This window comes from Sminthopsis crassicaudata, chromosome 1 (genome assembly GCF_048593235.1).
Source record: "Sminthopsis crassicaudata isolate SCR6 chromosome 1, ASM4859323v1, whole genome shotgun sequence".
Classification (NCBI taxonomy): domain Eukaryota; kingdom Metazoa; phylum Chordata; class Mammalia; order Dasyuromorphia; family Dasyuridae; genus Sminthopsis; species Sminthopsis crassicaudata.
This window is the reverse complement of record NC_133617.1, coordinates 493,245,055-493,317,143: the sequence shown is the minus strand read 5'-3', so window position 1 is coordinate 493,317,143 and position 72,089 is coordinate 493,245,055.

Sequence of the window (72,089 nt, the reverse complement as noted above, 5' to 3'; positions counted from 1 at the left end):
CTAGTGATGTGAATATTTCTTGCAAAATTTCCATTCTTTGTCCTGTGTGATTCTTGACTTGTCATTCCATAAATCTTCCATGGAGAGTTTCCTTTGATATCTTTTAAATGTTTTTTCTTTATTTATTTTATTTATTTGCTATTTTCTTTTCCCCCAGTTATATGTAAAAAAATTTTAACTTTCATTTTTAAAACTCTGAGTTCCAGATTCTCTCTTTTCCTTCCTTCCCACCCCCTTATTGAGAAGGCAAGCAATTCAATATAAGTTATACATGTTTAGTCATGCAAAACATTTCCATAATAGTCATGATGTGAAACAAAGAACAGTCTCCTCCCCACTCCATAAAAAAAAATCTTCAAGAAAAATAAAGTTTTAAAAAGTATTCTTCAGGCTATATTCAGACACAGTCAGTGCTATTTCTGGAGATAGATAACATTTTTCATCATAAATCCTTCAGAGTTGTCTTAGAACATTGTATTCCTGAGAATAGCTAAGTCATTCACATCTCATCATCTTATAATATTATTGTTAGTTTGTACATAATATATTTCCCTTTGCATCAGCTCAGGTAAGTCTTTCTAGGTTTTCTGAGAGCACACTGCTCATCCTTTCTGATAACACAATAGTATTCTTTCATAATCACACCATAACTTCTTTAGCTACTTCTCAATTGATGGGCATACCCTCAATTTCCACTTCTTTGGCAAAAGCTGCTATAAGTATTTTTGTACATATAGGTCTTTTTAAAAAAAACTCTTTGGTGATATAGACCTAATAATGCTATGACTTAGTTGAAGGGTATGCATGATTTTATAACCGTTTGGGCATAGCTCCAAATTACTCAATAGAATTATTGAATCAATTCACAATTATTGAATCAACTCCATCAACAATGCATTAGTGTCTTGTTTTTCTCATATCACCTCTTAATATTTCTCATTTTCCTTTTCTGTCCTATTAGCTAATTAACAGGCATGAGGTTGTTTTAATTAGCATTTCTCTAATCAGTAGTGAGGAAGCACTTTTTTTTTCTTATAGCTAGAGATAGTTTTAATTACTTCATCTGAAATTTTTTCATATTTTTTGACCATTTATCAGTTGGGGAATGGCTCTTGTTTTGTTGTTGTTGTTTTTATAAATTTGACTTAGTTTTCTCAATATTTATGAAGTGAGGTATATATTAGAAAAAAACTTTTTTCAATTGTTTTTTTTTACAATTATTATTTCAAACTGTATTTCCTCTCATCCAATTTATTGTATTTTCTCTCTCCTTTCATCCTGTCCTTCCTCAAAAGTGTTTTGCTTCTCACTATCTCCTCCCCTATTCTTCTATTACTCCTCCCACCTCTTCTCTAACCCCTTCTCCCCCCTGCAACTTTTCTGTAGGATAAGATTGATTTCTATACCCAATTGAATGTGCCTGTTATTCCCTTTTGAGCTAATGCTGATGAGAATAAGGTTCATTAATTCCCTCTTACTTCTCCCCTCTCACATTGGTGTTTTCATATTGCTTTTTTGTGAGATAATTTATCCCCTTCTTTTTTTCTTTCCCTTTCAGTATATTCCTCTCACTTCTTAATATTTTTCTCTTTTTTCCTCTTCTTGATCTTCTTGAAGATCTTTCTCCAGATCTATTGTTTTTATGTGATATCTCATATTTTATATTTTTTCAGAATCTTTTTCTGTTGTTTGTTCATTTACACTGCCTATTACTTACTTGGCTTTTTAACCTTTGTTAAACTGGAGCTTTGCAACCAGGATAGAATTGTACTATCCCATGATGCTTTGGGGGTTTGTACAGCTGTTTTCATAGATATACCTAGGGACCTGGAAGTTTTCAGTTCTTTCAAGGTGGTATGATCTAAGGAAAGGTGTTGTAGTAGTAAGTAGAGAGTAGTAAACACTCTCCTGACACATGTTCTGATCTGTGAGCAACTACAAACATTTTTGCTACCCTAGAATTGTGAGGATGGGGAATGTTCCCATTCTATTGTGATTATAAGTTCTGGTATGCTAGTGCTCCTCTTTACCCTAAGACTGCCACCCAGGACTTCAACATGGATCTGAGTATGGGCAAAACAACAGAGTCCTGCCTCAGTATTATCAAAGAGACTCCTTTTAGTTTCCTTATCAGTTATTGAAGCCTCTTACTATTTACGGCCTGACAATAGATCTTTCCTGCTGATTTTCTAATTTTTCATGGGCTGGAAAATTGTTTCATTCAGTCTTTTTTGGGTTCTGCTACTCTAAAATTTGTTTAGAATCATTATTTAAAGGTATTTGGAAGAGTATGGGAAGAGCACAAGTGAATCTCTCCTTTTATTTCACTATCTTGGTTCTGTCTCCCTCCTGTGATGTCACTATCAGAAGCCCAGAAAGATGAACTGTATTGCTTGATGTCCCTTAGATGGTAACAGAAGGCTACAATTCAAATTTCAAAGCCATTGATCTTTCTAATTCACTATTTTCCCTCTCAAGTAAATACAATAATTCTATGGGCAATGTACTTCTTTCATGGTTACAAGGAACTACAGAGACAAAATGTTATCAGTGTTCTGTGGTAGGTTTCTCCCAATGAGTTTTCCCATAGGGAAAGAAGTTTAGTCACCCACAGGACCATTAAAGCTTTGTCAAAACTTCCCAGTGAATGAGTGAAGGGAGTAGTTATTGCCTACTTTACACTACTCTTTCATTCTTGGTTATCACCTTTTCTAAATACATTCTGGGCACTGAAGACTCAGAAAATACCAAACAGTGTTGACAACTAAGTGAAGAATCATTTCTCCTTGAGAACAGAGAGTGCTGTATTTTTTTCCCCACTATATCCTTAACTTTTATCATAGTTCCTGGCACGTAGCAAATATTTAATTTTTTTATGCATAGGTTGATTAGCATTGCTTGGATACATAGAGCACATGAACTAAATATTGATTATCTTTGGTTTTCATCATATGGCTAACTTGGTTTTCTGATCATAATCCATCTCTCTGATTATGACAAGATATTATAACACAGCAACAATAACAACAAAATCAATAATATCTTGCATTTATATAATAGGTGGCAAATAATATTATACATATTATCTCATTTGAACCCTACAACTCAGGAGGTAGGTGCTAGTGTTATTCCCATTTTACTTATGAGGAAACTGAGGTTTACTTAAATTATGTGCCTTAGTCAAGGTCATACAGTTAGGAAGTATCTGAAGCAGGATTTGAATAGTCTTAATTCCAAGTAAGATGCACTATCTACTGAGCTACCAAACTGCTTTTTGAAAGTCCTTTCTTCCTCTCTTTCTGTGTTTTTCTTTGATAAATATATTTGCATCTTACTGAAATTCACTATGTATCTTCACTATTTGTCTTTGAATGATTTGTTTCTTTAATTTTTCTGATTCTCAAATATAAAGTCTCACTTGAAGCAGTGTATTTGTTTAAATGATGTGCTTTTGGTGTAGGGAGAAATCTGGAGTACTAAAAGTAACAGACAATTTCCAAGATATAAACCAGTCTCTTCTATTTGGCTAACCTCATTAGGCCTTTGTTTCCTTATCTACAAAATAAAGAAGTAGAGCCAGATGACTTTTCTTGGTGGGTGTGACAGCCATGTGTGATTATATTCAATTTATTTTGTATTTATCTTATTTGTACAGTTATGGGTATATTGTCTTGTCCATTAAGCAGTAAGCTCCTTGAGGATAGGACAATGTTTATGCCTGTCTTTGTTTCTTCACACTTAGCACAGTGACTAATACAGAGTAAGTTATTAATAAAATTTTGATGAGTTGATATGATTTAATCTTCAATGGATCTTTTAAATTCATAGTAATATGGAATTAATATTATACAATTGATAATAAAATGGAAATAACTATGAGATAAATTTTATGTAAAAAGTAATAATTGTGTTAAGGCATGCAATTTAATTCACAAAATATATATACTAATAAAAGGTGGTAAAAGGTAACCATTTTAAAAAATTATCGATAAGCATCAAAGTTACTTGGAACTATTGATACCTCTTTTGACTAGGGAAAATGCATAGTATAATGGAAAGAACACTGGACTCAACATGAAGAGACATGGTTTTTGATCCTAACCTTTTACTTACCAGTAATATGGCAATAGCAAAAATCACTTTAATTATGGTTATCTCTTTTTTTCATACTACCTAATGCAAAGACATTTGGTTTTATTCTGTTTTAGAAAAATGCTTTAGAGAAAATTATATAAATTAAAGCTGTCTTTAATACAAAATTAGTTTGGAGGAAGATTATAGGGATAGCTAATTCAAAATAGAATTCTGTTGCCTTTTAATGTTAACATTTATATTATTATGATCATATGCAATTTATTTTCTTGGATCTACTTATTTGGTATACATCAATTTGTATAGTTCTTCCACTGTTTCTCTGAGATCCTTCATATTTTTTACTTCTTATGGAAAAATGTATTTTATACATCCACAAAACACAACATATTCTGCTATTCCCTTATAAGATCTACATGCTACTCTGAAATAATACTGGCTTCAAATTATGATGCTCTTTATTTAGATCCTTCCTCTGATATTTGCTACCTGTATAAGCAAGAATCAATTGTTATAAGGCCATAAGCTTCAATTGTATGGCTCCTTAGTTAAATGAGGAGCTTAACTGATATAATTTTCTTGCTCAGTTTCTCCAGCATTACACTTTCTGGCTTTTTACTTGTTTATTTCCCAGTTTATTTATCTTTCCCAATAAAAAGGTGTTTTTGACGAATTAAATATTATTGTCAATTTTAATTTCAGAAATTTATGAGAAAAAATTCTATCATTTTAATACACATTGTGACAAAGTATAGATCTACAATTCTAACAAAAACAAAGACAAGATTGAGAAAAGTTCAATAATCTTATTTTAAGTCTTATCTATCAACTTTTAATTGTTACTGTCTTTGTTGGCTCAAAAACTTTCTGCATTTCTTTCTCTAGTTCCTTTCTTCCTCTAAATATTTACTTTATAAGCTCCCCTTATGCAAAAAAAAAAAAAAAAAAAAAAAAAAAAAAAGACTCTTTTTCTCTCTTCTGTTTTTTTCCTTTCTTTTTTCCCAAGTTTTAATTTTAGGAGATTTTATTTCTATTATACTTAGAAATCACCAGACTTTTTTCTCCCTCTTTTTAATTCTATTACACTCTTTCTTATGCTCTTTTGTCTTAGTTATCTAAACCAAATATTTCTCTTTGCTAACATGCAAATTTCTCCCTGGAAAATCACTTAATCTTTGTCTGCCTCAGTTCTCTTAATTATGAAATGAGGATAATAATAATATCTACCTTGTTATAAAGAAGAAATAACATTACAATTGTAAAGTACTAAGCTTAAGCATAGGGTTAGGCCCATATATAAAAGTTAGCTATTATTATTGTCACTTGACTTTAATTGTCTTACTTTGTTTCTTTGTTATCCTCCAGGTTCCAGTGACTTCCTGATAAAACAACCCATAACAAAGGTAAAGAGGCCTCTGTTTTGTCTTAGCTCTATGATTGTTAGCAGTAATTTTGGTAAATCACTTAACCTTTCTCTATCTCAATTATCTCATCTTATGAGATAGTATTATTTACCCTACCCTTATCAGATAGTATTTAATGAATATTTACAATATTTTGGAAAGTATAAGGTACTATAGGAGCATAAGGTGTGAGATTATTTCCTCTCCCGAAGTGCCTCTCTTAACAGTAGGCCTCTGTGTTTTCTAAGAGATCCTTTCCAACCATGGCCTTTGCGAAGCTTCCTTGTTCTCCTTCCTCTCCAACTGCTCCTTCAATACTTTTCAGCTGTTCTCATTTTTATGATTTGACACTGCCAATTTTGTTTTCCCTCTAATAATTCTTCAACCTATTAATCATATCAATGTGCTATCAATATTTTTTTTTAGTCTTCACACATTATCATAAGATGGGTTATTTTTTCCACCTGTTTTTCTACAGTGCCAACATATCCTATGTCTGAGTCCAAAAGATCACACCTGTGCAATTTGGAAAGCATCCAATAAACTCTGTAAAATTTTAAATTACATTATATTTAATTTAGCCTATTTTGATATAGTATCAGTGAAATCAAGTATCCCATTTCATAGATTTTTTTCACTAATTGCACATTTGGATTCCATTCTTATTTTTTTTTTTTTTTTTTTTTCCCATAGCTCAACCAATTTTTCTAGGTAGATTTGTTCCTTAAAAAAAAAAAAAAAAAAGAAGCTTTAAAAATATTTCCCACTTAGATCATATATTAACATTTTAAAGCCACAGTAGAATTAATCCATATTTTAATAGATTTTTAAACTTTGGGAAATTCAATGAAGCTTATCATGGAAAATTATGTATCAGCCCTTGTCCTCTGCTCCTTTTTTTTTTTTTTTTTTTTTTTTTTTAAAGCATATTTCAGTAGTTAGTTACAGGTTTATCTTCAATTAAAAAATTGTAATAATTATTTCCATACAATTTGTTTACCTGAGTTCATACTTTTCCAAAATGGATTTTTCCTTTCAAACAAATTTCCCAATAGAATATATAGATCATATAGATGCAATGCCAGTGGCAGTGCAGAGAGATCTGAGAATTGGGGTGTGAGAATCCCCTCTGGGGCACAGGTCCAATGTGAAAGAATTCACAAAGCTGAAATCTGAATGTGGCAAGAAAAGGAATTTTTGTTGGCATTGAGAAGCTAGCTTTGCTAGGACGACAGACTCCTCAGTGGCAATGTCCTGTCAGAGAAATAAAGATTATCACAAAGAAGAGTGTATCTTCACAGCAGGCAAGAGTCCTGTCAGGTAGCTTGGCAAAACAAGCCTACTTTGGGCTTCTGCAGAAATTTAGAGTTCAGAATTGTCCTTTTCAGCAGTCTGAGGCTAGTGCTTCCATTCAAAATTAAATGAAAATTCCTTAATGTTGGCAATGCCCCCAGGCCTAGATTTCCAATTGAAAAGACAGTACTTATTTTGTAATTTCAAGCCACTCAATAGGAATTGCAGACCCAGATCTCCAAATGAATAAGACCACTTAAATTCGAGCTACTGGGAGTGGTCCTGGGCTAATCTTCAACTCAATAGAAGAAGGTGTAGCTAGGCCCTGCCAAGATTTCCTACAGAATGAAGGGTGCATCTCTGTCAAAGGAGAGTTTCAATGTTCACCTTCATTGCTTCTCCCCAAAAGTCAAGGGGGACAGTTTCAGGGTTCACCCCTGTTAATATCTTTTTTACTAGACCCAAAATATTGGAAATATCACTGCTTTTGTCTTGTGATGTGTTAGTCTGTCAATAAGCATTTTTTGGTGCTTACAATGTATTTAATCTTTCAATGTATTAGGCACTCTACTAAGTCCTGATGATATAAAGAAAAATACATTCTTATGCTCATATAAGAAGCTCATATTCTAATAGAGAAGATAATTATTCCTCCTGGACTATTCCCTAATTTGCTCTATTGCCATATTGGGCTACTTTACCTCCCAGAGAATCATGTCATTTAGGTCTGTTGGATTATTGATGTGATTGCCTGAGAATATATCAGAAAGAAATACCTGTCACAATATTCACTTTCTTCTGGACTTATTCTCTGGCCTACTCCTTATTCATACTGCCTACTTTGCCCACACACAGGTACATAACTTCACATTCTACTTCCCTCTTGATATATCATCTTGGTGGGAGTAAGTACGATCTTTTTTCTCCAGTGCTTGGCATATATTATGCACTCAATGTTTGCCTGCATATCTATCTCTCTGTCTATCTATCTAAATAACTATCTGTTTGTGTATCTATCTATGTATCTATAGATATATAGAAATAGATATGTAGATAAATATAAATATAGATATGATATCCAATGTAAATGCATGGTAATCACATAGAGAAGGCAAATGTCATCTTTTGACCAACAGTTATTAAGAATAATCTACTATTGTTTTCACAATGTAATGTAATAAAAGTTACATTCAGTCAAGAGATCATGAAAAAATTAAAAATTAAATCATCTAATCCTAAAAAATAAATACATCAAATAAAAAAGTCTAGAAATAATAATTTCAATAAAGAGAATGACAATGAGACAAAATACCAAAATTTATGAAATACAGCTAAAGCAGTACTCAGAAAAAATTACCTCTAAATAAATACTTTCATCAATAAAATAAAGAAAGAGAAGATCAATGAATTAGGCAAGCACTTTTTTAAATAATAAAAAAATAGCAAATTAAAAATCCCCAATTAGATATCAAATATAAATTTTGAAAATCAAAGGACCAATTAGTAAAGTTGAAAGTAAGCAAGACATTGAGCTAGTAAATAAAACTTGAGCTGGTTTTATGGGATAGGAGGAAGCAATAAACTCTTTTAAAAATTGTTTAATTTTATTCAAGTAAGAAGAAAACCAAATTGCTAGTATTAAAAATGAGAAGAGTGGGTACAACATCAATGAAGATGAAATTAAGCAATTATTAAGAGTTATTTTGCCCAATAATTTGTCAATAAATGTGACTAAATGAAATGGTTGAATATTTACAAATAAATCACAGAAGGGGAAATAGCTTACATAATTCCATTTTATGAAAAGAAATTGAACAAGTCATCAATTAACTATCTAATACAAAAAAATTCTAAGGATGAGGAATTTAAAAGTGAATTCTGCCAAACATTTAAAACACAATAAATTCTAATACCATATAAATTATTTGGGAAAATAAGCAAAGAAGGACTCCCACCAAATTATTTTTTATGATACAAATATGTTTTTAATATTGTTTTGAAACCTAAGCCAAAGAAAGTAAAAAAAAGAAAGAAAGAAAGAAAGAAAGAAAGAAAGAAAGAAAGAAAGAAAGAAAGAAAGAAAGAAAGAAAGAAAGAAAAAGAAAAAAGAAAAATAATAGATTAATTTTCTTGAGGAATATTGCTACAAAAAAATTAAATAAAACAATATCAAGGAGGTTAAAGTAATATATCACAAAGATCATACATTATAATCAGGTAGTATTTATATTAGGACTCAAGGGCTAACATTAGAAAAAGTATCAACATAATTAATTAAATCAATAATAAAGCCAACAAAAATGTTATGATTATCTTAATTTTTGTATAATTATTCCAACTCTTTATGACTCAATGGACCACAGTCAGGATTATATTCTCCAATATACCTTGACCTCTGTTTAAGATCATGTTCATTTCTTTCATGATATTATCTATTCATTTCATTTTATGCCATTCTCTTCTCCTTTTAAGTTCAATTATTTCCAAACTCAGGAACTTTTCCAGTGAGTTTAATCTATTCATTTTGTGGCCAAAGTGTTTAAGCTTCAGCCTCAATATTTGACCTTCCAATAAGTAGCCTGAATTAATTTCTTGAACTATTGATTGATCTAATCTCTTTGTTCAAGGAACTCTTTAAAGTCTTTTATAGCACTATAATTTTAAATCATCAATTCTGCAGGTTTCACCTTTCCTTATAGTTCAACTATCACAATTATATATTATTACTAGATAAAACCATATCTTTGACACCATGTATCTTTGTTGGCAAAGAAATGCCTCTGATATTTAGTATGCTAAACAGTTTCCATAACTCTCCTTTGAAAGAACAAACATCTTTTCATTTCATGACTGTAGTTGTCATCTGCAGTGATCTTTGAGCCTAAGGATATAACAATCAGAACTGCTCCCATTTTTCTCTCTCTATTTTCTAGGAAGTTATGGAATCATTTGTCATTTTATTTTTTTGAAGGGAGAAAGTGATTATGTTAAATCTCAATTCAGATTTTACATTCTCCTCTTTTTTGTTTATCAACAGCTTTTTAAATTCTTTTTCACTTTCTACCATCAGAGTAATATCATCTGCATTTCTGAGATTATTGATAATTTTCCCTGAAACTTTATTTCTGACATTTGATTTGTCCACTTTAGTATTCTTCATGATATACACTGAAATAATAAGCCGACAATCTACAACCTTATCACACTTTCCCTAACTTAAACCAATCAGTTGCTCCATGTCCAGTTCTAACTCTTGTTTCTTAAACCACAAACAGGTTCCTCAAAAGACAAGGAAGATGATCTGTTGCTTCCATATCTAAAAAAAGTTTGCCACATTTTGTTCTGATTCAAAAACTAAGGCTTTAGTGTAGATAATAAAGTTAAAGTAGATGTTTTATGGTGGTTGTTGTTTTTTTTCCTAATCCAGCTAATGTTGACAATTTGGTGACCAGTTCCTTTGTCTCTTCAAAATCAAACATCTCTTCTGGCAATTCTCAGTTTACATACTGTTAAAGCCTACTTTACAGAATTTTAAGCATAATCTTGCTAGCTTGTGAATTTAACACAATTATTTGGTTATTTGAATATCTGGGATAGCCCATCTTTAGGATTAGGATATAAACTGATCTTTTTAAAATGAGTAATCACTGTTGAATTTTTCAAATTTTTTGGTATAATGAATACAGCAATTTAACAGTATCTTTTTTAGGATTAAAAAGAAAAACTCAGCTGGAATTCTAACACCTCCACTAGCCTTATTGTTAGCAATACTTCCTAAAATCTATTTGACTTCATTTTCAAGAATGTCTGGATCAGGAATTATATATCATTATCAGTGATAATGATCATTCTTGTATTGTTCTTGTGCAGTTCTTTAGAATCTATTCTGTTTTGGTTAAGTGGACAATTTTTGTATTTTTACATGTACATTTTTGTATGAAATATCCTTTTGCTATCTCTAATTTTCCTGAAATGTCTTATTTTCTTTTTTTTTTCTTTGCATTGCTCTTTTAAGAAAACTTTCTTGGGGGCAGAGACAAGATGGTAAAGAGCAAACACAACTTTCTATGACCTCCTTTGACCTTCTCTCAAATCAACAGTAGATGAAGCCTCTAAACTGGTTTTGGAGTTAAAGAACGCATAAATACAACATATTTTTAGCAGAAGATACCTTTAAAGGACTTCAGAACAGGTCTGTTTCAAATGGCAAGGGGGACAGTCTGCTGAGCCCAGACCACAGCACAGGGAGCTGGAGCAAGAAGCAGGAGCAGAGAGCCAAAGTGTTGCAGCATCAGTGCCCCTGAGGAATCTTATGTGAGGCTCTTAGGCTACTCTGGCATAGTTGTAAACAGGTGTTATCAGGGTTGTTGTAAAACACCAGAAAATACAAAAATTGCAAAGAAGAACTCAGCACCTGGCCAAGATCAACCAGCATCAAAAGTCAGTCAGAACATGGCTGCAGGACAAACGAAAGCAGCTATCACCCCTTTGCTTTAAGAAGAGATCATAATCCTTTAAAAAATGAACAAAAGAGCAAAAAAAAACTCTGACCATAGACAACTTTTATGAAGAGAGAGAATAGATCTCAAACCTTGAGGTTCCTGAAGGCCAATCACCTCCAGATGAAGTACCAAAAGAAGATATGATCTGGTCCCATTTCACAAGACATTCTTGGAAGATTTCAAAAAAGGATCTAAAAAAAGAGTTAGAAGAAAAATGGGGAAAGAAATGAGATCTTTGCAAGAGAGTATGAAAAAGGAAAAACAAATTACCTGAAGAAAAATTCTTTAAAAATAGACAGAAATTCATTAGGATAATGAAATAGGAAAAGCATATAATCCCTTACAAATAGATATGAAAACAGGAACAAATAATGATGAATGTTGGAGGGGATGTGGGAAAACTGGGACACTGATACATTGTTGGTGGAGTTGTGAAAGAATCCAGCCATTCTGGAGAGCAATTTGGAACTATGCCCAAAAAGTTATCAAACTGTGCATACCCTTTGACCCAGCATTGCTGTTATTGGGATTATATCCCAAAGATATACTAAAGAGTGGAAAGGGACCTGTATGTGCCAAAATGTTTGTGGCAGCTCTTTTTGTTGTAGCTAGAAACTGGAAGTTGAATGGATGTCCATCAATTGGAGAATGGTTGGGTAAATTGTGGTATATGAAGGTTATGGAATATTATTGCTCTGTAAGAAATGACCAGCAAAAGGAATACAGAGAGGCTTGGAGAGACTTAAATCAACTGTTGCTGAGTGAAATGAGCAGAACCAGAAGATCACTGTACACTTCAACAAGAATACTGTATGAGGATGTATTCTGATGGAAGTGGAAATCTTCAACATAAAGAAGATCCAACTCACTTCCAGTTGATCAATGATGGACAGAAATAACTACACCCAGAGAAGGAACACTGGGAAGTGAATGTAAATTGTTAGCACTACTGTCTATCTACCCAGGTTACTTATACCTTCGGAAGCTAAAAATTAATGTGCAACAAGAAAATGGTATTTACACACATATATTGTATCTAGGTTATATTGTAACACATGTAAAATGTATGGGATTACCTGTCATCAGGGGGAGGGAGTGGAGGGAGGGAGGGAATAATTTGGAAAAATGAATAAAAAAAAACAAAACAAAAAACAAATAGATATGAAAAAAATACCAATCTTTGAAAAACAGAATTTGTGAAAAAGAAAAAAAATACAATGAACAAAACAATTCAATTGTCCAAATACAAAAGGAGCTAAAAAAAAAGGTAACTGAAGAAAATAATACACTAAAAATTATAATTGAACAGGTGGAAGTGAATGACTTAATAAGAATTCAAGAATCAGTCAAATAAAACAAGAAAAAAAAGAGAGAGAAAAAAGAAAAAAAGAGAATAAAACATGAAATATCTCCTGCAGAAAACAACTGAAAGACTTCCTGAAAGCCATGATGAAAAAAAAAAAAAAGAACCTAGACATTATCTTACAGGAAATTATAAGGGAAAACTGCCCTGATGTCTTAGAATCTGAAGTTAAAAAAATAGCTATTGAAAGAATTCACTGATCACCTCCTAAAAGAGACTCTAAAATTAGAGCCCCCAAAGACTATCATGGATAAATTTTAGAACTATCGCACCAAAGAAAAGATATTGCAAGCAGCCATAATGAAACAATTTTAAATACCAATGAGCCACAATTAGGATTAACCAAGACCTAGCAGTTTCCACTTTAAATGGCAAAAGGCAAAGAACCTTAGATTACAACCAAGAATAAGCTATCCAGCTAAAATGAGCATTATCTTTCAGGGGAAAAAAATTGACATTCAATGATATAGGTGAATTTCATCAGTTTCTAATAAAAAGACCAGAGTTGAACAAAAAAAAAAAAAAAAAAAAAAAAAAAATGATCTCCAAACACAGAACTCAAGAAACGCATAAAAAGGTAAAAAGGAAAGAATTCTTGAGAATTGTATTTTGGTTATGTGTATACTTAAGAGAGTGTGAGTATAATTTGATTTTATTATGATAATATGAAAAAGAAACTAGAGGTGGAAAGGGGATTTTACTAGAAAAAAGAGGGAAAAGGAGGTTAAAATAGGGAAATTACATTTCATGAAGTGGCAAAGAAGACTTATTATAATTGAGGGAAAGAAAGGAGGGGCATGAGTATTGTGTGAATCTTACTCTCATCATATTTGGCTTAAGGAGAGAATATCAGACATATTTGATTTCATAGAGAAAGTTGTCTCATTTTATAGGGAAGGGAAAACAGTAGTAGTAGGGGAAAGTTGTAAGAAAAGGGGAGAGGCTTGAAAGGGGAAGAGTTGTTTGAGGGAGGTGTCATCAAAAGCAAAATACTGGGGAGGAGGGAAGAGGGAAACGAAAGATAAAAGCATGCATTAGGGTAAATAAGATAGCAGGAAATACTGAATTAATTATTTTAACTGTGAATGTGAATGGGATGAACTCTCCCATAAAATGGAGGGGGATATCAGACTGGATTAACAGTCAGAATCCTACAATATGTTGTTTAAAAGAAACACATTTAAAATAGAGTGATACATAGAAAGTGAAGGAGCAGAATCTATTATGCTTCAGGTAAAATTTTAAAAAAGCAGGAGTAGCAATCCTGATCTCAGATCAAGTAAAAGCAAAGATAGATCTAATAAAAAGAGATAAGGAAGGAAATTATATTTAACTAAAGGGTACCATAGATAATGAAGCACTATCAGTACTAAACATATATGCACCAAGTGGTATAGCATCCAAATTCCTAGAGGAAAAGCAAGAGTATACTGGTGGGGTATGTCAACATGGCTCTTTCAGAACTAGATAAATCAAACCACAAAATAAATAAGAAAGAAGTTAAGGAGGTAAACAGAATGTAGAAAAGTTAGGTATGATAGATCTTTGGATAAAATTGAATGGAAACTGGAGTTTACTTTTTTTCTCAGCAGTTCATGGAACCTACACAAAAATTAGGGCATAAAACCCTCAAAATCAAATACAGAAAGGCAGAATTAGGAAAGGCATTTTTTTCATATCATGATGCAATAAAAATCACATGCATTATAATAACAGGAGAAAATAGACCAAAACTTAATTGGAAATTAAATAATTTAATCCTAAAGAATGAATGGGTAAAACAACAAATCATTGATACAATCAATAACTTCAACTAAGAAAATGACAATAATGTGGCAATATACCAAAATTTGTGGAATGCAGCCAAAACTTTCATAAGGGGAAATTTTATATCTCTAGATCTTACTTGCGTAAAATAGAGAAAGAGAAGATCAATATATTGAGTTTATAACTAAAAAAAGCTAGAAAAAGAACAAATTAAAAACTCTTAAATACCAAATTTTAAATTCTGAAAATGAAAGGAGAGATTAATAAAATTGAAAATAAGAAAACTATTGTATTAATAAATGTAGTGTGTTTTCTAGAGTTCCCACACTGAGGTGACAAAATATACCATCCAGACTAGCTCTCTGGAGCATCTCGAGATCAACCTGAGTCCTTGGTCTTAGTGGATGAGAAAAGAAGGCAGGAGACCCACGAGGATGATCAAAGATAGTCCCCTTATTTCAAGTCCTCTTAGCCCTTAAATACCTTAGTATGATTACATCACTATAGCACACTGAACAAGTGCCATCTATAGTAGCATTATATCACCACAGCACATTGTGCAAGTGCTAACTATAAGCACCCTGCTATTGATATGTAAATGACTCTCTTTACTATAAGTATCTCTTGCTTCAAGTAGAAGTAGTGGTCTCACCTCTTTGACTTCTCAGGAAGGATTAGAGCCATAGGGGAAATGGGAAGCCAAACCAGACATTGTCAGCAGGTTCCCTCTGGGCTGAAGCATCTTATACCCCAGAGTTTCCCCATTATCTACAATCCTCTATAAATAAGTAAAACTAAGGTTTGGTTTTATGAAAAAATTAACAAAATAGATAAACCTTTAGTTAATTTGATTAGACAAAGGAAAGAAGAAAATCAAATTATTAGTCTCAAAAATAAAAAGGGAGAACTTTCCACTGATGAAGAGGAAATCAGAACAATAATTTGGAGTTATTTTGCCTAATTATATGCCAATAAATTTGATAATCTAACTGAAATGGAGGAATATCTACAAAAATATAGATTGCCCAGGTTAAGAGAAGAAGAAATAAATTATTTACATAGTCCCATTTTAGAAAAAGAAATAGAACAAGTTTTAATCAACCCCCTAAGAAAAAATCTCCAGGGCCAGATGGATTTACATTTGAATTCTACCAAACATTTAAAGAACAATTTCTTATATAAACTATTTGAAAACATAGGGAAGTGAGTCCCACCAAATTCCTTTTATGACACAGATATGGTGCTGATAGCTAAATCAGGTAGGGAGACCTGAGAAAGAATAAAGAAAGAAAATTATAGACCAATTTCCCTAATGAATATTGATGCAAAAGTCTTAAATAAAATATTAGCAGAGTTACAGAAAGTCATCCCCAAAATAATATGCTATGACCAAGTAAGCTTTATAGATCAGGAATGCAGGGCTAGTTCAATATTAGGAAAACTATTAGCATAATTAACTATATCAATAATCAAACTAACTAAAAAATCATGATTATCTCAAATGCAGAAAAAATATGTAATGGGAGTGAAACAAGGTGATTAAAGGAATTAGGGTAGCTAAGGATGAATCCAAATTATCACTCTTTGCAGATGATATGATGGTATACTTAGAGAAACCTAGAGAGTCTATTAAAAAAAAAAACACTAGAAATAATTCACATCTTTAGCAAAGTTGCAGAATACAAAATAACTCCACATAAATCATCAGCATTTTTCTACATTACTAACAAAGTCCAGCAGCAAGAAATTAAAAAAATAAATTCCATTCAAAAAAAAACTGTCCATAGTATAAAATTTTAAGGAATCTATCTGCCAAAAGAAAGTCAGGAACTATATGAACACAACTACAAAACACTTTCCACACAGTTAGATCTAATCAGTTGGAAAAAAATATCAAGTGCTCATGAATAGCCTGAGCAAATATAACAAAAATGGCACTACTACCTAAATTAATCCACTTTTTTTAGTGCCATACCAATCAAACTCCCAAGAAATTGTTTTATAGACCTAGAAAAAATAATAACAAACTTCATCTAGAAGAACAAAAGGTCAAAAATTTCAAGGGAATTAATGGGAAAAAATTCCAATGAAGGTGTCTTAGCTGTGCCAGACCTAAAACTATATTATAAAACAGTGATCATCAAAACCTTTTGTACTGGCTAAGAAACAGAGTAGTTGATCAATGGAAGAGGTTAGGATCACAGGACAAAATAGTCAATAACAATAGCAACCTAATGTTTAACAAAGCCAAAGGCCCCAGCTTTTGGAATAAGAACTCATTTTTTGACAAAAATTTCAGGGAAAACTAGAAACTAGTATGGTAGAAACAAGGCATTGACTCATACTAACACCATATATCAAAATAAGATCAAAATGATTTCATGATTTAGACAAAGAGTAATATTATAAACAAATTAGAATACCCCCCAGAGTTTCTGGTCAAAGCAGAAACGATTGATGTTTACAATTCAATTTGAGTCAATCAGGAACCAAACAATAACTAAATGGGACATTGTAGAATGCCTTCTAATTGTAGGAATACTTGTGTATCTGACTTCAGAATTGTTTTTAAGAACTAAAATCTCATTTATAGTAGTGATTTTGATAGATTTATATGTTCATAATGAACTACAACTTTCTTTTTAAAGCACACTTATTAAATACCTAAAATTTGCAAAATACTGTGTGGTGCTACAGACAGAAAAGCAATTGAACTGTTCCTGTTTTTATGGAACTTCTACAGTGGAAATTTGTTCTAAAGGCTTATTGGCCTTTGAAGATTATTTAGGAGTGGATTGATGATATAGTGAAATATTTGTTTTGAGAATATCATTTGGCACCTCTATAAAAGATGTAATGGAATAGAGAAGGGTAAGATGAATTATGAGACTTATAATATTGAGATAAGAAGTGACCAAAACCAGACCCATTTGCATGAGTGGAGAGAAGATTATAAATGTGTTGAAAAGATAAAATCTATAACTTGACAACTGAATGAATATGGGAGTTGGAGAAGAATGAAGAGTAAGGATAACTCCAAAATTCTAAATATATAGTTTGGAAAGAAGTTGGTACTAACAAAAGAAATGGGAAGTTTTGATCAAGAATGGATCTTGGAAGAAGTGAAATGATTTGTGATTTGGATGTAGTGAATATAATATGCTCATGGAACACCCTAATGTAAATATCTAGCAGCCACTTGGTATTAACAATAATAAATCAAAAGAAGCAAATCTTAAAAATCATGTTACTATTATTTGAATTTCTCTGTAATATTCTGATTACTGACTGTTCTGCTTATTCCCATATAAGACAAGGACCAAATTATCTGAGAGAGTGTTTTATAACTAGCCACTGTGAAAATGATCTCTTCTATTGTCCCAATAAAGATTTGAAAACAGAATTTTCTCCAGTTTTTATTTAATCAAACTAAGTACAGTTCAATGTTAACTTTTATCATGATTGCCAGGATATCTTAAAAGTTTTTTTTAATCCAATGTTTAATGTTAATTTAATGTTCAAATATAAAATTGCTTGTAAGTGAATTAAATATATATATATATATATATATATATATATATACATATATATTTACCTAAATTATATGGAAAATTGAAAAACACCAATAATATAAAACATACATATACGTATGCATGCACATACATACATACACATACACACACATGCACACTGACATTCAAGATTTCCAAACTGAACCAGATTTAATAATTTGGAACTCATTTATAAGCTTACTATGTATCTTTCTGATCCCTACTCAGGTAAGTCAAGGTTTTAAATGGTATGATGAAAACATTACAGAAATCTTCAAGGGACCACACACTTTCAAGGTTTTCTAAGCAGTTGAGATAAGGGCTAACTTTAGAATGTTATTTTTCTGACTAAATAAAAGCTACAGAAATTCTTAAGTTTATGAACTTTATTGAGACAATATAAGAAATCACACTTACAGGATTGAGGATGAGGAATAATCTTAAACTTTAACTGGTTCTCCTCTTGCATGTGAGGAAATAAAAGATCAGTAAGATGCAATGACAACAAAAATCACACAGATTATAAAACTTGGAGTTGAAAAAAAATCAACATTTCCCCAGTATAAAACGATATAACTGCATATAAGAGTATACATATATATGTATATAGATATAGATAGATAGAAAGATAGATGTATATATAAAATCATATATATATAAAACTATACATAGAGACATATATGTATATATGAATGTATATAAAATATAAATATATGTGTATATATGTATACTCACACACTAATAAATACAAATTGAGAAGGAAATGGAAGTTAGAGACCTTTAGGTTTGCATACTTTCTTTTGTTAACTCATCTATAATAAATATAATTGAGAGGAAACAATTGAAAGGTTAAATGACTTGTCCACAGTCATTACATTACAAGAAGGCTTTGGATCCAGGTCTTTTTTGTTATCAAGGCTGATGTTCTCTCTATTATTCTGTAATCTCTCATCATACTTGCTACCTTTCTAATTCATCAGTTTATTCACATTCTGTTGTCACTACCCTAACTAATTCAAGCCTTTACCATCTTATGAAACTGCCTTTTATAACAAATTAATTTCTTGCCTGGATCATTTATTTGAAGAACAATTTGGATTAACCATAATGCACTTCTCTACAATCTTTACCTGAGTTCTTTAGATCTTTCTGCCTCTACTTGAAATGCCACCTCTCTGGAATTCACTGCACCAAAATCTTTACTTGAGGAAGTGCCAATATCTGCTAAGTCTTATTTTTCTCTCTTTTTTGGTTCATGACTCTCCAATTTTTATATTGTTTCTGTTCTCTTTAATGTGTTCCTTTCCTTCATTAGAATTTAAATTCTTTATCCAATTCTTCCTTTGCAACAACAACAACAAGATTCAGTTCTGCACATATATATTGTACCTAAGATATACTATAACATATTTAATATGTATGGGAATGCCTGCCCTCTAGGGGAGATGGTGGAGGGAGGGAGGGGAAAATTCGGAACAGAAGGGAGTACAAGGGATAATGCTGTAAAAAAAAATTTACCTATGCATATGTACTGTCAAAAAATGTTATAATTATAAAATTAATTTTAAAAAATAAAAAAAAAAGAATTTAAATTATTTGAAGGTTTGGTCTGTCTTTTTTTTTCTTTTTTGATTGATATTTGGATTCTCAGGATCTAACATAGTCCTAGCACAAAGTTCTTAATAAATGTTCCATCTAGCTATCAAGTATATTGTAGAAGCCTCCTATGATTACTCCAATTATAGTGTCCCTTGACCCAAAGCTAGAACATAAACATTTAGAGGGCAAGAGCTATTTTATTATTATTATCATAGGTTCTATATCCTTAGCATATAGCACAATACCTTATATGAAGTAGATGTTTGGTATTCCTTCCTTCCTTCCTTCCTTCCTTCCTTCCTTCCTTCCTTCCTTCCTTCCTTCCTTCCTTCCTTCCTTCCTTCCTTCCTTCCTTCTTTCTTTCTTTCTTTCTTTCTTTCTTTCTTTCTTTCTTTCTTTCTTTCTTTCTTTCTTTCTTTCTTTCTTTCTTTCTTTCTTTCTTTTCTTTCTTTCTTTCTTTCTTTCTTTCTTTTCTTTCTTTCTTTCTTTCTTTCTTTCTTTCTTTCTTTCTTTCTTTCTCTTTCTTTCTTTCTCTTCTCTCTCTCTCTCTCTCTCTTTCTCTCTCTCTCTTTCTTTCTTTCTTTCTTTCTTTCTTTCTTTCTTTCTTTTCTTTCTTTCTTTCTTTCTTTCTTTCTTTCTTTCTTTCTTTTCTTTCTTTCTTTCTTTCTTTCTTTCTTTCTTCTCCTATCTCAATCTCTTACTCATCTCCTTTTGGTTTCATTTGTATCTTTTTGAAGCTAACTCATAGATCTATATAATACATCTTCAGTCTCTCAATTGAGTTTCATCAACTGATTATTAGATGTTTCAAATATATCATATTCCAAAATATGTATCTCTTCCTTAAACCTACCTTATACTTTACTTTGATACTCATGACAAGGGAAGAACTGTTCTTCCAATCTCCTAGGTCATAACCTCAATGTTATTTTTCACCTCTTACTAATCCTTACTGAGCAGTTACCAAATTTTATCATATCTAAATGATAAATGATCAATGTCTTCATTAAATCTCACATTTCTTATTGCTTCTCTGTATTGTGCTCACATAGCTACAAGCTTAGTTTAAGATCTATAAGATATTTACCCTTATCCTGCTCCCATTTCTATTCTCTTCTATGATAACAGTCTCCTAATTGGCATATCTGCTTAAACTTTGTTTCCAATCAATCCATTTTTCAGATGCTAAAGTGTTTTGGTTTTCCTTAAATGTTGATCTCCTACTCAACCAACTCCAGTGGCTCCCATTTGATCAAAAATATATATTTGTTAGTTACCATGTGAAAGGCATAATTCAGGCCCTTTGGAAGCTGGGGGATAGAAAAATAAGACATTGTTCTTGGATTCTAAGACAAATAAATATTTCTTTGTTTAACTTTTAAAGTTCTTCATAACCTTGTTCCAACCTTGTTACAACCTATCTTTTTAATTTCGTTATACACTTTCTCTTTTTATACTCCATGATTCAACTACATTGGTCTGTTTCTTATTCTTCATACCTGGCATTTCTCATCTTTATATCTCTGTACTGTTCCTCATGTCTGGCATAATTCTGTTCTCTCTTCTACCTCACTAATTCCCTTACTCTGTTCCAAAACATGACTGAAGCACCACATTTTACAGGACACCTATCCTGACTCAGCTTCTTTTCAAAAATATTAGAAATGTTTTTCCCTTATTAACTTGAATTAATCTTGTATTTATTTTTTTTAAATGTGAATTTCTATCAAAACAATTTAATTTCCTTGAGAGTAGCCATTATTTTAATTTGTAACTTTATTTTCCCACAGTCTAGCATAGTACTTGACATATAGTATAGGTAATTAATAAATATTTATTGACTGATTGATTAATTTGCTATATTGAACAGAATTGATTTTTCCTAGACATTAAAACTAGACTAATCTTTATAACACATAGCTTCCATAATGGGTTCCTCTAATTAAATAATCTCCAATATCTCACTGTAATCTACAGAATATTCAAGGGCCTGATATTCAAGGCCCTTCATACTTGATATCAATTCACCATTCTATTTTCAGTTCCCATTTTATGTATAACTAAAGAGACAAGCAATATACATTTATTAATCACCTATGAAGCACTGAACAAGAACAGGATACAAAATAAAAATAACATAGTCCTTGACCACAAAGAAAATAATCTAGTTGTCAGAAGAGTGTATGTGTGTGTGTGTGTGTGTGTGTGTGTGTGTGTGTGTGTTTGTAAGAATGATTTAACAGAGGTTGATGACAGCAAAGGAGACTTCCAAGTTAAGTGCACTAAGAATATTTCATTTCATTACCAATTCTATGCTCAAATCTATCCCTTCTGCTTTAATTTCTCTGTTGACCTCCAATCTTAGATCCACAACTGCCTCTCAAATATTAAAATATATTGATATCTTAAACTTAATATCTCTGAAAGAGGATTTAATAGCTTTCCTTCTAAATACTCTCTACTACTATCTTCTCATTACTACATAGCACAATACTATCCTCCTAGTCCCTCAGGCTCTCAACCCAGGAGTTATGTTCAGATCTCTCTATCTCGCATCACTCTCACCATTTCACATAACCAGTCTATTGCTAAGGCCTGTTGATTTCACCTTTGAAAAATCTCTTCAATACATCCTTTTCTCTCCTCTGACACTGCCACCACTTTGATAGAGAGTCTCATCATTTCATGCCTGAAATGTTGTAATAGCTACAGGAAGGTATGTCTAACTCAAGTTCTTCTACACTCCAATCTATTTTTCATTCAGCCAATCAAAATAATTTTCCTAAAACACAGGTCCAATCATATTCACACAGCACACATAAACATACATAGTAAACTCCAGTGTTTCCCTCTATTTCCAGGAAATCCTCTATCTTATGTTCATAGCCTTTTATAAATAGCTACCTCTTACTTTTCCAGTCTTCTTTTACTTTGATCCTTGCCATGTACTCTTTGATCCAGTGATATCGGTCTCTTTGGTGTTCCGTGAACAAGATACCCCATCTTTCAGATCCAGCTATTTTCTCTAGTTTTTGCCCACCTTGGAATGCTCCCCCATCCTCATCTCTACCTACTAACTTCACTAGCTTCCTTCAAATACCAACTAAAATTACTCTTTTACTGGAAAGCTTTCTTAAGTTCTCTTAATTCTGGTGTCATCTCTCTTATTTATTTCTTATTTGTTTTGTATATTATAGCTTATTTGTACAAATCTGTTTGTGTGCTATGTCCCCCATTAATTTGGGACTTCCTTGAGGGCAAAGACTTTCTTTTGTCTTTTTATGTATCCAGTAGAAAATCTGGCACACAATGTGTGCCAATTGACTACTAAGAAAAATTGGATGAGATTTTCACTTTCAGAAAAATTAAGGCGTTCATTCAGTCCTTACTATGATCTAGGTACTGTTTTATGCTCTGGAGATATAAATAAAATAAATGAAGCTATTTCTATTGACAAAGATCTTATATTCAAATGAAAACAAAGGTATCAGTGAGTGGAAATATGCAGAAGAATGAATTCCATGCCATCATGATGGCCTCTATAAATGCAGCAAGGAAGGAGATGAGATAGCAGAACAAAAATGGGTGATATCCATAACCCCAAATAGACTGGGATGGACAGTGTGTGAAGAGGGAATGACTAAAATGATACTGATAATATGGGTTCAGGTTATATTTGGGGGATAAAGAAGGTCTAAAATGCCAGGCTCAACTGGGACAGTTGAATTTATAAAGCCTAAAACACAGGCCTATGAAGAGCCTTCTTCACTTTCCCCAAGTAAATATAACAGTAGAAGTCATACTTAATTCACTTTATTATCTCTGGGCCTTAGTTGTTACTGGGATTCCAAGGAGTAAGCCTAGGGGAAAAAAAAGGTGGTTTCATGACTTATCACCCTAAGTGGTTAGCCATAGGGTGCCATTAGAGTTAGCTCAGAAGGCAATGTTTTGCTAGCCCTAGAATAATTATGCTGAATATTCAGGATCTTCTGGGAGGGTTAATTGGGGGAAATGAAATACTCAGCTTCTGTGCTGTGAAACTGCCGTTATTAAGTTGTGAACATGTTGCAGTTACAGTCACATTGGACATCAACAAAATGATGCTTTGTACAAGCATGTTTTTCTGTCCTTTAAAAGTCTCTGCTTCCACAGACAAAAGAAGTCAACATTTTACATTGTAATGCAATTGAATTTACCTGTAGGGTACAAAAGAACCTATAGTAATGACAAATGAGTCTATATATGGAACAAGGGAAATCCTTAAGACAATAGGATATGCTTTAGTATAATCATCAGTGAAAATCAGTGGTTTTGTGAAAAGAGTATTTCATTTTCTATTTTTTTCAAGTCAAATTTCTAGGAAGGTGAAGAAGAAAGACAGAGACAGAGAGAGGGGGGGGAGAGAGAGAGAGAGAGAGAGAGAGAGAGAGAGAGAGAGAGAGAGAGAGAGAGAGAGAGAGAGAGAGAAAGAGAGAGAGAGAAAGAGAGAGAAAAAGAGAGAGAGAGCAAGAGAGAGAAAGTGAGAGAGAGAGAGAGAGAGAGAGAGAGAGAGAGAGAGAGAGAGAGAGAGAGAGAGAGAGAGAAAAGAAACTGCCCCTTTTATTTGAAGATGAAACTTCTGAGAGGCTGGGCTGGTGCTGAATGAACCAATGTGTAACCTACTGATCTTTTTACACAGAGTACATATACAGTTTATTCTTTGGTGACCACAGCTTTCAAGGTTTTTGTTATTTTCAACTCTGTCTCTTTATTTCAGGGGTTGCCTGACCCTTTTTCTCTAAGGGCTCAGGTATAATAGTATGAACTGGACTATCTATCTATTGTAGTTACTACCCTCAGTCTCTGCACTGCTATGAAATTATTTTACCTGTGACTTTTCCCTTGACTATGGCTTCCTAGTCAAGCTGATAATGAGCTTTCACTCCCCTTTCCTGCCCACCATGACCAAAAAGTCTTGCTGAAATACTGGTGATCCATTCAAATTTTGGTTAGCTTTGTATTAGCTACTGTGCTAAGAAGGAAATCATTTTCAACAATATAATTTTATGAGTATAAAATTGAATAATACATGAATTTAGGTTTAGGTTGACCTAAGGCACAAAATAGGGTCCCCAATGACTTAGAATGTTTCAAATAATTTGTCCTAATTTCAGAATATATGGGCAATCAGGGACTTCTCTATGACTAGAGATCTGGGAGCTTGTGATGCCTAAGGATAAATCCCCTTTGAGGTAGGAAAGTACAATTTAGGCAACTCTTAAATTATTATACAAAGAAAAGAGCATCACCTTGCTAACAAATGTTCACCTTTTTTTTTCCTACTATGAACTGACAGTGCTCTTCCTACCATAATGAAACCAAAAGAATATTCATTCTCAACATTTTAAGTGCAATATGTTTTGGCTGAGGAGGGGAGGATTAAGGGAACAATAAGAAACATTGATCAATACTCTGTTTTTTCCTATCCAAACATGGATTTTCATTGGTGTAAAGAACTCTGTGAAGACACTCTTTTTACTAAGATATATCAGCAACTGCTTTGCAAATTAGAACTTTAGCTACATTTTAGGGGAAGACTGCAAGGCAAGTATATGCCCAGACAGTACATGTTAGAAGCAGGACTTGAACTAAGATCTTTTTCATTCCCAAACTCTGTTCTCTTATCTATCAGTGGCTTTCTAAGTGGAATTCTTATTGACTTTTTAATTCTATTTTAAAATTCATTCTCTTTTCCTTTTAAAATATAAAAATATTGTTCCCTTCCTACAAAATACCACAATCTAAGCAATGCTACAATTATACACCTTTTCCCCCATCATAACATCACTATTCTTTTTTTTTTTTTTTTTTTTTTTGTCAGAGTGACCATCACACCAGCAGTAAAAGATAAATTGTTTTGCTTAAGAATAGTAAAAATCATTAGGTTTTGGGCACCTTTCTCTATGTTTTTCTTTCCAAGATTCATGAAAATAACCCTTTAGTCATTGATAAGTATGTCTAGTTGTATATTAAGGTGGAAATAAATAAGCAAACTTTATTAAGGATAGGATTATAAAATCACAGATTTTTGAGCTTGAAAGATCCCTACAGTCCAGTTAATCCAACTCTCTCACTTTACACAGGAGGAAATTGCAGCTCAAATAGGTAAATCATCTTGCCTAAGGCCACATAGGTAATAAAAGGCGACTTAAGAATCACATGGAGGTAGAGGCAGATAGGTGGCACAGTGGATAGAACACCAGTCCTAAAGTCTGGAGGACCTGAGTTCAAATGTGGCCTTAGACACTTAACACTTCTTGGCTATGTGACCCCAGGCAAGTCACTTACCTTGAAAGAAAGAAGGCGAGGGGGAAATTCTGGGAAGGTGGCAGAGTAGGTCAGAAAATTTCAAGCTCTCCAGATTTCCCTCACAAATAGTACAAATTTGCATGTCAAGATAAACAGAGTGGTAAAAAATCAAGACAATTTGGAGCAGAACAGGGGTCTTCCTGGAACAACTTGAGAAGACTGAGAGAAAGACCCCAGCCTGAGGATTAACCTATGTGAAGTGCAAATGCCTCCAGGATAGCTCCAAACCTGGAGCTTCCTGGATTTGGCTGCAGCCTTAGCCACAACGTTCACCTCCCATACTACATTCTGAGTCAGGGATTTGAAGTGAGGAAGATTGAGGAAACCTTAACTGATTGAGAACACCAGGCCCAGTTGGCAGCCCTGGATGAGAAGAAATCAGCATACCTTGTGAGGGCAGAAGTTGGGGGACAGGAATAATGCTGCCTGCAAGCACTTGTAGGAGGGGGAAGCTTTTGATATGGAGCTCCAAATCAAAGGGGAGAGCTGAAGTGAAGCTAGAGGCACCATCCCTCCAACCCCACTATTAGAGATACTTACATTAATACTTCTCATTTAAAAAAAAAATGAATTTGCAAAGAAGAAAGAACACAACCATAGAAGCTTACTGTGAGAATAAAGAAGACTGGAGTTCATTATCAGAGGAATATAGTGAACTTTTAAAAAGCTTCTTCTATCCCAAAGAGCAGTGTTAAATGGTTACCTGCTCAGAGAAAATTTAGAGAAGAACTCAAAAAAATTAAAATCAAATGAGACTGATTGAGGAAAAAGCAAAAAAATACAAGAAAATCAAGATTATGAAAAAAAAGTTAACTTAAATAGAAGATACATAGTATTAAAGAAAAATAATTCTTTGAAAATTAGAATTGGACAAGAAGAAACCAGTAAAACTATAAGAGACCAAGAAATAACAAAACAAAATATGAAGAAAAAATACAATAGAATGTGAAACATCTTCTAAGAAAACCAACACATCTGGAGAACATATGGAGAAAAGAAAATATAAAAATTATTAGACTACCTGAAAGCTGTGACCAAAAAAACCTCCCAAAAAACTCCTTGATACAAAATGCAAGAAATAATCCAAGAAAATTGTCCTGGAATGATAGAACAGGAAGGGAAAATAGAAATAGAAAAAATCCATTCATCACCACCTCAAAGAGATCCTTTGTGGGAAATATATAGGAATATTATTGCCAAAATTCAAAACCCTCAGATCAAAAAGAAAATTTTGCAATAAATGAGAAAAAAAAATAATTCAAATATGCTGGAGCTACAATTAGAATTGTACTGAGCTTATCAGTAACCACAGTAAAAAACCCACAGGTCCTATAATAATATATATGGCAATCAAAAGAACTGGGCCTGAGACCAAAATATCATATCCAGCAAAAATATCAATAACACTGAGTGAACAAAAAAAGAATATTCAACAAACTTGTAGATTTTCAGGATTTTGTCTCAACCAAATCCAAAGTTAATATAAAATTTAACTTATAAGAGCCAATATCAAAGATTTACTTCAGAGTACCTACCATGGACAAATTATTTATGTTTTTTTACATGGAAATGTGTACCATATGTTTAATATTGACATCAGCAACAGAATAGCTCAAAAGAAAGAGTGAAGCAGAGTAAAGGTAAAAATAGTAATTATCTTATACAAATGAGATGAAGAGGAAGAATAGACACAGGTATTAGAGGGGATAAGAGGATTCCTTGTTCTGAAAACGTACTGATATTAGGAATAAGCAACACTATATATGTACCATGAAGGGTATAGCACTCTTCAACATAAATAAAGAAATAAGGGGCAAGGGATGAGCAGGGGGCATAGCAAAGGATGGGGAAAGACAACAAGGGGGAGATTCATAGGTGGGGGAAAGTTAAGTAATGCCAAGGCAAGTTAAATAGCAGATTTAAAGCAAAAAAGTTATTAGAGATTGGGAAGATATGTGTGTGTATGCATATGTTGGGAGGAAGACATGAGGTGTGTATATGTGTATACGTTTATAACTATATATGTATATATAAATATATCCTTGCTTAACTCTTGCCTGCTTAGGGGAAGTAGGGAGGATGAAAGGGGGGAAAAAGAATAAAGTAAAAAAAGTGTGCAGCAGAGAACAAACAACAACCTACAAGGAAGTAAAGATGGACACTCATTTTAAAAAGAATTAAATCTAGGTCTTCTGCCTACAGATCCAGTACTCCTTCTTATGTACCACAGTTCTCCAAAATGAGATCACATTTAAGCATTTTTAAAGTTTTTTATTCTAGCTTTAGGATACAAGTTAAAAATCACATTCTGGTATGTTTCTTTGTGTATTCTTCCTAAATTAGACTAGAGAAGGAGTGAATGCAAAATAATATTAATTTCTATAACCCCAATGAGAAAATTCTTCTCTATTAGAGAGAAGGGAGAGTAGTCTAAAGATACTTTCTAGCTTCATGCATAAAATGGAATTGATCCTGCATCACTGATTGTGGTGGATCTTCAAAGGAAAGGAGCAATTAAATGTTTTGGTGGAATGAGGTTCCTCTAAAAGTTGCAAGTTGTTCCTAATTAGATGTCTTCAAGTAAAGATTAAATGACTTGTCATAACATTGATGCAGGCCTTCAGAATCTCTCATCAACATATATCTCAATTGCTCTTTCTCTAGTTTATTTCCACTCCACTCATTCACCATACAGCTGCTAAAGTGATTTTCCTAAATTGTAGAATGACCCCTGTCATTCCATTACTCAAAAACTCTAATGGCCTCTGATTAACCTTAGTATCAAATGTTAACTCATCTAGCTAACTTTCAAAGCCCTTTATAACCTGGCCATAACTAACTTTTCCATCCTTGTGTATGTTATTCTCCTCCTAACAAATGTCTAGCTAAAATACCTTCTTACTGTTTATCACACACTGTACCTCATTTCCCATCTCTGTTCTTGTGCTCTATCTCCCATAACTCAAATAGACAATCTTCTCACCTACACCTCTTCTAATTAATTGCTTATTGTCTTCTAAACAACTCAAATACTGCTTTCTGCATGAAGCCTTTCCTTATCTCTTCAGCTGCTAATGACTTTCCTTTAAAATTATCTCTATCTGTATGTGTGCCTTTGTATATTATATATAGTATGCATTTATATTTTGCATATTGGCTTTTCCCATAGAATGCAAATTCCTCAAAGGCAGAGTCTATTCCAATTTTTTCTCTGCTTCTCCTTTGTGTAGCACAATACTAAGCATGCAATAATAAATGCTTGTTCTTGACTAATTGATTGATTATGACTAGGAGCACAGGATTTAAACCCAAGAAGCTTCTTAATAATTTTGCCCAACTCAATCATTTTGTCTATAAATGATCCAGTTAAACATGATTCTCAGGATGCAAAGCTTTGGTTGACACTCCAAGTGTTAGGGTAAAAAGTTAAACAGAGAATGAAGTACTGTGCCTAAGTCACAAAGAAACTTCTGCATACCTTTTATTAGTATAAGAGGCTCATTGATACCTCCTTTACCATTGATGTTCTCTCCCTCTCCTTCTATCCCATATTATATGCCTCCTATCAAAGAAGCCAGGAGTTACTGTTCCCTTTCCAAGCATTCATTCCCCAGAAAACATAAAGATTTTGTACAAAATGAATTGATCAAACCCTGAGGGTGTTAGTTGCCTTCAGGTCCAACTCTCTCAATTTTTTTACACTATGATCTGAAAGTTAACTGAGATTTCAGGAGAGGGAATTGTCTTATGGTATTCCTGTTAAGTAGTACTTATAAAGAAAATAATAATATATCACAACAGTGGCTGCAGTAAGATTTTTCTGTCTTTTCTCTCATCGATAGAAAAATATTATTTCATCTTTGAAATTCTGTGTCATTTCCTTAGTGAGCTGTGTTGACAGAGTGCCCATGCAGGCATCTCAGTAGTATCCCGCCTCCATATCTGGAAATCTCTGTTGTTATTCTATTAGAATCTGGAGCTTTACAATTTTTCCTGGCTCTGGTTTCAGTGTTAACTGCATTGAGAGAAAAGACAGCATCAGAATTTCCTTATCTCTTGGTATATGCTGAACCAATGCTTAAGAGAGGGAAAAGAAGAGAGAGAAAGAGAGAGACAGAGACAGAGAGAGAAACAGAGACAGAGAAAGACAGAGAGAGAAACAGAAACTAAAAGAAAGAGAGATTGAAACAGACACAGATAGAGACAAAGACAGAGAGAAACAGAGATTGACAGAGAAAGGTGGAGATAGAGATAACAGGCAAAAAAAGAGACAGGTATATAGAAAAAGATAAAGACAATCAGATGTAGAAATAGAGAGCAGAGTTAAAAAAGGATAGAGATAGAAAAAGAGACAGAGACAGTGAGACAGAAAGACTCAAAGAGAAGGAAGTACAACAAAAAGAATAATAATAAAGAGGGGAAAATGTACTTAAAACATTAGCCTGTTATTTGTTAATTTTGTAGCAGACTGGATTTAGGAAGCAAGGTCAACTGGTGTGTGTGTGTGTGTGTGTGTGTGTGTGTGTGTGTGTGTGTGTGTGTGTGTGATTTTAAATATGACTTCAGAGTACTCAGGCTAGTGTTACCTTTGGCTTCAAGTTTTCCCAATTAACTGTTTCCTTTTTTCTAAACTTTGGAATACTTCTGAACCTTGGGATACCATACTGTACTATTTCTAGTACTCATTTGCCAATCAACCCTATCAACAAACACTGACACAGAAGATACAAGGGAGAGGAAGTCCCTGCCCTCGAGGAACTTACATTCTAATTAGAGACATAATGGGTAAATTAAAGAGTAATATATACAACATACATGCTATTGTTATAGAACAACCATGTTCTACCATACATGGGAGAAGGTAAATTGACCCCCCCCCAAAAAAAATCACACACCTGGGTATGGTGGGGGGGTCTTTTACTGAGAAAGGCCTCCTGCAAAAAAAAAAAATGATATGTCACTTAGTATGAGCTAACCTGAATATCATTTGCTTCTTAAAGTACAGCTGACTCCATAACATTGCTAATTTCCCAGAAGTAAAATTAGAGAAGTTTTAATCCTACCATCTCTTGGATCCCTTGGATCCCTCAGTAATAAAATAAATGTAATTTTATTATTTTGTTATTTTTTCAGCTTCTGAAATTGACTTGAATTAGTTTGCCAGCCTTACTTCACATTATTTCCCTTCATTTTTTTTTCCATTTCTGTCTAAACTGACTACTATTTCTTACTAGATTTCGACATATAGTCTTTGAGGCTATCTCATATGTCTGGCATAAGCTCTCTATTCTTCTCAGTTTCTGAAAATAATTATTTTCTTTCAAAGTCCTTTTTTCAAAGTCTCCTTGAAGATTTCCAAGATTTCTTCCAATACTTGTTCTGTCACTCACATTTTTCTATGTCAATTTATCAAAAATTCTCTCATCCTTCACTTCTTACTTTGTATTACCAGTATATGTGATATCTCATACATCTAGTAAAATTTAGATATGCTGAGGGCAAAACGTTTGTTATATTTTATCATTTTATCCTTAGCACTTCCTTGCACATAGTAGATATTTGATAAATGATTGTATTGAAACAAGTATAATTTCTACATTCTTACATATTCAAGCAAATCCCAATTTTTTAACTATGCTGTTTTTATTGATATAATCACAATTTAGGACATTGCCTGACACATAAGAATCACTTACAAAATGTTTAATGATTGATTGAATTACTGAAGAAGATGCCTTTAAATTATATAAATTAGATTTTCTTTTCTCTCTCTCTTTTTTAAAATTGTGACAGTGATATAAAAGTTTATCAGTTGAATGCTACTTGATATCATGTGTACATCTCCATTGGCTTTGCTTTTTCGCCTCAGAAGAACATTTTCCAGTATCAAGCCATCCAATTATGGTCTTTTCTTTAGTGCTGTATAGAATGAAGTTTGCATCTTCTTGTCTCTGAAAACCTCATTAAATTTTGCAATCCATATAAAAATGTACTTATAATAAAATTTATTCTGCATTAATTATGTGATGACTACTTCTAGGACTATGTCCATGATAAAGGGTAATAGATCATAGTCAATTAAAATTGACCAAATTATTATGTTTTCATTTTTAAAAGTTAAATAAAATATAATCTTTGAGAATACTGACTCTTAAATACAGTTTTGGGCAGAATTATCAATATGTTGAATTCTCTACTGAAGTCAGAAAACAAAAGAAAACTTATTTGAAGGAATTTTGTTAAATTAACTCTGAAAATGATAGGCAATAAAGGTCAGTGTGTGTCAAAGTCAAAAATGTTCTTACTCAAGGCTAAATTGAATTTGGTTATGGTTAATGGAGGTCATTTACTATTATTTATGAACATCCTTTCCTGTGTTAGACAGAAACCCATAAGATAGGATGATAAGGAAAGGATAATATGTGGGGGGAGGAGAATAAAATTTTCAAAAGAGTAGAACCTTCATCTCCTTACCCTACTAGCTTTCTTTTGTTTGTTTGTTCTTTTATTTGTTTCCTCTTTCTCCATGTGTAAAATTATCAAAATAAATAATTTGAGTTTTTTAAAGTAAATAGTTGCACAAAAAGCCTTTAGACAAAACACAATACTTATTCCTATTGAAAACATTAGAAAGCAAAGGAATCAATGAAACTCTTTTTCAAAATAATTAGTGAATATGTAAAATCAAAAGCAAGCATTATCTGTTATGGATATGAACTTGAAGCTTTCTCAATAAAATCAGGAGTGAAGCAAGGATGTATGTCCATTATCACCACTATTATTCAATATTGTACCAGAAATCTAGCCAAAGTCCTAAGAGAAACAAAAGAAATTGAGGGAATTAGAATAGGGAATGAGGAAACAAAACTGTCACGCTTTGTAGATGATATGTCTATATACTTAAAGCATCATAGAGAATCAACTAAAATTTTTAAAAAAATAATTTACAACTCTAACAAAGTTGCAAGATATAAAATAAATTAACATCAGTTATCAGTGTGGTTTTGTGTGTGTGTGTGTGTATTCAGCAAAGTTCAGCAGAAAGAGAAAGAAAAATTTCATTTAAAATAACTTCAAGCAATATAAAATAAAATAATTGGGAACCTACTTCCAAAAACAAACCTAGGAACTATAGGAACAAAATAAGAAAACAATTTTCACATAAAGTCAGCCTAAACAATTGGAGGAATATTAATTATTCATGTAGACTGCAATAATATAATTATGTTATGTTAATTAATACTTATATTAATAATTATTATAGAATTATAATTCCATCTCATTTAATTATTCACTACATATTAATTAAACTGCCAAAAATTTTATAGAGGTAAAAAAATATGTTTGAAATAACAAAAGATCAAAAATATCAAGGAAATCCATGAAAAAAAGTGTTAAGAAGGCAGCCTAGCAGTTTCAGATTTCAAATTATATTACAAAGCAAAAATCAGAAAAATAATCTGGTAGAAATAGTGATAGATCAGTGGAACAGTTTGGGTACATATAAAATCAAAGAAATAAATTTTTAAAAATATTGCTAAGAAAAATATAAAGCAGTTTGGTAGAATGTAGGTATAAACATCTCACAACATATACTAAGATAAGGTCAAAACAGATAAATACTTTAATCAAATCAAATCAAAACACATACTCAAAATATGTTTACAAAAAAAAAGTCAAAGCTCCTATATCCAAAGCCCTGCAAGAAAAAAAAAAATAAGAATTGGGTTCAGGCTGGAAGAGCTCAAAAGGCATTTTGAAAGTTAAATAAGAGAGACGGAGGAAAAATTAGGAAAAGAATTGAGAGTGGTACAAAACAAAACACAAAAAGCTAATGAGGAGAAGAATGCCTTTAAAATCAAAATTGGCCAGTTGGGAAAAGAGATACAAAAGCCCACTAAGGAAAACAATTCCTTGAAAACTAGAACTGAGCAAATGGAAGCTAGTGACTTTATGAAAAATCAAGATACAACAAAGCAAAATCAAAAAGAAAAAAAAATTAAAAAATTAGGGGAAAAATGTGAAATATCTCATTGAAAAAACACCTGACATGGAAAATAGATCCAGGAGAAATAATTTTAAACTTATTGGTCTATCTGATGTGATCTATTTTGTGATTTTTTTTTTAAAGCCTGGACATCATCTTTCAAGAAATTATCAAAAAAAAAAAAAAAAAAAAACAAAAAAAAAACTGTCCTGACAGTCTAGAATCAGATGGTAAATAGAAATTGAAAAGAATCTACTAATCACTTTCTAAAAGAGATTCCAAAATGAAAATTCCTAGGAACATTATAGCCAAATTCCAGAACTCCCAAGTCAAGGAGAAAATATTACAAGCATCTAGAAATAAGCAATTCAAGTATAGTGAAGCAACAGTCAGGATAACACAAGATTTAGCAGTTTCTACATTAAAGGACCAGAGGACTTAGAATATGATGTTCCTGAGAGCTAAGATTTGCTAATCACCTACCCAGCAAAAATAAGTAAAATCCTTTAGAGGAAAAGATGGGCATGTAGTGTAATAGATGATTTTCAAGCATTCATGATAAAAAGACCAGAACTTAATGGAAAATTTGCTTTTAATTATATGTGGAACAATTTTTCATTTTACAGGTAGGATTACATTCACCTCCTCCCACATGCATATCCAAGTACTTTCATAATCTTTTTTTTGCCTTTACATCTAAGAATATATATATATATATATATATATATATATATATATATATATATATATATATATATGTATGTATATATATATATATAATCATAACATTGTAGCTGAAGATAGCTTATAAGTCATCAAGTCCAACTTTCTCTTTCTACAGAAGAGGAAACTGATGTTCAGCAAATTTAAGTGACTAGTCCAGAATAATATAACTAATAGGTATTTGACATGGGAAATAATCTCAGTTCTTCTTGATTCCAACTCCAGCACTCTACTCAATTTGACATACTTCCTTTCCATGGCTTTCAGCTAATCTTTCCAAAACAGTCTACCCAACTCATTGTAAACCCTCTTTTGGTTATTTTAACATTTTGTACATAGCAGCATAGCATGTAAGCTATCTATAGTTATGCCTCAATCTAAGTGATAAATGTCTCTTTTTCTATTCATACATGCCCTTGATGATGCTTTTTTATGCTAATTTTAAAGTGTAAATTACTAAAATATACATTTATAGCTAACATTTAATTGGCCATTGACCTTCAGGTTGTCTATGGTTTGGGTTATTGAGAGATTGTGATATTCTCTGGTAAAAAGCCATATAGCATTATCAGGAGAATATTAATATGTAGATTTCCATTTATTTGTTTGTGTTTATCTGTCTACCATCTATCAGTCCAGATCTATAAATATTGATATTTGTAAATATATATGATATTTACAAATATAGATAGCTATATATATCAATATATAAGGATATTTTGTTTATATCTAATCACAAAATAATAGTGTTGTAGCTGGATGATAATTTGCAAGTTATCAAGTCCAGTTCTCTAATTTTACAGATGAGGAAACTGATATTCAGTATATAAAGATATGTAAATATATTACTATAAGTCTAGGCATAATCATAGAAATATAGAAGTAGAGATGATAGATACAGACATAGGTATAGGTATAGATTATATAAGTATAGATGTAAATTAATTTAGAGATGATAGAGATGATCTAAACAGAGCTATAAACTTTGTGGAAGTGAACAGATTGCAATTATTGAATACTTTGAAATTTTATAAATAGGATCTCACTAAATCTCTTTAAACATTTTAATAAGTTTATAATCTATAAATAAGTGAAATGGGTATACTTTTTTATACTTGACATATCTTCTTTCATTGATTGATGTCTAATATTCACCATGTAAATCCAAAAAAATAAAAACATACTACAATGTCCTTCACATTGTAAGTGCTTAGACAATACACAGGGACTAGGCACTTTAAAATAATCTTATTGTCTTTATTCCTCAATTAAATCAGATAAAACTGTCAGTAGATAGGCAGTTATCTATTTATGGTGACAAGAAGAGAGATAGAAAGACTTCTAAGCCTTATCAAATCTCTCTTATTCACCTCCCAGGGACCTAAAATACCATACTTCCAGGAGAGATACATTTCTTTCCTAGAAATATCATAGGCAGAATTTATAGCTAAAGAATAAGTAACATTAGTGGCTGTGGGAGTGCTTAACATCTTGATATGGTTTTTCTTGAGTACTTTCTGTGGATATAAGAGATATATGAAAGAATGGCCTTTGAAGGAGAAATAATATTGGATCATTGCCTTCAAACATTGAGAAGGAAGAATATGTCTTGAAGAAGCATACCCATGAATAACTCAAAGGAGCAAGTTTCCTTTGAGAAAGTACTTTTTTCTAATTTGGAATTTGTTTTTACTATTTGTTCCAATAAAATATAATTAATATTTTAAAAATAAAAATAATTTTGAGATTAGTAGAATTTTTACACACAAAAATTGTTAGGCCAAAATATTGATTTCCCTGGAATAAATTGCCTATGTGGGCTATGGTCAGGTTCTGTACTACTTGAAAACTAATCCAAAGTACATCCAAAAAGTGATTTGAACAATAATTATGTTAAAGTTAAGACTAAGAAATGCATGACTAACCATGCACCTTTGAACTTTGCCCCCCTTTACTGGACAAGATCACCTAATGGAAGATACATTCTTGATATACTTCTACATCTGGAGGTGGACCACAAGCTTATTAAGAAAGACAAATAGAGACAAATTATTTATTAGTATTTTTATCTATCTATCTATCTATCCATCTATTTATTTATTTATTTATTTATTTAAGATATATAATTATTATATATTTTTGCAGATTGTTTAAACAATATATATAACAAATATTATATTATACATATATAATATATAATTATTAGGCCAAGTTATTTATTGGTATCCTTATTTTTTTTATGAAGGAAGGAAGGAGAGAGGAAAAAAAGGAGGGAGGAAGGAAGGGAGGGAGAGGGGAAGGAAGGATGAAAGGAAGGAAGGAAGAAATGAAGGATTGAAGGAAGGAAGGGAGAAAAGAAGGAAGGATGGAAGGAAGGAAGGAAAGAAGAGAAAGAAGGAGGAAGGAAGAAGGGAAGAGAGGGGGAAGGGAGGGAGGGAGGAAAGAAGGAAGAGAGAGCAAGGAAAAGAGAAAGGAAGAAAGGAAGGAAGTGAAAGGAGGAAGGAGGGAAGGAAGGAAGAAAGAAAGGAAGAAAGGAAGGAAGGAAGGAAAGGAGGGAGGGAAGGAAGGGAAAAAGGAAGGAAGGAGGAAAAGAAAGAAGGAGGGAAGGATGGAAGAAGGGAAGAAAGAAGGGAGGGAGGGAGAAAGAAAAAGAAAGGAAGGAAGGGAAAATAGGAGAGAGAGAGGGAAAAATGGAGGAAAACCAAAATAAAGAATCAAAGATGCTTGATGGATCCTCAATGAATGATTAATAAAAAGATCTGGACAATTTTAGAAGATATAGATGGATTGTAATATGTACTAATTAATGGAATACCCACATTAATTAGGTTATAGTCCCATCAAAGTATTGACATAAGTAGATTCAACTCATTATTTTATTTTATTTTTTTATTTTATTTAATTTTTTTAGAATTTTTTTCACAGTATATATGCATGAGTAATTTTTTTTATAATATTATCCCTTGTATTCATTTTTCCAAATTATCCCCCCCTCCCTCCACTCCCTCCCCCTGATGACAGGCAATCCCATACATTTTACATGTCAACTCATTATTTTAAAATATTAAGTCCTTTTTGGACAATAAATTTGCCATTCAATTTGTTATGTATTCCTCCCATTTTTATTTCATATTTAAATTTGGCAAGTATGCCATCTATGACTTCACCCCAGTGATTTACAAAAATGTTGAATGGAATCATGCCAAAAACACAACTATGCAATACTTCATTAAAATCTTCCTTCCAGGTTGATATTAATTACTACTCTTTGAGGCTTATGATTTAACCAATTTTCAATCTGCCTAAGAGTGCTACCACTCTTATCAAGTAAGAGTTAAAAGCTATAAGATATATATATTTTTCATATCTTGGCTTGAATGAATTTTATGCATATAATACAAAATAGAAGCATTATTATTGCTTTGGACCATAATTAAGCTTCTCATGACAATGTTGTAATGGTTTTCTGAAGGTCTCTGGGGGCAGCCTTCATTTCAGCTTAGTAATCACCATAATATTAGCCAAGTGTTGAAGTCCAAAAGTCTTTATTGTCTCCTTCACCTGGTGCTCAGCTAGCTTTCTTGTGGCCTTCAGAGGGAACTTGGTTTCAGTGGAAAAAATGCAAGAGGACAGCCACCATGGGTGTGAGATGGAGTGAATCTGTCTTTCCTTGGCTCAGAGAGCTTGAGCTCTCCCCTCCAGTCCTCTGTCTTCTCCAAGTCTTATTCTGGCTGAGTTTGTCCCAGCTTATATGCTCTACACTGAGTATAAACCAATAATTTTATCACTAGGGAACCATTATTTGCTGTAAGATCAAATCAATCACACTAAACTATTAAGCACCATGCTAAACTAGATAACCATTGTTTAAACAATTCCATTTAGTTAGCACCTTGTAAGAATCCTTGTTTCAAGTACAGAGTTCTGGCCTATAACACAATGTAGGTTATTATTATATTATGACCTTTTCCAATTATAAAGTTTTAAAAATATTTTTTTAATTTCATTTTAACCATATTTTCCACCATATTTAATTCAGAAAGTCATCCCAGCCTTTTCCCAGTGTTTTCCATAATACATACATTTTTCTCATGCCCTTTGTCATGATACAAGGGGGAAATATCTGCTTTTCATCAAAAAATTCCAGAGTCAACTTTCTCTCTTCACTTTTTTTTGTTCACTTTTTTTAGTTTTCTAAAAACATTTTTATTTGAAGTTCTGAATTCCAAATTCTATTCTTCCCTTCTTTCTTTCCCTCCTCCCTAATATGGCAAGCAATTAGTTATAGCTCATACATGTGAAATTATGAAAAACATTTCCATATTAGTCATTCTATGCAAGAACACTCAAATAAAAAAAAAAGTAAAAAAATAGCAAGCTTCAGTCTGTATTCAATCAAAATAATTTCATTCTCTGAAGGCAGATAGTATACTTTATCATTAGTCCTTTGGAATTATATTGGATCATTGCATTTCTGAGAATAGTTATTATTCTCAGTTATACATCAAACAATAATTTTGTTACTGTGTACAATACTCTCCTGGTTCTTTTCACTTTACTCTGTATCAGTTCATGTTATTCTTTCCAGGCTTTTCAGAAGTCACCTGCTTGTCATCTCTTATAGCACAATAATATCCTGTTACAATTATATACTGCAACTTGTTTAAACAAAAGCAATTAATGGGCATCCCTTTGATTTCCAGATTTTAGCCACCACACAAAAAGAGCTGCTATAATTTCTTTTTCTTCTGTCATTGTTGTAATTAACACTTTTAGTACAATATTAATAATAGAGGTGATAATAAGCATTTTTCCTTCATCTCTAATTGTACTGAAAAGATTTCTAACTTATTCCTATTTTACATAATGTTTGCTGATGGTTTTAGATAAATATTTTAATTAGCATTTTAAGGTAAGGTTATTCCTGTGCTCAATAGTGTATTTAATAGGAATGGATGCTGCATTTTGTCAAAAGCATTTTTTTGTATCTATTAAGATAATCATATGATTTCTGTTGGTTTTATTTTTGACATGGTCAGTTATGATAGTTGTCCTAACATTGAACCATCCTTGAATTTCTGGTTTAAATCTCCCTGCTCATAGTGTATGATCATTATGTTAAATGATTATGTTAAATATATATATATATGTGTGTGTGTGTGTGTGTGTGTGTGTGTGTGTGTATGTGTGTGTGTGTGTATGTATAGACAGATATATAGTGATAAATAAATAACTTTATATAAATAAAAATACAAATAATATAAATATGATACATATAAACATAGTAATCTCTATGTTGATACCTTATTTAAATTTTTTGCATTAGCATTAAGGAAATTGATTTATAATGTTCTTACTCTGTTTTGGCTTTTCCTGGTTTAGATACAGGTCAATAAAGGGAATAAAAGTACTTGAAAGCAATTAAATTAACTGGAGCTGAACTGCATTAGAAGTATGATTAGATGGCTATAGAACCATATTCATGTACTATGTCATTAAAAAAATCTTTTTTCATCTATTTTTTTTTTTCAAATTGTTTATATAGTATCGAGATTAATTGTTCTTTAAATGTTTGGTAGAATTTGCATGTGAATCCGTTTGGTCCTGAAGATTTTTTTTTCTTAGGAAGTTCATTGATGGGTTGTTCAATTTCTTTTTCTAAGGTTGGGCTATTTAAATATTTTATTTTTTTGTTAAACTAAGTAATATATATTTTTGCAGATATTCATTTCATTTAGATTGTCAAATTTGCTGGCATATAATTGAGCAAAATAGCTTTTAACAATTGTTTTATTTCCTCTTCTTTTGATGATGAATTTACCACTTTCATTTTTGATATTGTAAATTTGATTTTCTTCTTTCCCTTTTTACGAATCAAATTAACCAATGGTTTAGCTGTTTTGTTGTGTTTTTTTTTTTCTTTTCTTTTTATAAAACCAACTTCTACATTTTTTTTTTACTTTCAATTATGTTAATCCTTTGATTTTCAGGATTTTCATTTTGGTGTTTAATTTTTTTTCTAGCTTTTTTTTTTTTTTTTAAGTTGGATACCCAATTCTTTGATATGCCTTTTATTTATCTTATTGATGTAAACTATTAAAGATATTGCTTAAGTACTGCTCTATCCTATAAATATTCTATAGCCTGTAAATATTTCTATGTTGTCTCATTATTGTCATTTTCTTTAATGACATTATCAATTGTTTATGTGATTTGTCCTTTGAGTCATTTTTTAAAAATATTAGATTATTTATTTTCTAATCAATTCTTAATCTTTCCATTGTCCACCAGTGAATGTAATTTTTATATGCATCTGAAAAGGATGTATTTACTTTTCTGCTTTTTTTTTTTTTTTTTTTTTTTTTTTTGGTTGTGAGGTTTTTAGGTCCTAATAAATGGTCAGTTTTTGTTTAGGTGCTATATAATACTGAGAAAAAGGTATATTTCTTTTATTCACATTCAATTTTCTCCAGACACTTACCATATCTAACTTTTCAAGAATTTTACTTATATCCTTATCTTCCTTGTTTATTATTTTAGATTTATTTAGTTCTGAAAGGGGAAAGTTGAGGTCCCCAATTAATATCTTTTTTATTATCTATTTCCCATTTTCTATATCCATTTCAATTCATCAGAACATATTTGGATCAATTAATTAATCAAATATTTTAGAAAATTTGTAAAAGTTATTGAAAGCTATTAAATTAACTGGAGCTATACTACATCAGAAGTGTGATTAGGATGTCTATAGAACCAAGGTCCTGCACTGTGCATTGTTTATAAAATGTTTCATTGAATCTGGAATTGAAAGATTTAAATATAGAACCAAGAAAACAAAGTAGGAAGCAGTCCTACCAAGCACTTGAGAATGATTAACTGGGACGGGGAAGAAAGGGAAGAACATTTCGTTCCTAGCTTTAGAGTCCTTTCCCTTTCGCTAAAGGAGAACCCTGTGGAAATTTTTTTTTCCTTTTTCTTTTTTACTTCCCATCTTTCCATCCATCTCCTCACTTCCTTCCAGGAAAAGCATCAATTGATTCCATGCCACACTGAGAGACAACAGATTCAATGAAAAAAGGCAGATACAAAGCTCTACCAGGAACATATAAAATTCACAGTATACCTAAGAGGAACTTCAAGAATATCCTCAAGAAGGGGACAAAAAGCTTTTGGCCCATGTTACCTTAACTTTGTATGGACTTGTGGAATAGATTGTCACAGACATCTTGGAGGGAATGTATTAGCTCTTCTTATGACAGTCTGCTTTGAAAAATCAGGATTTCAGGGCTAACAATCACTAAGATACCTGCATGAAAACTACTTAAGTTCCTTAGTCAATTATAGCCCTTCCTTATTCCTTAGAGAGTGGAAAGCTGAGTGCCCTATCTCTTTAAGCATGGGGTGATGGTAATGAGTAATAGCAACCCATGCTTGCTAAAATATCTCAAGGTATACAGATTAGAAGATTAGATCTCTGAAAAACAAAGGTAATAATAAACAAAAACAAACAAAAAACCTTGGAACCAGAGCTTGTCTACTTAACTGTCACTTTTTATTCTGAAGTGGGTGAACATAGTAATATATTCCTGACTGAACTTTATTCTCTTCAGTTCTACTCAATTTTTCTTCATTCATAATGACCAATCTCTGAAAACAATTCAATGGGAAATCATACAATTTTGAGGTGAAAGATTACTGCTGTTAATAAGAATAAGATGTCTTTGAACCAGAGCAACAAAAGAGAGAAAGAATAGAGCAATGAATAAGAGATGCAGCTAAAAAAATGAATTTAGAAAATTAACAAATTTTAAAATTCCAATTAAACACTAAAATAGAATTCTGAAAATAGAATTCAACAAAATTGAAATAAAAATAAACGAATAAATAAAAATTGAAGCTGATTTTAAAAGATAGATTTTAATTAAATTATCTTAAGAGAAATATTCATTTGTGCTTTATAAAGATATTCTTACAAGGCCCTTTGACCTTCATGCGTGGACCAAATTTTGGAATACAAAAGATTCCATCTTATTTCCAGTCCTTGGGAGAGAAGCTTTTCCCCTTCCTTCCCTTTCCCTCTCCTCCTCTTTTCTCTTCTTCTCTCCTCTTCTCTCTTTTCTCCTCTCCTCCTCTGTCTTCCCCTCTTCTCTTTTTGGCTTCCTGTGGACATAAGCTCATATAGTCTCAGGAAAGAAAATATATTCCAAAACTATTAGGAGGAATTCTTCTTGCCTTTGTGCCTTAGGGTCACTGTGAAGAATTGTAGTGCAAATTTATTGAAATCATTTTTATTGACTCCTACATTTGTATTGAACAAAACAGTTACCTAAAAATTAGTGTACTTGTTACTAATTCTCTCATGTAAAATTGTTTCTTTTTAGCATCACATTTTAAAAAAAAAATTAAGGACCCTAAGAATTCTTATACAGTGGAAGGGAAGAGACAAAATTAGATACCCTTCAATGCTCCTTCTAGGAGTCAGAGTAATATCTTCCACAAATATGGTAGAAAATATAAGCACAGCATTTCACTAGGGGTTTAATAACCCTAAGAGGTAATGAACCATAACATAAGTTTAATCAAAGAAAGCAAGAATTCTATAAGGTGATGCTGGTCTGCCACAATGCTGTCCCCAAGAGATTAATTTGGAAAGTGGCTATGAGTAGTACATTAAAATTAGCATTTTTTAAAGGTTGCTTAAAGTGTTTGAAGAGTTGTGAATTTATTCACTTCTGACCTCCCCTCCCCAATATGCACATATATACATATACTGAATGTTTCTCTTTGACAAAATTATCTTTACTGGTATAGATTAGCAAAGAGAGGATTCAAAAAAATGAAACAAATATTGACTCGAAATCTATTCTTTCAAGCATTCTGGAATGAGAAAACCATAATCTTTTCACATCCAGGCAGGATGTGTTGTGTTGTTTTGGGTTTTTTTAGCCACTCTAGGGGCATACAATTTAAGCCACATCACAAGTATTTTCATTTAAAAAAAGTATTGTAAAAGTCCTATATAATTTAAATACACTGAGGAAAACTAGAATGGACCAATAGGTGACTGAGTTCATTGGGAAACAAGTTCAAGTTCTCGTTTTACCATTTCCTAGTCATGTGATAATAGGAAAGTCCCTCTGTACTTTGAAACCTCAGTTTCTTTATCATTTAAATGCAAAATGGTACTTTAAATCCTCATAGGAGTATTTTGAAGAAAGCATTTAGTGCCATATAAATATATATACCAGATTTTTATATTCCACTAACATATATATGTTATCTATATCTATATCCATATCTATCTATCTATCTATCTATCTATCTATCTATCTATCTATCTATATGTAGAAAGAGAGAGAGAGATGTTGAAACTCAGTACTCCAATAAAATAATTCAGGTAGGAAATAGTGTGTTAAAAATGTAACAAAACATGACTATGAAAATGATGATGAAGAAGAATAAATCAAGTAAACAGATAAAATTTAAATCACAGTAAGCATTTAAGGGGTGGGGCAAAAGTAGTATATAAAAAATAATATGTTGGTTAAATAAAAAAAGCAAAATCACTATAAAGAACATTTATAAGGTTATAAATTACATAGGAGTGTTTTCATTTTTAGATGGATTTTTTTCACTTTAGGATGCCTTATACCAATAAAATTATATAAGGGCTAAGTCTTAGGCGCAAAGACCTAGAGAAAGCCCAAGAGTAGCATTTGAGGATTCAAATGAGAACATAGGACCAAAAAAAATTATTTTAAATGAATGTTACAAGTTCTTCAATATAAAAGAATGTCAAAATTAGTATCAAATCAACCTATTATAAAAATAAGTATTATCAAACTGTCAATTAAGGTTAAAAGACAGTATATTGATCATATAGTCCAAAATCCTCGATTTTTACAAGGGAGGAAAGTGAAGGCTAAAAGATGAATGCAAAATAAAATAGGATACCATTCTTTAAGTCTCAAATGTACCTTCAATCTTTTTATATATACATTCACATATAAGAACCTCATTCCTTTGTGATAGAAGGCTGAGGGCATGACTATGTCAGAAAAATGAAAATCAGTCATCTTTAATCAAAACATTCTGTGATATATATTTTATAGTCTAATAATCTTGGAAGGGTTCTCATGAGGCAATCTAATTTTCCTAAGGCCCAGATTCCTTAAAAATGTATCTCCAATTTGTAAACACTTAAGGCAAAAATAATTTCCTTATAAAGTATTTTGCAACAATATGAAATGACCAAAACTCCAATCAATTCAGTGATCAATTATGACTTCAAAAGAATTGATGGCCATCATACATTCTGTCTGTTGGCAGAAAGCTGATAAAGGACAATAGGTTTGAATGAAGTGCATATCTCCAAGTGTCAATAAAGAGATATTCCATTTTGTTTGTTTGTTTTGCTTGCTATACATATTTGTATAAAAATTCGTAGTATTTCATTGGAGGTTGTGCAGGTGGGGCATTCTAGAAGGAAAATGGGATGTAACAAAAATAGAACATTAGTAAAACATTTGAGTGTTTGACAGTATCATTAAACTTCCCAGTTTTAGTTCTAAGATATATAGAAGAGTATTAGATAGGAGATGGCCAACATGCAAAGGGGCGAGGTGGAACAAAAAAAGAAGCATACACCTTTGTTGAATACTCTACTTCTAATCATCTACACCTCCAATCCTCAAGTGATGTCATGGGTCTTCTATCCATCTTATCAAGCTCCTTCCAATAGCTTAAAATTTGGAGTTAAGCTTTCAAGACAAGTGGGCATTCTCATTTATTACTACTATTAACAGTTAGGAATAGGAGTAAGCCAGAACAAGGAGAGGAGGGTGTAAAAAAGAGAATAGGAAGGATGGAAGAACCAAAATTTAGATTTTGATAATTATCCTGTCATTCATTTTTAAAAAATGTTGTTCAATATTCTTAATAGACAAAGGTACAAGTATATTCTATTAAAATAATATACTAGGTCATAATCATCCTATTCCCCTCAACTGTCATACTCAGTTTTTATTTCTATCTTATTTAAGATATGAGCTACTTAACTAATTTTTTAATAACAAGCCAAAGTAAGTCCCCCTCCTCATCATACATCCCAGTTCAAAAATGGCAGAAAACTCCTCCTACAGAATATGTTTTTAATATTCAACTAGACTATTAAGCAGGCTCAGTAATTTGGTCAAGTCATATTACTGACCCCAACTAGTTGGGCTGGATCAGATATTATCTTAAGTTTGTAATTTTCTCAAAACCACAAAATGTTTTTCTGATTGGCTAATCCATCTTTGCCTCCCTAGCTCCTCAATTCCTTATTTGCTTAAGGCTTCTTTTGATCACAAACTTGTTCTGTAGAATCTTAACCTATCTTAACCTATCACACTCTGAAAACCTCTTGGTCAGTGGTACCCACTATCCCAATATCACACAATCGCAAAGCTTGCAACACTTTGGAAACTGAACTTTTCAGCATTTCTCTTATATTCCCACTTAGTTTGAAGTAGAGGAAATTGAGGTTGACAAATGTTAAATGACTTACCTAAAGTTATAGTGGTAATAAATGACAGAGGTTGATTTAAAACACTTTCTAATTCTAAAATCTAAAATCTTTCCACTGAGCCATGGTGCTCAAGGATGACAAGATACAGTCTAACATTTGTTTGTTTGGTTTTTGGTAATAAATGAAAGGAACTATTTAGCAACGTTGTTTTGGCTTGAAAATCAAATTTTAGTTCTGATTCTTTGCTCCTGAAAAAATTATCTTTAATCACTTTTTTCATATATAAAACATTATAGTTTTTAGTTCACATTGAAAATATAAATATAAATGCATTCATATGTTTACATTATTTTTAGTGTAAACATCTTACAAATGTGGCTCTAAGTCCTTATTATTTTTTTTTACCAGGATTCTCTTTTGGCCTCCTCATACTTAAATACCTACAAGATCTAGGCATGACCAATGATAGGATTTCAAGTAGAATAAATTTTTAGGATAAAAAAAAAAAATTGACATCAAGATTTTCATTCACTTGCTCCATGTGAAGTAACTCCAAGTGAAGTTTTGCCAACATGACCACAGCATGCCTGGTGCATGGTAATGCCATGCAAGTCTCAGTAAAAATTGCTATTGAATTTGTATGAATAAACCTTTCTAAAGTAAACCTCTTCTTTACTCCCTTCAGACACTGCAAGACTGTGTGCATTTCAGCTGTAGCACTCTGTTAGTCACTGGGGGCCTGAGTGTGATGCCTGCTGAGTATTTTTCTTATTTAGTACGTGCTGTTCCTTCTAACAGCATAACAAAAGAGATGCATTAAGCAATTTGTCTGTTGTTATGAACGGTGACAAATGCCTCCCATCTGAAGAGAGGGAGCCTTCCCAGAGAGATTTGCAAACACTTGAGTGAAAGGCTCAGAAAACATGAATTCACAACAAAAATAGTTGGAGATTTAGGAAATGCAATATCTTTCTTTCATCATTTCTTTCCCATCCTTGACATTAGCAGAAATCTCAAGATCCTCCATGCTTTGAGGGAAACAATCATTATAAATATATAAGCACACTTAAAATGATGCTTTTACAATCTTGTTTTCTACTGTTGCTTGGTTTCTTATAGTAGAGCTTTTTGGACAGAAACACACATATATGTATACACATATACCTCTAATATATTCATGTTATATCATGTATAATCTATCTGTACATATCTATCTATGATGAATTGGATTTGAAGACAGGGAACTTGAGTTCAAATTCTGACTCTTGTTGCTAATATGACTGACCAATTCACTATCTCTCTGGATTTCAGTTTCCACAGATAAAAAAATGACTGTTGGACTATGTAAGTTTGAAGGCCCTTTCCAACTCTCATTCTCTGATTCTATATGTAAATTGCTTAACTTCTTTGTGGTGGTACTTATTAATATATTTTACTATGGAGTATGGGGTCTATGTCTACTAAAGGAGTCTGCAACCTCATGAGTTTCTGTAGCAAATTTATATATAAATTCATTTTCCAATAGTCATTCTCCTGACAATGATCTTATCTCTAAATTTAGTTAGACTGATTCAACAACTGATTTAGAGATCTCTACTTGGCCTAAGATTAAAATATTTCCATCATGGGAAAGCCTCCAAAAGTGCGTGGTCTATTGGCATGTTGTTCAAAAAACTACATAATGCTAAAACAAAAAAAGAGAGGAAAACTATAGTGGAGAAAAGATAGCTTATTCCTCAATTAATGCATAAGACAGAAAGGACTGATATAGATCAGTAGGTCAGAGAATTGGATAAATAAATATAGCCTAAGAAATGATAAAGCAGAAATGATGTTGTACTTGGAGTGAAAGGATCTAATTTCAAGTCTAACTAAATCTCTGGTCTTCATGACATTGGACAAGTCACTTAAATTTTTTTAGTCCTCACTTTTCTCATTTATAAAATGACAGGTGTAAATTAGATAATCTCTAAAATTTTAAAAGAATTATCCTGTGAGTTGGTTGGCTAGCTCTTTGTGAAATTTAGTTTTAGCACTATCAAGAGAGATTTTTTTTAATTTTCATTTCTTGGGCAATTATTCTAAATGAAATTCTATATGTGAACTTTTAGAAATGATAATAAAGATTCTGAAAAATAATGAGGAATGTATTTATAACTGAGATGAAATTATACCAACAGTCACATTTTATCTTCACTCATTCATGAGCCACAATACTCATTTGAAAGGACACTGGTTTATAGACTGTAGTTATGTAATTGTTGGGGGCAAATGGGAACAAAGGGGCAAAACTTCTATTCAGAAAGTCATTATTAACATCATACTTTAACCAACTCAGGTAAATTAACAAAAATTCTGATATATCTTTGATAGAGCATTAGTATATTTTAGGAGAATAATAAATTACAGTTATAGTCAATCTGCTTAAATTCATGGGAGAATAAGTACAGTTTTACTGATATTTAAAGAAAGACTATTTTAAAAAGTACTTTTGGTTTTAAATAGCTTTGATATGCATTTCAGATATTCACTTTAGAGACATTAAGAGATTTGTGGCATAAGCCCCCAATTAAATTAAACATCTCTGCCTTATGCCCCTTTCTACATTATAATCTTGTAAATAGAAGCAATTTCACCTTCAATTATTAGCCGTTCATTTTGATGACAGTATTAGTTGTGTGTGTATCTGCGTGTATATGTAGGTTTATATCATTTACACTTAAATATTTCTGAAGAAAAAACAAAGCTTTCAGACCCAAAAAACTTACAAGAAAAAAGTTCAAGAGATTTTCTTTCTCTTCCTCTCCCTCCCATTATTGTTATTTACTGGTGTATTTCTACATTTCTAATGACAAAAGGTCAAGGAAAGACATTTCTTGACACACTATAGGATAAAACTCCTTTTGAGCTCAGAAGGTAGGAAGATTTTATTATAATATGAGGTCTTTTGATATTAGACATATCAGCAAACCTTTTTTTTTTCCTTTTTGTTCCCTCTTGTGTTATTGTATTATTGTTCCTTTTTCTTATGTTTTCTGCTATTCTTTTTCTTGAACTTTTTTTATGATTTACTTTTCTTTATCAGCTATTTTAAGCACCTCTCTGTCCTCACAGATTTGAGTATCTACTTTGGTATCTTTTTTTTTTCTTCCCCATTCCTTTTCTCTACCAATTTTACTCTCCAATTCCTTTATTTGTAATCTATGTCATTCTCAAGATAGCCTTGCCACAGCTTCACCTCTGTGTAAAAACAGTGGAGCAGAATGAAATTGACAAGAGATTAAAAAAAAAATTGCTGCTCAGATGACCAAGTAGTCATATCGTCTCTGGTAATGTAGAATATATGTGTTCTTTAACCAAGATTTCTTTTGAATGATTCATTACATTTTGATTATTCATTTGGAAATGAAGTGTCTCTGAGAAAACCATAATTAGGAGCAAATAACTCAGGTACCTGCATCAGAAAGCTTTGAACCTAACATTCAAATCATGGGGAACCCAACATTTAATTTTTTTTTTTGGCAGCCACTCCTTTTTTCTTCTTCATTGACACAATACAGTCACAAGTGACACAAAAAATATTTCCTATAATAAATGCCAACTTTCCACACTATTTTGAGTCAATTTTGTTTTGCTGCTCCTCTTTCTTGGTTTCCTGTTGCCTTCATCAACATGCTGTGAATCATTCACTTATGAAACATAATTTTGTAGAAAGAATCAACCTGTACATTTTGAAAGTTTGAAGTCCTTACACTATGATTTCACCTTCAAATTAATATTACTAATAATTTTGCAGAACCCTTTGGCAATTTCAACTCAGATCATTGTGAGGCAAAATCTTTTTTAAAAAAGAAAGAAAAAAAAAACTACAGAACCTACACAATTTTTTCTAAAACTTTAAAATACATTCATTTCAATATGCATTGGTAGCAAAATATGCCAAAATAAAGGAAAGGCATATTTCAATTTGTTTTCAGTGGGGATGAATATCATGATGGACTCCTTTTATTAGTTATAGGAAGGTGAACATTCCTTTTTATTTGCTTTGCTATAATTCATTTTATGGAATAAAACAGATGCAAAGTAATAAAACAAGATTCTATTTACATAGTCCTGTAGCTTCTCTGCTATCAATCAGCAAATATTTATTGTGTGTGTAACTGTACTATCTGAGAATGAAGTGTGTATACATAAGCAACTCATATCTTAAATCCAATGTCTGTTCATGCAGTGCTGAAATAGAGACTTCATGTCAGAGAATTCAAAAGTATTCCCATCCAAATTATATGCTTAAATCATAACACTGGACCAGGATTGCTACTTTGAGGAACTAAAATTATTTAGTAGGAAGCAGAAGAGGAACTAATATTCTATCCTTCATTCACCATTCCCACAATTGGAAATATAGTTTCTTAATTTTTCTAATACTGAACTAGAAAAAACTATGACTTAAACATGATTCTCCACCATAAAGGAGCTCAGGTGGGTCTGTGATTAAGTAGATAAGTTCTCTAGTATTTTGCCAACCTTATAGAGGCTAACTACTTTGCCCAGAATCATATAATTTGCAAATTTTGGGGGCAATATTTGAATTCAATTCAGTTATTTCTAACTTCAAGTCTCATGCTCTATTCGGGATTTAATATGATTCTATGATTCATGACTACAAGCTGATTTGTTTAACATTTTGTGATATTGTTTTTAATAGAAAAATGAAAATATGTTTCTAATATGCTAAAAAAATAGTAGCAAAAGCTAAGATTGAAATAGCACTTTAATTTTGAAAAATGCTTTACAAGAATTATTTCATTTGATCCTCACAACCATCCTGGGAATGAAGTACTATTATTATCTCCATTTTATAGATGAGGCACATAGAGTTTAAATGACTTATCTAGTGCTACACAACTAAGTGTTTTAAGTAGGATTCGGATTTGAGTCTTCCTATTTCTTGGTTCAAAATTCAATCTGCTGCAGCAACCAATTATAGTTGATAGGAATGCACTCCTTTTTTAAATTTTTAATAAAATTTTATTTTTCTCAATTTTGTTAAAACAGTTTTTAACATTCATTTAAAAAAATGAATTTCAAATCCTATTTTTCCTCCCCTTACCCTTACTCCCTTACCCCAGATGGCAGGTTGACCAATACATGTTACATATGTTAAAGTATAAATTAAATACAGTATATGTATACATTTCCAAACAGTTATTTTGCTATACAAAAAGAATTCAACTTTGAAATAATGTACAATTAGCCTGTGAAGGAAATAAAAAATGCAAGTGGACAAAATAAGGCTATTGGGAATTCTATGTAGTGTTCATAGTCATCTCCCAAAGTTCTTTTTCTGGGTGTAGCTGGTTCAGTTCATTACTGCTCTATTGGAACTGAATTGGTTCATCTCATTGTTGAAGAGGGCCACGTCCATCAGAATTAATCATCATTGTTGTTGTTGTATATATTGTTGTTGAAGTATTTAATGATCTTCTGATCCTGTTCATTTCACTCAGCTTCAGTTCATGTAAGTCTCTCCAGGCCTTTCTGAAATCATCCTGTTGGTCATTTCTTACAGAGCAATAATGGAATACACTCCTTTTAAGAAAATAAGAAATGTTTATACATAATTGGCATTATTTTCTTTCCCACATTCTAAATTTGAGCTAAACTAGACTTCTAGCTGTTCTTGAGTTCAGCATTACATTTTTTTTATTTAGAATTTTTTTTCCACAGTATATATACATGAGTAATTTTTTAAATAATATTATCCCTTGTATTCATTCTTCCAAATTATCCCCCCCTTCCTCCCCTCCCTCCCCCTGATGACAGGCAATCCCATACATTTTACATGTGTTACAATATAACCTAGATATAATATGTGTGTGTAAATACCATTTTCTTGTTGCACATTAAGTATTAGATTCCAAAGGTATAAGTAACCTGGGTAGATAGACAGTAGTGCTAACAATTTACATTCACTTCCCAATGTTCCTTCTCTGGGTGTAGTTATTTCTGTCCATCATTGATCAACTGGAAGTTAGTTGGATCTTCTTTATGTTGAAGATATCCACTTCCATCAGAATACCTCTTCATACAGCATTGAAGTGTACAGTGATCTTCTGGTTCTATTCATTTCACTCAGCATCAGTTGATCTAAGTCTCTCCAACCCTCTCTGTATTCATCCTGCTGGTCATTTCTTACAGAGCAATAATATTCCATAACCTTCATATACCATAATTTACCCAACCATTCTCCAATTGATGGAAATCCATTCATCTTCCAGTTCCTAGCTACAACAAAAAGAGCTGCCACAAACATTTTGGCACATATAGGTCCCTTTCCACTCTTTAGTATTTCTTTGGGATATAAGCACAATAGCAGCAATGCTGGGTCAAAGGGTATGCACAGTTTGGTAACTTTTGGGGCATAGTTCCAAATTGCTCTCCAGAAAGGCTGGATTCTTTCACAACTCCACCAACAATGTATTAGTGTCCCAGTTTTCCCACATCCCCTCCAACATTCATCATTATATGTTCCTGTCATCTTAGCCAATCTGACAGGTGTGTAGTGGTATCTCAGAGTTGTCTTAATTTGCATTTCTCTGATCAGTAGTGATTTGAAACACTCTTTCATATGAGTGGATATGGTTTCAATTTCATCATCTGAGAATTGTCTGTTCATATCCTTTGACCATTTATCAATTGGAGAATGGTTTGATTTCTTATAAATTAGGGTCAGTTCTCTATATGTTTTGGAAATGAGACCTTTGTCAGAACCTTTAACTTTAAAAATATTTTCCCAATTTGTTACTTCCCTTCTAATCTTGTTTGCATTAGTATTATTTGTACAGAAACTTTTTAGTTTGATGTAATCAAAATCTTCTATTTTGTGATCAATAATGATCTCTAGTTCTTCTCTGGTCATAAATTCCTTCCTCCTCCACAGGTCTGAGAGGTAGACTATTTTCTGTTTCTCTAATCTATTTATTGTCTCATTTTTTATGCCTAAATCATGGACCCATTTTGATCTTATCTTGGTATATGGTGTTAAGTGTGGATCCATATCTAATTTCTGCCATACTAATTTCCAGTTTTCCCAACAGTTTTTTCCAAATAATGAATTTTTATTCCTAATGTTGGTATCTTTGTGTTTGTCAAAGATTAGATTGCTATAGATGTACCCTTTTTTGTCCTTTGTATCTAATCTGTTCCACTGATCTACCGGTCTATTTCTTAGCCAATACCAAATGGTTTTGGTGACTGCTTCAGCATTACATTTTATACTTTACTATGTTTCCCAAAGTTTCTGGGAGATTATTTTTGGAATATCTCAATAAGTATTTTATTGTCTGTATTCAGAAGTTCAGGGCATTTTTCTTGTATTATTTTCTATATTATGCTTTGAATTTTATTATTGTTTATGATGTTTATTTATTTTTCTGGAGAGCTATGAAATCATTCTCAAACTTATGAATTTAAACCAATTTCCTATATCTTATAGAAATAAGATAAATTTATCAGAGGATTTGTTGCAAAGATTTTTGTTCTCTGTTTTATTAGATAACATTGGTTCATTTTTCTTGGTGATTTTGTTAAAGATAATTTGTTTTCTTTTTAAAATTATTCATTCTATATTTATAATTTTTAGTTTATGTATTTGTGAATTCTTTTCATTATTTTTTTCCTTGATATTTGATTTGAGTCTTTCAGTTTTTCTTTTGTATTTCCTTTTTTTCTCTTTAAGAACTCTCTTCATTCTTTAGTGCCTTTATTTCACATTACTATAAAAATCTCTAAGACTGGATGATGGTCAGCCTCATGTTCTTCATATTGGACAAAAAATAAAATTCTTTAAGCCTAAGTTCTTACCTTGAGGAACATCTATGGGGAAAGTTCTGGCCGGAGCTGGGTTTTTAATACTATTTTCTTTGGCGTAATACCCCTCTCATTTTTCTATGGCTTTAAGCACTTAACACATCTTTTTTCCCTGAGTAGATAATGAAAAGGGTGACTACACCACTAATGAAGATAAAACTAAAGCAATAATTAGCTTGTTTTTTGTCCAATTACATACTGATAAATTTAACAATTTAAGTGAAATGAATGACTATTTATAAAATGATAAATTACCCAGATTAATGGAAGAGGAAATAAAATATCTAAATAAATCTATTTTAGAAAAAGAAAGTAAATAGGTTATAAATAATCTCTCTCCCTCTAAAAAAAGCATCAGGACCATATGAATTTGCAAGTGAATTCTATCAAACACTTAAAGACAAACTAATTACAATTTAAATAAATATTTAGAATAATAGGCAAAGAATGAGTCCTACCAAACTCCTTTTACAAAACAAATATGGTACTGATACCTAAATCTGGAAGAATAAAAATAGAAAAACATAGACCAATTTCCATAATGAAATAGAAAATTAGGAAATTATAACAATATATCATGAATATTATACATTGTGACCAAGTAGATTTTATATCAGGAATGTAGGCTGGTTCCATATAAAAAAAATAATTAATATAATTGTTATAACAACAACAAAAGTAATGAAAGTCATATGTTTATATCAATAGATGTATAAAAAACATTTGATAAAATGCAACTTATTCCTGTTTTAAAAAACTGGAAATTAAAGGCATAAATGGATTTTTTTTCTTAAAATAATAAGAAGCATTTGCCTAAAACCATCAGCAAATATTGTTTTTAAGGGGAATATGCTAGAAGCTTTCCCAATAAGATCAGAAGTGAAATAAGGACACTCATTATCATCCAAATTATTCAGTATTATGCTAGAAATTATTAACAATAGCAAAAAAAGAAGAAAAAAAAATGAAGGAAAGGGCAATGAGGTAATATAACTGATTTTTTTCAGCTATATAAACATGGAAAATCCTGGATATTCAATTGAAGAGCCATTGAAACAAATAATCATTTATCAAAGTAGTAGAACATAAAATAAGCCCATTTAAATCAACATTTCTGTATAACCAAGGCACCTAAAAAGGAGAAAGTAAGAAATAGCTCATTTAAAATAATCACAGATTGCATAAAATACCTGTAAGTATACCTACCTAGATAAACTCAGAAACTATATGAACATAAACAGAAAAACACTTTTTTTAAATAAAAAATGAAGTCAGATTTATACAATTGGAGAAATATTCATTGTTCATGAGTGAACATAGATAATAGAATAAAATGATAATTCTATCTAAATTGATCTACTTTTACATTGTCATTCAATTAACTTACCAAAAAGTCATTTTATTGTGTTAGAAAAAAATAACAAAATTCATTTGAAAGAACAAAAGGTCAGGTGGATCTAGGATGTCAGAATAAAGAACAATGACTGACAATGACTTTGATGCTCCGAGCCCCTCCAAATTCTCTCCAATAATAACTTTAAACATATTTTGAAGTGGCAAAATGAACAAATAATGGAGTGGAAAAATTTTCCAGCTGAAACAAGTAGGAAAGTCAACAGGAAAGATTTGCTTTTACCAGATTATAGTTGTAGTCCTGCATAACCCTAGCTCCTGCTGGAGCCAGTAAATCAGGCATAGGCCTTGGGGCCTCTGAAACTGCAGCACCATTGGCAATTTACAGACCCCTTAGCTTAGGGACACCAAGATAACTTGGAAGATCAGCAAGGAAAGTTTGTCTTATTCTGGTGGAAGAGCCTTGGAAAACTAGCAAACCAGAGCAGCAGAGGTGGTACAGCTTCCAGAGGCCTCAGTTTTATAGATAGAAAAGGGGTGGAACTAGTCAGAAGGTGGTCACTTTACTAGAACTGAGGAAGAACTCTGTTACTTTAACACATTAGAACTCATAAGCAAATCTCTCACATGTAAACCCTCCAAAAAAAAAAAAATAAGAATTGGTCTCAAGCCATGGAATAGCTCAAAAGGCATTTTGAAAATTTAGAGTGGTAGAGGAAAAATTGGGGAGAGAAATCAGAGAAATGCAAATAAATAAACAAAAACTAAGGAGAAGAATGCCTTAAAAAGCAAAAATAGTCAAATTGGAAAAGGAACTACAAGAATAATCCCTTAAAAATTAGAATTGAGCAAATGAAAGCTAATGACATCATGAGAAATCAAGAAAAAATTAAACTAAAAGAATGAAAAAAAAAAAAAAAAGAAAACAATGTAAAATATCTAATTGGAAAATATCTGATCTGGAAAATGGATCCAGGAAAGATAATTTAAACATTATTGGTCTACCTGAAAGCCAAAATCAAAAAAAGAGCCTCGAAATAACCTTATCAATTATCAAGGAAATTATCAAGAAAAGTTATCCTAATAGTCTAGAACCAGATGGTAAAATAGAAAAAGGAAGACTCTAACAATTACCTTCTGAAAAAGATCCCAAAATGAAAACTTCCAGGGATATTATAGCCAAATTCCAGAACTTCCAAATCAAAGAGAAAATATTGCAACCATCCAGGAAAAAAAAAAAAATCAAACACAGTGGGAGCCACAGTCAGGATAACAGGATAACACAAGATTTAAAAGCTTCTACATAATAGGACGAAGTTTGGAATATGGTATTCCTGAGAGAAATGGAGCTAGGATTACAAACAAGAATCATTTATGCAGCAAAATGGAGTATAATTCTTGAGGGTAAAAGGTAGATATTTAGTGAAATGGAGGACTTTCAAGTATTCATGATGAAAAGACCAGATATGAATAAAAAAACTGATTTCCAAATACAGGACCCAGAAGAAGTATAAAGGCATAATCAGAAAAGGGAAATCAAATCATAAAGGACTGAATAAGGTTTATCTGCTTATATTCCTACATAGGAGATGATACTTGTAACTCTCTCATTACTAAAACAGAAAGAATATAATTGGAGAGGACACAGTGTGAGTTGAATATGAATATGAAATTGAATAAGATCTAAAATTTACATTACATTAAAGGGTGAGAGCAGAATGTGCTGAGGCAAGAGAAGGTGAAAGGAGAGAGAATAAAATAAGTTGGGGGAATACAATTCACAATAATAATTGTAAAAAGAATTTTGAAGCAAGTTTCTCTAATAAAAGGCTTTTTCTAAAATGTATAAGGAATTGAGTCAAATTTATAAAAAAAAATTAGGAGCCATTCCACAATTGACAAATGATCAAAAGATGTGAACTAAGGCCAAAGGGCTATAAAATTATATATATATATATATATATATATATATATATATATATATATATATATATATATATATATATATATATATATTCTTTGACCTAATAATACCACTTCTAGGCATGAATCACAAAAGAGGTTTTAAAAAAAAGGAAAAATGATCTATATATACAAAAATAATTTTAGCAGCTTTTCCCCCCTCATGGTAAAAGAATAAGAAATTGAGGGAATGCTTATTATTTGGGGAATGGCTAAATACATTGTGGTATATAATTGTGTTGAAATATTATTTTTCTATAAATAAACTATGAGAAGGATCTCTCAGAGAAACCCAAAAAATCCTCTGTGAACTAAAGCAAAGTGAAATGTATTATATACAAAGTAATAGCAATGTTATGGGATGACTTTACTGTTTTTAGCAATACAGTGATTCAAGACTGTTCTGAAGGACTTATGATGAAAAACTCTATCCATACCCAGAGAAAGAATTGAATATGTCTAAATACAGATTAAGTCATACTTAAATTTTCTTTAATTTTCTTGAACGTTGTCTTTTGCTTTTTTTTTGGGGGGGGGGTAGGGGTAGGGAACATGACTTGTATGGAACTTAATTTCACATGTACCTTTCCAATGGGTGATGGAGAGTGTGGGGAGAAAGGGAGAGAATCTGGAACTCAAAGTTTTAAAAATAAATATAAAAAATTATCTTTTACATAACTGGAAAAATAAAACTATTTTTTAAAGGAAGAAAGAACAAGAGATCAAGAATATCAAAGGAATTTATTTGTATTTTTTTTTCTTTTTTTTAATATACCTTTTTATTTTCAAAATATTTGCACTGATAATTTTTCAACATTGATCCTTGCAAAACCTTGTGTTCTAAATTTTTCCGTCCTTTTCCCCCACTGCCTCCCCTAGATGGCAAGTAATACAATATATGTTAAACATGTTAAAATATATGTTAAAATGTATTGGTCGACCTGCCATCTGGTGGGGGGGGAAGGAGGGGAAAAATTGGAACAAATGGTTTGGCAGTTGTCAATGTTGTAAAGTTACCCATGCAAATATCTGATAAATAAAAACTATTTTAAAAAAATAAACTAAAATATGTGTTAGGTCAATATATGTATGCATATTTATACAATTATCATGCTGCACAAGAAAAATCATATAAAATGACAAAAAATTAGAAGGAAAACAAAATACAAGCAAACAACAAAAAGAGTGAAAATTCTATGTTGTGATTCACACTCAGTTCCCACAGTCCTCTCTCTTCATCACAAGATCATTGGAATTGGCCTCAATCATCTCATTGTTGAAAAGATCCATGTCCATCAGCATTGATCTTCATACACTGTTGTTGCCATGTATAATGATCTCCTAGTTCTACTCATTTCACTTAGCATTAGTTCATGTAAGTCTCTCCAGGCCTCTTTGAAATCATCCTTCTGATTGATTCTTATAGAACAATAATATTCTATAACATTCATATACCATAATTTATTCAGACATTCTCCAGTTGATGGGCATCCACTCAGTTTCCAGTTTCTTGCCATTACACAAAGGGCTGCCACAAACATTTTTGTGCATGAGTCCCTTTCCCTTTATGATCTCTTTGGGATATAAGACTAGTAGAAATACTGCAGGATAAACGGGCTTGCTCATTTTGATAGCTCTTTGGGCACAGTGGTTGGATCAATTCACAATTCCACCAACAATGTATTAATGTCCCAATTTTCCCCTATCCCTTCCAACATTCATCATTATCTTTTCCTGTTGTTATCTTAGCTTATCTGAGAAGTTGTGTATGGTACCTCAGAGTAATCTTAATTTGCATTTCTCTGATCAATAATGATTTATAGCACCTTTTCATATAACTAGAAATGGTTATAATTTCTTCAACTGAAAATTGTTCACATTCTTTGACCAATTATAAATTGGAGAATAGCTTGAATTCTTATACATTTGAGTCAATTCTCTATATATTTTAGAAATGATGCCTTTATCAGAACCCTTGAATATAATTTTTTACATTCAATTTATTGCTTTCATTTTAATTTTGTCTTCATTGGTTTTGTTTGCATAGAAACTTTAATATAATCAAAATTATTTTGTGTTCAATAATGTAATCCAGTTCTTCTTTGGCCACAATAAAGAAATTAATTTTTTAAAAAATATAAAGGTGGGATGTCTAAAGGTGGTAATTTTAAGATCCATTATGTACTTGCAAAGAAGTAAAATGGGTAAATCAGTGGAATGGTATGCAATACACAGTAGTATATGATTGTAGTAAACATGTTTAAAAATGTAAAAATTGGAACTTCTGGCCAAGATGGCGGTGTGGAGGCAGACAGCTGCTTGAGCTCAGCACTTTCTCTCAGGACTTACTTCATGATAAGCCTCAGAGTTAATGCTTGACCAGAAAAGAAACCCACAAATAATCACCGAGAGAAAACATCCTTGAAATTCACCAGAGAAGGTCTGTATTTGCTCGGGGAGGGTGGAACAGACTGGGCACAGAATGAGGGCAGGTAAGCCAGAGCGAGACAGACAGCTCACACATCTCACACTGGAGGGGGGAGAGATACAATCTCTGCCATTCCTACAAAAAGGCTTTTACCCCAGTATGGATATTTCATCTTGGCAGCAAGCCAGGAGCAGCAGAGAGGGTGTAAACACCGGTGGTGAGTAAAACCCCGGAAAGCTACTGTCTCTCAGAACCAGCCACCCCCAACCCACACCTGGAGTGACTCCAAGTTCTCAGAGCTCAGAGCTCAGACTCAGCGCAGCCATCTCTGTCCTGTTAGTGGCTGTCTGCTACCCTACCCCCAGTCTGTAGAGGAAGCCCATTAACACCATCCAGCCCCATCCCCCCCAAAACAGACCAATTGTTTCTCTTGTCAATTTGTTTTCTTCCATTCCACTCTTGACAAAATGAACAAAAAATTCAAAAGGGCTCTAACCATTGACAGCTTCTGTATGGAGAGAGATCAGACTTCAAATACTGAGGAGACTAAAAACAGACTGTCCCCAGAGGAATCCCCTAAGGGGGATATGAGCTGCTCCTCAATACAAAAGAACCTCATGGAGGAAATCAAAAAGGCTCTCACAAGAGAGCTGGAAGAGAAATGGGAAAAGGAAAGGGAAGCTTGGCAAGAGAGCCTGGAGAAGTTATCCAGAGTGGATAAAGAGATCAAATCATTGAGAAATAAAATTAGTGAATTAGAAAAGGCAAACAACTCCAAGGAAAACAGGATTAGTGAGCTGGAAAAGGTAAACAACTCCAAGTAAAACAGGATTAATGAGCTGGATAAGGAAATCAGCTCTCTAAAAAATAAAATGGAAAAAAATTCCATAGAAGAAAAAAACTCACTGAAAAACACAATTGGACAATTACAAAAAGATATAAAAAAAGTGAGTGAAGAAAATACATCACTGAAAATTAGACTCGAACAAGTAGAAATGAATGACTCAAGGAGAAACCAAGAGGTAGTCAAGCAAAACCAGAGAAATAAAACAATTGAAAAGAATGTCAAGTACCTTATTAGAAAGACAACAGACCTGGAAAACAGATCCAGGAGAGACAATTTGAGAATAATCAGACTCCCTGAAAAATGTGAGGTAAAAAAAGAGCTTGGACACTATTTTCTTTTTTTTTTTTTTTTTTTTTTTTTTTTTTTTATTATATATATATATATATATTTTATAATATTATCCCTTGTATTCATTTTTCCAAATTACCCCCCCTCCCTCTATTCCCTCCCCCCGACGACAGGCAATACCATACATTTTACATGTGTTACAATATAGTCTAGGTACAATACATGTGTGCGAATATCATTTTCTTGTTGCACAATAAACATTAGAATCCGAAGGTACATGCAACCTGGGCAGACAGATATTAGTGCTAACAATTTTCATTCCCCTCCCAGTGTTTCTTCTCTGGGTGTAGCTACCTCTGTCCATCATTGATCAACTGGAAGTGAGTTGGATCTTCTTTATGTTGAAGATTCCACTTCCATCAGAATACATCCTCATACAGTATTGTTGTTGAAGTGTACAGTGATCTTCTGGTTCTGCTCATTTCACTCAGCATCAGTTGATTTAAGTCTCTCCAGGCCTCTCTATATTCCTCCTACTGGTCATTTCTTACCGAGCAATAATATTCCATAACCTTCATATACCACAATTTACCCAACCATTCTCCAACTGATGGACATCCATTGCTTGGACACTATTTTCGAGGAAATTATCAAAGAGAACTGCCCAGACGTTTTGGAAACAGAGGGTAAAATAGACATTGAAAAAATTCATCGATCACCTAATGAAAGGGACCCTAAAATCAAAACACCAAGAAATGTAGTGTCCAAGTTCAAGAACCATCAGACAAAGGAAAAAATATTGGCAGCTGCTAGAAAAAAAAATCAATTCAGATATGGAGGAGCCACAATAAGGATAACCCAGGATATAACAGCATCTAAATTAAAAGAACGAAGGGCCTGGAATATAATATTCCGAAAGGCTAAGGAACTTGGTATGCAGCCAAGAATAACTTACCCAGCAAGAATGAGCATCGTTTTCCAGGGAAGAAGATGGACATTTAAGGAAATAAATGAATTCCATCTATTCTTGATGAAAAAAACAGACCTACATAAAATGGTTGATCTTCAAATATAGAACTCAAGAGATTTCTAAAAAGGTAAAAAGAAATCTTAAGAACTATACTTCTGCCAAAAAAATATGTAAAGAACATTTGTACAATTTGTCTTAGAAACTAGAGGTGGAAAGGAAATTATATCATAAAAAAGTGTAAAGTGGTGGTACTACATCTCATGAAGAGGCAAAGGTAACCTATTTTATCTGAGAGAAAGAAAGGAGGGAGATGAACATAGTGTGTATCAATAGACATATTCGATTTATGGTGAAACTTCTTCCACTTTATTGAAAAGTGAAAGGAAAGGAAATCCTACTATATGTTGTTTACAGGAAACACACCTGAAACAGGGTGATATATTCAAACTAAAAGTAAAAGGGTGGAGCAGAATCTATTATGCTTCAGGCAAAACCAAAAAAGCAGGAGTAGCCATCCTCATCTCAGATCAAGCAAAAACAAAAATTGATCTAATTAAAAGAGATAAGGAAGGGCATTATATCCTGATAATGGGTAGCATCAATAATGAAGCAGGATCAGGATTAAACATATATGCACCAAGTGGTGCAGAATCTAAATTCTTAAAAGAGAAATTAAGAGAGCTGCAAGAAGAAATAGATAGCAAAACTATAATAGTGGGAGATCTCAACCTTGCACACACAGAATTAGATAAATCAAACCACAAAATAAATAAAAAAGAAGTAAAAGAGGTAAATAGAATATTAGAAAAGTTTGATATGATAGATCTTTGGCGAAAGCTAAATGGAGACAGAAAGGAATATACTTTCTTCTCAGCAGTTCATGGAACCTATATACAAATTGATCATATACTAGGGCATAAAAACCTCAAAATCAGATACAGTAAGGCAGAAATAGTAAATGCATCCTTTTCAGACCACAATGCAATCAAAATTACATTTAATAAAAAGCCAGGGGAAAATAGACTAAAAAATAATTGGAAACTAAATAATCTTATACTAAAGAATGATTGGGTAAAACAGCAAATCATAGACATAATTAATAACTTCACCCAAGAAAATGACAATAATGAGACATCATACCAAAATGTGTGGGATACAGCCAAAGCAGTAATAAGGGGAAGTTTTATATCTCTACAGGTCTACTTGCATAAAATAGAGAAAGAGAGGGCCAACGAATTGGGCTTACAACTAAAATTGCTAGGAAAGGAACAAATTAAAAACCCCCAGACAAACACAAAACTTGAAATTCAAAAAATAAAGGGTGAGATTAATAAAATTAAAAGTAAAAAAAAAACTATTGAATTAATTAATAAAACTAAGAGTTGGTTCTATGAAAAAAACCAACAAAATAGACAAACCCTTAGTAAACCTGATTAAAAAAAGGAAAGAGAAAAAGCAAATTGTTAGTCTTGAAAATGAAAAGGGTGAACTCACCACTAATGAAGAGGAAATTAGAACAATAGTTAGGAGCTACTTTGCTCAACTTTATGCCAATAAATTCGATAACTTAAATGAAATGGAAGAATACTTTCAAAAATATAGCTTGCCCAGATTAACAGAGGAAGAAGTAAGTAGTCTAAATAGTCCCATTGCAGAAAAAGAAATAGACCAAGCTATTAACCAACTTCCTAAGAAAAAGTCCCCAAGACCAGATGGATGTATATGTGAATTCTACCAAACATTTAAAGAACAACTAACTCCAATGCTATATAAACTATTTGAAAAAATTGGGATTGAAGGAGTCCTACCAAATTCCTTTTATGACACAGACATGGTACTGATACTTAAACCAGGTAGATTGAAAACTGAGAAAAAAAAACTATGGACCAATTTCCTTAATGAATATTGATGCTAAAATCCTAAATAAGATATTAGCAAATAGACTTCAAAAAATCATTCCAAGGATAATACACTATAACCAAGTGGGATTTATACCAGGAATGCAGGGCTGGTTTAATATTAGGAAAACTATTAGTATAATTGACCATATTAATAATCAAATTAATAAAAACCATATGATCATCTCAATAGATGCAGAAAAGGCATTTGATAAAATCCAACATCCATTCCTACTAAAAACGCTTGAGAGTATAGGAATAAATGGACTATTCCTTAAAATAATCAGGAGCATATATTTAAAACCTTCAGTAAACATCATATGTAATGGTGATAAACTAGAACCTTTCCCTGTAAGATCAGGAGTGAAACAAGGTTGCCCACTATCCCCATTACTATTCAATATAGTACTAGAAACTCTAGCCTCGGCAATAAGAGCCGAGAAAGAGATTCAAGGAATTAGAGTAGGAAATGAGGAAATCAAATTATCACTTTTTGCAAATGACATGATGGTATACTTGGAGAACCCCAAAGACTCTGCTAAAAAGTTATTGGAGATAATTCAGAATTTTAGCAAAGTTGCAGGATACAAAATATATCCACATAAATCCTCAGCATTTTTATACATTACCAACACAATCCAACAGCAAGAGATACAAAGAGAAATTCCATTCAAAATAATGGTCAATAGTATAAAATATTTGGGAATATATCTACCAAAGGAGAGTCAGGAATTATATGAGCAAAATTACAAAACACTTGCCACAAAAATAAAGTCAGATTTAAATACTTGGAAAGACATTCAGTGCTCTTGGATATGCTGAGCAAATATAATAAAGATGACAATACTCCCTAAGCTAATCTATTTATTTAGTGCTATACCAATCAGACTCCCAAGAAACTATTTTAATGACCTAGAAAAAATAACAACAGAATTCATATGGAACAACAAAAGGTCAAGAATTTCAAGGGAAGTAATGAAAAAAAAAATTGAGTGAGGGTGGTCTAGCTGTACCTGATCTAGAAGTGTATTATAAAGCAACAGTCACCAAAACCATTTGGTATTGGCTAAGAAATAGACTAGTTGATCAGTGACATAGGTTAGGTTCACAGGGCAAGATAGTGAATAAAAATAGCAATCTAGTGTTTGACAAACCCAAAGATCCCAACTTTTGCGATAAGAATTCATTATTTGACAAAAACTGCTGGGAAAACTGGAAATTAGTATGGCAGAAACTAGGCATGAACCCACATTTAACACCACATACTAAGATTAGATCAAAATGGGTCCAAGATTTAGGCACAAAGAATGAAATCATAAATAAATTGGAGGAACATGGGATGGTTTACCTCTCAGACTTGTGGAGGAGGAAGGAGTTTGTGTCCAAGGGAGAACTAGAGACCATTATTGATCACAAAATAGAATATTTTGATTACACCAAATTAAAAAGTTTCTGCACAAACAAAACTAATGCAAACAATATTAGAAGGGAAGTAACAAATTGGGAAAACATTTTTACAGTTAAAGGTTCTAATAAAGGCCTCATCTCCAAAATATACAGAGAATTGACTTTAATTTATAAGAAATCAAGCCATTCTCCAATTGATAAATGGTCAAAGGATATGAACAGACAATTTTCAGATGATGAAATTAAAACTAGTTCCACTCATATGAAAGAGTGTTCCAAATCACTATTGATCAGAGAAATGCAAATTAAGACAACTCTGAGATATCATTACACACCTGTCAGATTGGCTAAGATGACAGGAACAAATAACAATGAATGTTGGAGGGGATGTTGGTGCAGTTGTGAAAGAATCCAACCATTCTGGAGAACAATCTGGAATTATGTCCAAAAAGTTATCAAACTGTGCATACCCTTTGACCCAGCATTGCTGCTATTGGGCTTATATCTCAAAGAAATACTAAAGAGTGGAAAGGGACCTATATGTGCCAAAATGTTTGTGGCAGTTCTTTTTGTTGTAGCTAGGAACTGGAAGATGAATGGATGTCCATCAATTGCAGAAAGGTTGAGTAAATTATGGTATATGAATGTTATGGAATATTATTGTTCTATAAGAAATGACCAACAGGAGGAATACAGAGAGGCTTGGAGAGACTTACATCAACTGATGCTGAGTAAAACGAGCACAACTAGAGGATCATTATACACTTCAACAATGATACTGTATGAGGATGTATTCTGATGGAAGTGGATATCTTCAACATAGAGAAGAGCTAATCGAATTCCAATTGATCAATGATGGACAGAATCAGCTACATCCAGAAAGGGAACACTGGGAAATAAGTGTAAACTGTGAGCATTGTTTTTTGTTTTTGTTTTGTTTCTCTTCCCAGATTATTTTTACCTTGTGAATACAATCCTTCCTTTGCAACAACAACAACAAAATTTGGTTCTGCACATATATATTGTACTTAAGATATACTGTAAGATATTTAATATGTATGGGAATGCCTGCCATCCAGGGGAGGGGGTGGAAGGAAGGAGGGGAAAAACTTGGAACAGAAGGGAGTACAAGGGATAATGTTGTAAAAAAAATTACCTATGCATATGTACTGCTAAAGAAAATGTTATAATTATAAAAATTAATTTAAAAATGCTTAATAAAAAATAAAATAAAAAATTAAAAATGTAAAAATTTTAAGCTTTGGGAATAATTCACTATTTGGTAAATAGTATTGGGAAACTCGAAATCTAGGAGAAGCTAGATAGAGACAAACATTATTTCTGTGTTTTCTTTTCCAAAACTCTCATTTCCTTTCTCCACTTTTCTTCTAACTTTCTTTTCAAATTCTTCAAAGAGAACCTTTTTAATTGGAGAACAACTCATATCATCCTTTGAGGCTTCATTTGGAAATGGTTTGTCTTTAATGTCCTCAGGGTTTGAGGTCTGTTCTTCTCTGTCTCCATAATAGTTATCTATGGTCAGAACTCTTTTTGCTTTTATGTTCATTTTTTAAAGGTTGAGGTCTGCTCCTAGAACGAAGGGGAGTTTGTCTCCAGCTTTCTGTATAAATGCCAATAGCTTCACACTGCTCTGAGGCTAGTGCTGCTTGCTTCCTCCTGGTGCTGGGCAGGGATGAACAAGTCCCACTTATTATGCTGGGGTTTAGGGTCTCACTATTTGCCTTTTGTAATTGTGTTGGAGATCTCATGGCTAGTCTGCCCATCCACTGGCTTCTGAATTAGGACAGAGTAGCCAACCTGCTAAATTTTGGCTAAGAGTCTCCTACTAGATTCTCCCAGTGCGAGAAAGCTTCTCTCTCCTGGATCTCCTTGCACTGCACCTACACTGGGCCTTCTTTCCTCCTGCCCTATTGAGACAGACCTTCTGCTACAAATTTGTTATACTCCAAATATCTAGGTTCTGTCACTCTAAGTCACAGTGACTTAATCTAATGTTGATTCTGAGGGAAGCCAGGAAGAGCTGAAAGACCTGTCTACTCTTCACCATCTGGACTCATCCCCTCTGGGGTATATGAATATGTTGTAGTATACTGTAAGAAATGATGAGCAAGTTGGTTTTTAAAAGAAACAATGAAAAACTTTCCTAAATAATGTGAAATAAGAGTACCAAGAAATTGATATATCCAGCAACACATTCAGAGTAACTGTGCATGATTTAGCTATTGTGACTTATGTGAATTTTCAAATCAACTACAAAGACATATAATGGAAGATATTATCTATCTCCAAATTAAAAATTGATATATAGAAATATAGTTGGTTTCACATAAATATATGTCAAATATTCTCTAGTACAGGGTTTAGAGGGAGGGGGCAAAATAGTTTAGAACAAGTTTAGCATAAAAAACCCCCAATAAAATCAATGCATGATGGTTAAATATAAGAATCAATAGTCAGGGGAAAAGGACAATAACACTTATAATGATTAGCAAAGGCTTTGTATAGTCTCCCATGTTTTATCTATATTTTTAAGAAAGAAATACACATATATAAGATGAAATGGGAGTATATTTTCAACAAATTTGATAATACAATGAAAATGCACAAAAATGGAAAATGGAATAGGAAGGTCAGTTTATCTGAACTGTACAGTGTGGATAGAGGACTGTTGTATAAGATGTCTTAAAGGATAGTTTGTGGAAAGGGCACAAAGGGCTTCAAAAGCCAAAAGGAGGGGGCTATATTTTATTTTATGGACAAGAAGAAGCCACTGGAATTTACTGAGCAGAGGATTAACAGTATATGATCTAAGCTTACAGATCACTTTAGATGTATGGACTATGAATTGGAACAGGGAGAGACTTGAATATGCAAACCCACTTTAAAGGACACTGCAATTATCTAACCAAGATATAATAAGGATCTGAACTAAGGTGGTAACTGTGAGAAAAATGGAAGTTGACAGAATTGAAAGAATTCCTGATATCAAGGAGTTTAAATTCTACCAGAGGCAGGATATAATTTGCACAGAGAAAAGTAAACTAAAATACAACAAAATTATAACAAGTAATTGTCAAGTAAAAGAAAATACTAAGAAGTGGAATATCACTAAAGGACTTTTGTAGAAGTAGCACTTGTGGTGTGCTTTAAAGGGACATAGGGTTTCTAAGAGGAGGGTGGGAAGAGGGAGGGCATTGTAAGCAAGGAGGGGCAATCTATTCCAAAACATTGAGGCAAGAATAAAATGTTATATGTGAGGAACAATTAAATAACTAACAAGTCAATTTGACTAGAATATAAAATGTATGTACTTGTGTGTTTGGTGCCTTCCCCATTAGATTATGAACTTTCTGAGAGCAGGGATCATCTTTTGCCTCTTTTTTATATCTATGAAACTTAACACAGACCTGACACAGAATAAGAGAATAAGTACTTAACAATGTTTATTAATTGACTATATGTTTGTACACATGAACATATATGCATGTTCATATAGGTATATATGTATATGAATATATATGTACACACTAAGATTTTGGTGTATACAAACATGTGTAAAAGTGTGTTTGTATGTATATATATATGTATATTAAAGCTTTTCTTATAATCCTATCATCAAAAGAATTCACACTTGGGGAGGAAACAACAATATGTTCTTAGGAAAAAATATATATAGAAATTTCTAGAGGACAGGCAAACTAGGTAAGGGAATCAGATTAAGACTTTCTGTAAGAGATGGCATTTGTTCTGAGCTTTAAAAGGAGTTAACCAGGTGGCATTAAGGAAGATATACCTTCCAAACATCAGAACTAGCTACATAATGCATAGAGATAGGAAATTTAATGTCACATGCCGAGAACTACAAATAGAATTTAGTTTGACATAAGGGAAAACATCTTAATAGTATGAGTTGACTAATAGGGGTTCAGTTGACTCAACTTGTAAATTGTATGATGATTTATTGAAGATCTGATGGAAGTTATTCCTGCACAGATATTAGTTGAGCTAACAGTCCTCTGAGTTCTCTTCCAACTTTGAGATTCTATGATTTCATGCAATTAATTTTAGCTATTATTAGTGACATTAGAAAAATATCATTTTTCATGCTACTTTTCACAAATACTCTTCTTTTTTATGAATATTACTAAAATGCACTGTTATACTTTCCCTTTCTATAGTAATAATTATAATATATAATAATTATAATTATTCTCTTAGCATTTACATCTAAATATAGTCTTCTTATCTTGTATTCCTATAGAATGACTCTAAATATTTGAGTTGTTACTGAATTTTGATCAAATCTAGTCATATCTCTTTTTCTGGCCAGTTGAAATCCCTTTTCAATACCACCCTTTATATTATAAGATTATTGTAAGTTTTCTTATCTTCATTTGGACCCCCAAGACCAAATTTCAAGTTCTGATTCTTAACCTTTAGAGCCTTCAGAAAGTCATTTCATTTTTTGGGGCTTCAGTTCACAAATCTATAAAGTAAGCATAATGCTATTTGTATTGCCAGTCTCACAGAACTATTCTGAAGAAAGCAGTTGGTCAATTTGAAAGTACAATAAAATATAAATATGAACTATTATTATGACTAGGATGACTTTTCCCACCACATATCAATCGATTAACAGGCTTTTATTAAGTATCGACTATGTACCAGGAACAGTGATATGAATTGCAAATATAAATAAAAGAAGGAATTAACTCCTAATTATATTATTTATAGATTCATAAATCTAAGTTTTTCTAATTTTTAATTTTAATATGTAATTTAGAGCCCATAGAAATCTTCTATGTATCATTCAGAAATTTCATTCAAGTGTTGTGGCTTCCTTTCACTATTGATGTTGACATCATCTTCCAAACTCTCATTCTTACTCCTAGTTTCTTTTTTTTTTTTTTTTTTTAATTAAATTTTAATTTTTTTTAATTATATATATATATATATATATATATATTTTATAATATTATCCCTTGTATTCATTTTTCCAAATTACCCCCCCTCCCTCTATTCCCTCCCCCCGACGACAGGCAATACCATACATTTTACATGTGTTACAATATAGTCTAGGTACAATACATGTGTGCGAATATCATTTTCTTGTTGCACAATAAACATTAGAATCCGAAGGTACATGCAACCTGGGCAGACAGATATTAGTGCTAACAATTTTCATTCCCCTCCCAGTGTTTCTTCTCTGGGTGCAGCTACCCCTGTCCATCATTGATCAACTGGAAGTGAGTTGGATCTTCTTTATGTTGAAGATTTCCACTTCCATCAGAATACATCCCCATACAGTATTGTTGTTGAAGTGTACAGTGATCTTCTGGTTCTGCTCATTTCACTCAGCATCAGTTGATTTAAGTCTCTCCAGGCCTCTCTATATTCCTCCTGCTGGTCATTTCTTACCGAGCAATAATATTCCATAACCTTCATATACCACAATTTACCCAACCATTCTCCAACTGATGGACATCCATTCATCTTCCAGTTTCTAGCTACAACAAAAAGAGCTGCCACAAACATTTTGGCACATATATGTCTCTTTCCGCTCTTTAGTATTTCTTTGGGATATAATCCCAGTAGTAGCGCTGCTGGGTCAAAGGGTATGCACAGTTTGATAACTTTTTGGGCATAATTCCAGATTGCTCTCCAGAATGGCTGGATTCTTTCACAACTCCACCAGCAATGTATTAGTGTCCCAATTTCCCCACATCCCCTCCAACATTTATCATTATTTGTTCCTGTCATTTTAGCCAATCTAACAGGTGTGTAGTGGTATCTCAGAGTGGTCTTAATTTGCATTTCTCTGATCAGTAGTGATTTGGAACACTCTTTCATGTGAGTGGATATAGTTTCAATTTCTTCCTCTGAGAATTGTCTGTTCATATCCTTTGACCATTTATCAATTGGAGAATGGTTCGGTTTCTTATAAATTATGGTCAGTTCTCTATATATTTTGGAAATGAGACCTTTGTCAGAACCTTTGTTTTTAAAAATATTTTCCCAATTTGTTACTTCCCTTCTAATCTTGTTTGCATTAGTATTATTTGTACAGAAACTTTTTAGTTTGATGTAATCAAAATCTTCTATTTTGTGATCAATAATGATCTCTAGTTCTCCTCTGGTCATAAATTCCTTCCTCCTCCACAAGTCTGAGAGGTAGATTATCCTCTGTTCCTCTAATCTATTTATTATCTCCCTCTTTATGCCTAAATCATGGACCCATTTTGATCTTATCTTGGTATATGGTGTTAAGTGTGGATCCATATCTAATTTCTGCCATACTAATTTCCAGTTTTCCCAAGAGTTTTTTCCGAATAATGAATTTTTATCCCTAATGTTGGAATCTTTGGGTTTGTCAAAGATTAGATTGCTATAGATGTACCCTTTTTTGTCCTTTGTATCTAATCTGTTCCACTGATCTACCGGTCTATTTCGTAGCCAATACCAAATGGTTTTGGTGACTGCTGCTATATAATATAGCTTTAGATCAGGTACACTTAGACCACCTTCCTCTGAGTTTTTTTTCATTAGTTCCCTTGCAATTCTTGACCTTTTATTCTTCCATATGAATTTTGTTGTTATTTTTTCTAGGTCATTAAAATAGTTTCTTGGGAGTCTGATTGGTATAGCACTAAATAAATAGATTAGTTTGGGGAGTATTGTCATCTTTATTATATTCGCTCGGCCTATCCAAGAGCACTGAATGTCTTTCCAATTATTTAAATCTGATTTTATTTTTGTGGCAAGTGTTTTGTAATTTTTCTCATATAATTCCTGACTTTTCTTTGGTAGATGGATTCCCAAATATTTTATACTCTCAACATTTGTTTGGAATGGAATTTCTCTTTGTATCTCTTGCTGTTGCATTTTGTTAGTGATATATAAAAATGC